Source organism: Balaenoptera physalus (genome assembly GCF_965194825.1).
Source record: "Balaenoptera physalus genome assembly, chromosome: X".
NCBI lineage: Eukaryota > Metazoa > Chordata > Mammalia > Artiodactyla > Balaenopteridae > Balaenoptera > Balaenoptera physalus.
Window position 1 is genome coordinate 20,765,080 of NC_138903.1, and position 72,089 is coordinate 20,837,168.

General features: G+C 43.3%; 1 protein-coding gene across 3 annotated transcripts; it reads left to right on the plus strand.

Moving 5' to 3' along the window:
* The first annotated feature begins 1,562 nt into the window (after positions 1 to 1,562).
* PTCHD1 (patched domain containing 1) lies at positions 1,563 to 57,556 on the plus strand. 3 transcript variants are annotated; one of them, XM_082447010.1, is made up of 4 exons: positions 1,563 to 1,681; positions 2,098 to 2,449; positions 38,638 to 39,298; positions 50,574 to 57,556. In XM_082447010.1, exons 2-4 carry the CDS (start codon positions 2,099 to 2,101, stop codon positions 52,226 to 52,228), a joined length of 2,667 nt encoding a protein of 888 aa, XP_082303136.1. In that variant the 5' UTR covers positions 1,563 to 1,681; position 2,098; the 3' UTR covers positions 52,229 to 57,556. The 3 variants fall into 3 exon arrangements, 2 of the variants coding, with proteins under 2 accessions (XP_082303136.1, XP_082303135.1); XR_014258913.1 differs by lacking the exon at positions 1,563 to 1,681 and having other exon boundaries at positions 1,840 to 2,449; positions 50,574 to 52,975; positions 53,258 to 57,556; XM_082447009.1 differs by lacking the exon at positions 1,563 to 1,681 and having other exon boundaries at positions 1,840 to 2,449.
* Positions 57,557 to 72,089: the final 14,533 nt, after the last annotated feature.

Consider the following 72,089-nt stretch of genomic DNA (forward strand, 5'->3'; position numbering starts at 1 on the left):
AAGTTCCCAAGTTCAGTTTGAGAAGTGGAGGGCCGCTTGGCATTGGGGAATCTGGGCTGGGAACGTTAGGGAAACACCTCCCTTAGTCGCGGTCTCCCATCCATCTCCCTCTCCCTCTCCTTCTCCTCCTCCTCTCTTCCTCCTCCTCCTCCTCCTCTTCTCCCTCTCCCTATCCCGTCTTCCTTCAGCTTTGATTAATATGCATGCCCATGCTCAGTAGTGCGGGCCACACTCCAGGGACCGCGCCTCCAGTCACCGCCGCGTCTCGCTTGACCCTTGGCACTAAAAAGCTAAGCAGGAGCGACCGGAGGCGTGGGATGGGAAGGCCGAGCGCTCAAAGCGCGAAGCCTGGGGACCCCTCTCCGCGCCCCGGTCCCCACCCCCCTGGCCGGACGGAGCGCCTCAGCGGCCCAGACTCCGAGATCCCGCTCGGTCTGCGTTGCAATGGATGGACCCGGGGATTGGAGCGCGCAACGAACCGCGCTAAATTGTACCTGTGCGTGGCCGTTCCCGCCGCCGCCGCAGGTCTATCCCGGGCCCGAAGCCGGCGCCCGCCTTCTCGGGGAATTCTCTGGAGGGGGTGTGCGAGGGGAACCACAGTGGCTGCCTTCTAGCTCACGGCTGGCGCGCACAAGCACACGCCCAACTTTGCCGAGCCGTCGGCGCCCCCCGGGTACCCCCGCGCCCCCTGCGGCTCGGCACTCTCGGAGACCACATCTCTCCAGGTCTGAGATAAGGTGTCCCCCACTCCCACACTCGCCCATTTGAGGAGGAGAGGGCGGGGTGGAGGAGAGAAGAGGAGTAACGCTACAGACTCCCTAACAAGCTGTTCACAAACACTCTATGCCCGCAGGGGCGCCCGCTCCAGCCCCGCCGCACCAGGTCCCCCAGACCCGCCAGTGACGACAGAGAGAGGAGGAGGAGGAAGAGGAGGAGGAGGAGGAGGAGGAGGCGGCGGCGGCGGCGGCGGCGGCAGTGCGGAGAGGCGGGAGTCCGGGAGCAACAGAGCCCTGGCGACCGGCGGCTCCACCGACTGACCATCATTATCAGCACTTTTATTACTGGGGGACGGTGTGGGGAGGTTGAGGGGCGCGCAGCAGAACTGTCCAACCCACTCTGGAGTGACCCTAATTGAGAGCGAGAAGACTCGCCAGAGGCGCCTTTGGAGTGGACGTGCCCCAGACGCACACCCGGACTCTGTGGTCCCGCGGAAGCTGCAATGTTGGGGATATTTTAAATGGCTCTTACTTGAGAGGAGGCGTGATTTCCACGTTCGAGCGTCTTCGCTCCCCACCCCCTCTCCGCACCAGCCAGTGCGCGCCACCACCTGAGCCTGGCGAGAGAGCCTGGGCGCACGCAGTCTTCAGCCTCTTCCTTTCCGCCTCTGGGGGGATTCGGCTCTGAGCGGGTCCGCCCGACGACCCCCGGGAAAACTCTTTACTTTTTGTTTGGAAAATCGGGGCCATTTCTTTATTCATCTCTGGGTCTCCCCGGAGGAGGACAGGGGAGGGGAGGGCGTGCGCGGCGGGCCGGGCCGGGGGAGGGGAGTGCGGGGAGGGGAGGGGACTGGGTGTAGCCTGGAATTCTCCGTCCTCGTGCTCCTAGGCTGGCGCGCAGAAGCTCCCCGCGATAGCGCCGCCGCCGCTCCCCGCGCCACCCCGTCGTTGGCCTCGGGGGTCGGGTGAGTGGGGTCATGACGCGCCGCGGGGGCTGCCCCGGGCACCTCCGGCGCTGAGCCGGGACGCTGCCCCGCCGCTCCGAGCCCCTCTGGCGGGGAGGCGGCGGGGGGTGGGGAGGGCGCACGGGGTAGGGCGGGGTGGGGGCGGCGCGGAGGCCGCCAAGCTGGGGGGCTCTCCGGGCCGGCGCGGCCGCGGGCAGGAGGGCGTGTCTCCGGCCCGAGGGGACCCTCCCGAGGCGCGGCGCGGGACTCCCCGATGGTGGTGCCGCGGCTCCGGGAGAGCACCGGGTCTCGCCTCCGCCGCCGCCGCCGCCGTCGCCGCCGCCGCGGGCGCCACCACCGCCGCCGCCGCCGCCGCCGCCGCCCGAGCCCGCGCCGAGCGTGCGCCTCGCCCTCCTCCCGCGCCCGCTCTGCTCTAGGATGCTGCGGCAGGTTCTGCACAGGGGCTTGAGGACGTGTTTCTCCCGGCTCGGCCACTTCATTGCCAGTCACCCTGTCTTCTTCGCCTCGGCGCCGGTGCTCATCTCCATCCTGCTCGGCGCCAGCTTCAGCCGCTACCAGGTCGAGGAGAGCGTGGAGCACCTGCTGGCGCCCCAGCACAGCCTCGCCAAGATCGAGCGCAACCTCGTCAACAGCCTCTTCCCGGTCAACCGCTCCAAGCACCGGCTCTACTCGGACCTGCAGACCCCTGGGCGCTACGGCCGGGTCATCGTCACCTCCTTCCAGAAAGCCAACATGCTGGACCAGCATCACACCGACCTGATCTTAAAGGTGAGAGGGGGGCGGGCACGGGCAGCCTCTGCGGGCGCCGCTGCCGCGGTTGGGCTGACTGAGCGCGGGGGTCCGGGCTGAGAGCGCCGCCTCTCCCATCCCAGGCGACTGCCGCAGGGGCTCTGCTGCACCGCGCGCCCCTCGAAGGCCGCCCGGAGCCTCCCAGCCTCCCGGGCGGGGAGCGTCCGGGTCCGGGTCCGGGCCCGGCCCTGCCCTGGCCGCCGTCGCCGCCACCCCGGCAGCCGCTGCAACAGTTGGGGCGGCGGCGGCCACGGTGCTGTGGTCCGTGCGCTTGTTTTGGTTGCAGTGGTCTTGGGGGCGGGGAGGCTTTGGGGTAACTGGGCCAGAAGGAACCGAACTAGAGAAGACATTCTAGAAAGTCCTGCTACTTGAAAACAAAATACTATCTTGGGGGGATTCAGAGACCCCTCTCCCCTGTCCTCATTTCTTCTCCCTTCCTCTGACCCGGGAGTGTTTTGGAAAAGGCTGCTCGGAGGGGCTGTGAGCGGGATGGTAAAGGAAATGCCTCCCATCCACCAGAAAGAAGTATGGTCCTGGAGAGAGGACAGGGGCTGCCCTGCTGCCCTCTTCCCCGGGCGAGGTAGCCATCTCTGACTTATAGGGTGAGAGAGAACGTTTGTAATTCGCAGTTGTTTCATCTTTCACAGTAGCTCCTCTCCTTTGAAATGCAAAAAGTTCTTTGGGAAATGAGGGATTCGACTAATGCACTTTCATTTGGGTGTATTTGGGCGTGAGGGTGAGGGGCAGAGCCAGAAGGGTGAGGACAGAAGCCAGGCTGTGTGGCCCTGAGAAGAGCACAGGAAACCGAGCAGCTGCTTAGAGGGTGACACTCAAAGAAACAGGCTGTGCTGTCAGCCTGAGGTGGGAATTTGATGTAAAAAGTGAGGTTAATGGTGATAACTTTCAGGAAGTTCCTAAGGAAAGCAGAGGAGTGAGGACTAGAGTTGGAAAAGTGGAGACCTTGGGAGAGAAAAGCAGAAAGAGGTGAGAATGTTCCACCCAAGCCCTGGTGGGGATTCTGGGTCTTGTTTAATTAAGGTACTCCTCTGGGGAGGGCAGACAGGAACCAGTCCCAGCTGGAGCCCTGGGGCCCAGGGATGGAAGGTGCTGGTTTTGTGTGGGTCTCTGGTCCAGATCCAGGATTGGAGGCTGGTTAGATTTCTAGTCTACTTATCCCACCGGGAGTCAGCCAGTGAACCTGGGGGACTCTTTCCTTCTCTTTTACTCTACAGGTAACCCCCTAGAGACAAGCTAATTTTCCACCCTGTATTTGCTGACATGATCAATCAGCAATTAGTAATGAGCAGAATCTGACTAGAGACTCAGTGGAGTTAGGACCTTCGCACATTGGTGGCTCGTGGTATTTTTAATGGCACACACAGCATCACACATACTCACCACAGAACCTTAGTAACATTAATCCTGAGTTGTTTGCTTTTTTCATGATTATGCTTCCAACATCGAAGTGGTTTTTTTTTCCCCCCGATACTTTAGTTACCGTATTTTGACACACAGATAAATACTGCTCCAAATGCTTTCCCAAGAAAACATGTAGTAGTTTCATCATAGGCTTAAGGAAACTATAATTTAGCCAGTCCTGACATTTAGAAGGCTGCCCCATCTTTTGATAGATGAGCTACTAAATGATGTTTCTCTTTTTGTTTTTGTTTTTTGTTTTTTGAGGTGATGTTTCCACTGGCTGGTTTTTTGGGTGTTTTTTCCCCCTAACAAACCGTCACGCCACTCTGACGGGCAGTCACCAGTTCTGCTCACTCTCAAGGTTAATGAGACATCAACGGGCACATAAGATGTCTTTTCAACTGGACTGTTTCTCTCCTATTTGATTTTGATCTGTTCAGGACAGAAAACCGTATTAGAAGAGAAAGTTGGGACTGGAGAGCCAGGGAGGCTGGCTTTGCCTTCATATCTAAAGGGCAACTTTAAAGGACGGCGGTCTTGTGAGTGAATTGTTTTAAGAAATGGGATGTTTTTTCAGGTTCTAGGTTTCTGGGGAAGATCAAAACCAAGTGGCATAGTGGTCAGAACTCATTTCTAGCTGATGGCTCTCTGGTGAAAATGAATTCACAGAGCTTATGAAAACCCAGACTCATGAAACTGAGGGAACTGCCTTCAATTCTATATATCCATCTTTTTCTTCTTATATCCAACGCCTATATTTGGTAGGTATGGAGCAGGGGGACAGAAAAATGGACCCTCGGTAGTCATGGTACTGTAAAGTGTGGGAACAAGCACTTACTTTTTTCCTCTTTTTTTCTACTAGAGACATGAAAGATTTGTCCTTTACACAAGATGTTAGGAGTGAAAGAGTCACTGTTTCCGCCCTTACTAGTGTTATTCTGATACTTTGTTGCTGGCACCAAGGAGAGCACTGACAGTTAACATTGTACCCAACACCAGCCAGCCCCTGCCTGTTTTATAACATCGCACTGGAAGTAAAGTGGACACAGCATAACCAGGGCTTGAGGCTTTCTCATGCCCCACGACAAAACTGAAGGAAGTAACTTACAGGGCTGTGTCACTCACTCCTCATAGTGCTCCGGGGTTGTACCTGTTCAGTGAAGGCGATCCTCCTGGCAATATTAGTCCAACGACTTTCTGATCAAAAATAGACTGGGAAGAGATGATGACAAAAAATGAAAATCCAGGTTGGTTTTTTCAAAAACATAATTGAGAGTATCACAGAAAAAAATAATCCACCCTTGACAACCCAGCTGATCTGCTTTGCAGGAGCTTTCTCAAATTCATGCAAGTGACATGATTGCCATACTCTGACCTCTGCAGCATTAGAGTCTGACCACAAACTATGAGAGAGGTGACTCTCCCTAGCAATGGTTTCCTCTGAAGCCTACAGGGCAAAGATGTAATTCTGGGTGAAAGTAGGTGGGGCCTGATGGTACTGGCAAAGGATCAACCATTAATTTCTGAACCCCTTTAAATACATGTTGATCTTCAAAAGTCTTCATTTCACTAGAATATTAACTTTAGCTCATTATTATATTTTAACAAAAATCCATGATGTTCATCTCAGAGCAAATTTCAGAGTAGTGCCTCCCGAGCTTTTAGGGATATGTTTCTTCCTGATCACCTAAAGTGAAGTGTAAGCAGGTCTTAGTTGATAACTGATCTGGCTGTGACCAAGACAATACTTGATTTGTTCCATCTGTGTAAAGAACCAATTTAGCCCATTCCTTATAACAATGATATCACCTTTATAACAGCTTATAAGTTATAAGCATATAGTATGTTTAAATACATCAAACACCTAAGGGTAGGCAGGAGAAATGGTTTGATTCCATTCTACCGATGAGAAAACTGCACCTTAGAAATTAACCGAATTATCTATAGAAAAAAAGACAAGGACAGAACCAGGACTGTGACCCAGGGTTTTGACTCCCCGCCCGGTGCTCTTTTCACTATCATTTACTGCCTCCCATATGATAAACTACTTGAATGATTTTAAATGTACATTTTTGGTATCCAAATGGGGTATATTCAATCAAAGTCTCATCCCCATCCTATACCGTTGTTCTAACAGTGGCAGTTGGATCATAAGGACATTCTCTCGACTGATGCTGCCTAGTGTCAATGGAAATCCACTTACAGAAACTCTACATGCCCAAAGTAAAGCATAAGATACTTGTAATTAGCAATATACAAAGACAGAAAGATAGACTATTTTGCTGGAAAAAAAAATCTCTGGATGATTGAATGCAGCGATTTCCTGTTTGAGTGCTGTTTGTTGGCCAGGTCCGGGTGAATTCAACTCCAATGCCTCACTCACACAGTCCCTGGCACAGAGCAGACCTTCAGTAAATATCTGTCCAAGGGACCTGCCCTAGTTTGCTCAGACGTTTACGTGATAGGCAAAGAAAATTCCACAGAAACTACTCTGAAATGTATTTTCAAAATGACATTTTTATGTGTACAACTTTATAGGCAGATTCTAAGGCTTCTCTTTTTCCAAGATACCATTCTTCCTTTCTCGTTTTCCAAGATCACCTCTGTAGTCCTATCAAAACACTTTTCAGTTTTGCAATTGCATAGGGGCGTCTCCTTTGCATAACGTCCTCTTTTTCAGGGGGACCTCATAGGCTGTTTTATTCTAAACCAAGGGAAGGACACATACTCACTATGCAGACATTCTTCCTTTTACTGGGGAATCTCATTTTGTTCAAATATTGAGTTTCTACTTTATTTAAACTTTTCATGTTTAATTATATTGAGGAGAATTAAGTTGCAAAATGAGATTGATAGAATTTAACTTGGAATTATTTAATTCAAGCTTTCCACGAAGGGCAGCACAACAGCTAGCTCAGGGTCACAAAGACCTGATAGCTAGATCAAGATCCCAATTTTTCCAAATACTGTCTCAGCACTTTCAATCATTACAGGAATCGCCATTATGTCTTTCTCTACAGTCTAAGGATCGGCAAATTCCAGCCTATTTTTGAGCGTAGGAGTTTTTACATTTTTTAAAGATTGTAACAAAACAAAACAAAAACAAGGAAGAATATGAGACAGAGATAGTCTAAGACTCTCAAAGCCTAAAATATTTACTCTTTGGTCCTTTACATAAAGAAGTTCCTATACTATATTCCAAAACCCCCTTACCGGAGCAATTTCAGGAAGTTAATGCTGTTAAGTAATCTCTAAGGCAGTGGTTCTCAATCAGGGGCGATTGTGCCCTGCACGGGACATTCAGCAATGGTTGGAGACATTTTAGCTCATCACAACCAGGGGTGAGTTGCTACTGGCATCTAGTGGGTGGAGGTCATGGACGCTCTTAAACATCCCCTGTGCGCGGGACAGCCCCATACAGCAAAGAATTCTCTGGCCCCAAGTCCTGCTTGAAAGGGTTCATGTGTGTATTTCTTTTTGTTTTGCTGGGAGTTTTTCATCTGCATTGATTATGTAAAATGAAAAAATGCCAAAGAGGAGTTCACATCGAAAAATCTTATAGAAGTTTGACTGGGGACAAATACTACAACCTGTGAGGAGACGCTCGCTCGGGCAGTTGGCCAAAGACCAGATTTTCCAACGTAACCTTCGCCAAGATGCACTTATCTCGCTCCCCTAGAGCTCTGTCCTTTATGGTCTAAATCCCAATGTAGAGGAACCCAGGAAACTGAATACGGTCTAACTGCTTGAATGATAAAGCTGCTGAATTGCTGCTGGCCTTGGGACTCGTCAGAGTGCCCACTACTGGCAGGCCTGACCCTCAGTCCGTAGCAGTCACCCACTAGGCCGGGCTTCTCCTGACACTGCGTAAGACCCCACTGTGAACAGTGACCTGCCGAGGAGACCGGAGGCCGTGCTCTGTTGCCTAGTCCAGCTGCTTTGCCTTTCTGGACATAAAATGACAAACGAAGAGCTTGCATCCAAAGGACAGGGGATCAAAGACCCTTGGGTTTGGAAGGCACCTTAAAGGTCATCTCCGCAGACACTGGAATGTGCTCTAAGCATCTCTGGGTGCTTTGTCTGGTGACAGGTGCTATGATGCCTTGGGCAGTCCTGTCACTTCGATGAGTTATCCAAGTGGCATGTACTCTTAGAGAAGATTGAGGCCAGGCCTGAAAGGGCAGCATTCGTGCATCTGCTGGACCAGCCAGTTGCCTTTTGCACTTTATTTTTGCACTAGGAGCAAAGTAAGGAGAGGGTGAGATCTCGTTTCATTCTCCTTGCATTTCATGGGAGGTGCACCTGAATAATCCAAGTTCAGTATCATTCTAGGGTTGTCTGACTTCGAAGCACATGTCATTTGTGTGACTAGTATCCTCCAATGCCCACTCTGTTTGTCTCATTTAGATTTGGGGAGCAATCTTTTACTTGCCCATGTAGACAAGCATTTGGAACAAACTTTGGGTAAACTGCTAATTTAAACTGAAATGTAAATATAAAGCTGTAGTGTGAGAGGAAGCCCACCTTTTTAATGACTCAGAGTATCTTGACAGATGCCATATTAGAGTTGGAGAAGGATGATTATTTTTTTTTAACAAACACAAAGACTGAACCTCTCAGGATTCACCAGACTTACAAACCTCATCCAACAGCTGAGCATTTAACCGGTGACTTCTTGTGATAACTAAGAGAAGAAGTAAGCTAAAAGAAGTTATTTGTTTCCTACCTGAGAGGTTGCAGCATCCCTTGGCACAGGAGCTAGGGGATCTGATCAGCTCTGACTTTGTGGTATATGCCATCTGGTACCTGACTTTGGGGCTCAGTATGAGCCCCAAGTGATACCTGAGATAGGCTTGAAGCAGGCCTTTGAAGTCACACTGCCTGTGCTGCTGCCACATGCCCGGAAGGCCACAGAACTTCCGAGGTATCCTGCCAGACTGATTTAATGACCAGCAGGGGAGGTGAGTAATCTCTAACCTTTAAAAGACAAAAAAAAAAAAAAAAAAAGGAAAATCAACACCAGTTGTTATTTCATATGGGAATAATATGTCATGCCTTCAACTTCAGAAGTCATATTTTGAACAAAAGAAGGCAATGAGGGAACAGGGAAGTTATTTTTATCTTCTTGCTCTCCAGGAAATCCTCTTGAGAATATTGTTTCTGGTATTTTGAAAGATCCCAATTGTTAGGTCTTCTACTTTAGGTTTAACTTGTGGGCTTCAAGTACAGTCGAGATGAGGATTTGAGTGCAGGCAGTTACCTTGGGGCGTGATATCCAAAAACATCGGTAAGGAAGTGAGGACATGAAATAGGGAGTAGCAGGAAGCCAGTCAAGGGAGTGTTCTCAAGCCAGTGTCCACTGCGGGCACCCAGGGCTCAGTCTCACTGGGGAACTCTTGGAGACACTGGATAACCTCCATCCAAGTTATCCCAACTGTGGGTGAAGGACCTGGATATTCTTCTCCCAAGTCTCCAGCCATCATTAGTTGATCCGGCTGCAGCCCAGCACAGTAAATAAATCTCTAGCAATTCCAGATGCTGTATGTGTTCCCATAATCAGAATTGTTTTCTGTTGTTGTTTTATAAAAGCCACAGGCAAAGAGCTGCAGGTGCTCACGGTGAGCGGCCTTGACATGTAGAGGTGAGTGTGAGTGGAGAGAATACAGGTGGAACCCTGAGAGCGTCTGCACTAAGGGTCTTACCCCCATCTAGAGATATACCTCTAGGAGTTTAGGGCCCACATTGCTAAGGGATGTTCATCCCTTCACTCAACAAGATGGCCATGACCCAGGCAAGAATGACCCAGCATAGCTGTTCAGTTATTCTTGAATTTGATAAGTAACTGCCATTTTCATTTTTGCCACTGGATGGTGGTAAAGATGATTCCAAGCTGGACCTGGATGCCACCTGGATTTGTGGTTTTATATCAAGCCCTCACATTTGAGTGGCCTGTGTCCAGCCCCTCTTCCCTTCAGGAATACAAGAGGAGCCTTCAGGTCCCCCTTTCACAGCCCCCATCTTCACACATCTACCTGTGTTGTTCTCCCCCCTAGAAGTGCACCCGCTGCTTACTATGAGGTCAGACTCACATGTCTCCTACTTTGTGAGGCCTTCCCAAATTCATGGCTCCCTCCCTCCCTTAAATCTATCTGGCTTTCAGTTGTACCCACATTCTTTAATGCTTAACTAGATACTATTCTATAATTTGCTCTATTGTCATGTGATACTTTCTCTTAAGATCATAAAGCTCTTCAAGGGCAGGACCAATGTCTTACACTCCCACATCTCTCCTAGAAACTAGTATAATGTGGAATGTACAGCAGGTGCTTAATAAATTGTCGCTGGTTGATGGCTTGTAGGATGGAAAACACGCTCTGCCTTCCCTATTCATTTATTTTGCTTGAATATAATTTTGCCGGGTAGCATGACCATGTGATTTCTTTAGATCTGTCTTCACTTCTCATCCTTGATAAATTTTGGTTTCAAACTTGATGATACGCAATAAGCATCCATTCTGCCTTAGGATCTGTTGATACTTACTTTATATGGGGAGAAACTCATACAAAGAAAAACCAAAACCAAACGCCTGACCACCTCTTTTGGTTCAAGTAGTTTGGAAAGGTGTAAATTGACCTCAATCTCCAGTGGTCCATTCCCATCTGGGAGGGCAGAGCACTCTGCAGTTCCCAGCAAGTACCGTCAAAGTCAGCTCTCCACTACACGTGTCGTTATGTACATGAAGTAAAGTCTCAAAACATTGGCCTAACCCATACTCAAATGTAAACATGAAACACATTTTTTTAAAATCAAGGACGAGTGGTTTTCCCAGCTGTAGCATCAGTGTTCAAGAGATCACCATTCTGATGTCATTCAGCTTCGAATTTCTCAAGAGGGAGCCCAGGGTAACAAAGACTTGTTCTAAGAGGTGAACTTAGAAAATGATGCTGGTACAAAATCAGTGTATCTCTGGTGAGTTTAACAGAAACACTAGAACTGTTAATTTCTCAGCATTAAAGGGGAGATTCCTTTGCTCATTCTTCCATGGGCTCCACGAATTTGTCAAATACCATGGCTTTGTCAATTCCTTCCAATTGTCTCAATAAAAATCGCATCTCTGCTATACAACTAGCATAAGTGCTCAAAAAAAAAATCTTCGTAATACTCAGTACCTTAATTTTTTGAGTTTTGCACTGTTGTCTCGTTTTTATTCTGGTCTTGGTATAGCATGTAGGCAAGCGGTCATGCTCAGTAAACTGACTGCTCTTAGGCTCTTTATGTCCACACATCACCTGGGCATCTCGGGAAAATACAGATTCTGATTCAGCCTGGGGTGGGACCTGCAATTCTGAATTACTAACAGGCTCTCAGATGATGGTGATGTTGCTGGTCAGTGGCGCACACTTTGAGTAGCAAGGCTCAGAACCTTCATGCTTGACAGGGCTTTGCACACAAAGGAAGCGTTCACTTCTTGTCGAGAAGTATCTCTGGAATGAAAAGCTCTGGGAGTCTGTGGGCTCTAGCTTCAAGGTTCTCTTCACCGCTCCTCACAGCCCAGCATGCCAGAAAGGGATTCTCCAGCAATTTAGGTGAGCGAGTTGATAACTCTCCTCTCTCACTTAATTGACATGACTACACTGTTTCCCTGGGAAATCTTCCCCACATAAGTAGATCCACAAGCACTTCAAAGGGAAGAGTGTGTCAGAATTGCCAGAGATCAGGAGAACCAGGCCAAGCGATAATAAAGCCCCTTGAAACTGTGAAATGTAAAATTTTGCTGACTGGGGGTTTTAGTCATTTAGGTCAGTGCATTTCTCCACCTTCCCTTGTCTAAAATTTCTTTTCATAGTGTTATAAAAGAAATCTACAATTATTTAGGATCAAAGAAAATTTCTCTACTTTCCTGGTTCTCTATGCCTAAACTCTTCAAACAAAACTAACCTCAGTTTAAGTGAAGATTAGCAATTTTTCTCAAATTTGAATATGTTTTGGAATTCCCTGGGAATTTTATTAATGTTCATATTCTGATTCAATAGGTCTGAGACAGCAGGCCTGAGCTTCCGCATTTCTAACAAGCTCCCAGGGCTACTGCTGCTACTGCTGGTCTGAGAACCACACTGACTAGATCAGTGGATTGGTGGACCTGAAGAACCTTTGTATAATATATCCTGACTAATTAGTGCCATTTAACTGCCTCCATAGGCTAAAGCAGTGGTTCTCCACCTTGAGTAGGTATCCCCTGGAGGGCCTGTCTGAACACAGATTTCAGATCTCACCCCCAGAATTTCCAATTCTGTAGGTCTGGGGTGGGGCCTGAGAATTTGCATTTCAAACAGGTCCCCAAGGTGATGCTGTTCCTGCTGGTCTAGGGACCAAACTTTGAGAACCACTGCTATAAAGCATCCTAGTAATTAGCTGCCAGGACTAATTCTAAACATGCAGTTTCTCTCTGTCTGTAGAAACCTGGACAACAGATACAGCAGGGTGAAAAAGTTATTTGTTCAGCCGTTAATTTTGAATGATGCTGTCATTCAAAGGAGACTACATAAGCCTGAACCTTTAAGTTTGCGGTTTAAGGCAAGCATATTGGACAGAGGGCCCTGCCCCTGCTGCCTGTCTCCAGGAGCTGGAGTTTAGGAGAAAGGGGCTGAGTAGAAGAAGGGATGCTCAGAGATGAGGAGGAGAGAGATAGTCCCCCACTCCACACACATGCAGTGTGGATGTTGTTACTACCATCACTGTGTGATGGCCAAAGCTTCCTTCCTTCCAAAGACTTCCCACACAGGGTCACCTGCCATTTGCCTTTGCAGAAACATAATTTACATCAAACCAGAAGGCGCAGCAGGTACAAATAGGAGCGACATGTTGTGTTTCTGAGACAAGGACCCAGCTCTGTGGTTGCCAGAGGTGAGGTGTCCATGGGGAGGACCCTGGCAGCTAATGTTCAGTTTCAACTACTGACTGATGTCAGTTCTGTTAGAGAGAGGTGAAGTCGAACTGGAGTGAAGTTCAGTGAGTACTGATTTTGGCATAGTGGAATTAGCATTGTTTCAGAGCCCCAAAGTTCTGTGTTTGAGGCTGTGAACCATCAAAGTGTCCGTGATAAAAGTCATTTATCCTCTCTGGGGTCTTCATTTCCTCACCCATAAAATGGGATCAGCAATATCATCATCATGGTGTTGGAAGACAGAAGGAGATATAATGTGTGTAAACAAACTTTGTAAAGTGCAGCATGCCTAAAGCCACACAAACCTCCCAATATCTGCACTGAACGCACACGTGTTTGTCTGGGGCAAGAGAACAACCTCTTGGGGATTCCCAGGGGAGAAGACTAACCACCTTAGTCACTCAGTTGACACATTCCAAATCACCGTCTCCTTTTATAAAAAGTGTCTGTACAGTCCGTGACTACCTTTTACTAACCAGAAGCTTTGTTGACATGGCCTCGTGCTCCCGGATGATGTAATATTACATCAGTCTATATTTTTACTTTGAATTACTCAAGGAGAATTTTAAAATAGCATATCTGATCACCTATCGTCTACACTTCTAAAGCCTTAGACCTACACTGTCCAATTCAAAAGCCACTAGCCACATGTGGCTATCTGATTTAAATTTAAATTAATTAAAATAAGAAATTCATTTCCTCACTTGCACTAGCCACTTTTCAAGTGCTCAATAGCCCACATGTTCCTGTAATGGACAGAACAGATAACATTTTCATCATCAGAAAAGTTCTATTCGACAACACTGCTTTTCACAAATAAATAACCGATGCATCATACAGCTTAACTAATAAGCAGAGGAATCAAGATGGAAACACAGATCTGGCTTCTAAAGCATCAGTAAAAAATTAACTCCACCACATTGCCCCCAAGAAATACAGAAATAGATGAGCAAGGCATGGCCCCTGGTGCCAGATGCCCTTGAAGTAGTATTTCAATCAGTAACAGAGTAAGAAGGAGCTTTCGGCTTCAGCTTCGACATGTAAAGAGCTTGGAAGTTGTCATCCCCATCCTTACAACAGGAAAAACCTAGACGAACTGAAAATCAGTGATTTTTCTCGAGCACATCAGAGAACTGAGGTCGCAGGGCAAAGTGCCATCCCCAAATCCATAGAGGCATGGAAACAATCTGCTGACCTGGAGCACATGTCTCTGGTAGAAACATTTAAATGGTAATTTTGACATACTGCTGGCAGGGAGTGGAAGAAAAGTAATCCTCCTGAAATTCACCTAGTCTTCTCCATAACGAAGGGCTACTCTCCAGGGAAGAAGACTTTGCCAGAGCACAATTATGAAACTTTATCCCAGGTTCCTCCTTCCCACTGGAGCCCCCTTTAGCTTTTGTCTCATGTAAGTTGGGGGTGCAGAGTCCACAGGTGTCAGGGCTTCAAGGAAATAGATTAGGAGTGCAGCAGCCAGGAAAGGGAGTAGGAGGCAGGGGAAGAAAACTATACCACTGGAGAAATATCTGTGAAGGTCATAGCCCCAAGGCACAGGCCCACTTAAAGACTGAGATTTCTTCAAAAGATTATATACCATTTACCCTCCCATCACCTTACCACCACACCAACAGGGCTCCAATATAATAATAGTGGATTATAGCTGAAGAGCTGCAAGACACAGACTCTCTCTGAGGAGGAGAACTTAGGGAAGCCAAAGTTAAGAGGAAAGACAAAAAGAATGACAATAGAGAAATTTGAAGCTTCTGGTACCTATAGCCACAACAAACATTAAATACATCCTAAGTCCCTACTATAAAATTCTATTTACCTCAGTTCCTACTAACTGATACAACATGTCCAGCTTTGGAGAAAAAATTACAAGGCATGCAAAAAAGAAAAAAATACATAGTCTGAAGAGACAAAAGAAGCATGAGAACCATACTCAGATATGACACAGATGTCAGCATTATCACACAAGAAATCTAAAGTAACTATGATTAATATGTTGTTGACTTTAATGGAAAAAGTAGGCAACATCAAGAACAGATAGATAATGTAAGCAGAGAGATGGAAACTCCAGATAAATCAAAAGGAAACGCTAGAAATCAAAACTGTAGCAGAAATGAAGAATGGTTTTGATGGACCATCATCAGTACATTCAACACAGCCCAGGAAAGAATCAGTGAGCTTAAATACAGGATGAAAGAAGCTTCACATATTGAAACACAAAGAGACAAAAGAGTGAAAACACCCCAGAACATCCACGAATTGTAGGACAATATCAAAATAACATACACGTAATTAAAATGTCAGAAGGAGAAGAGAGAATGCAACAGAAGAAATGTTTGAAATAATAATGGCCAAGAATTTTCTAAAATTAATGATAGACACCAAACTACAGATCCAGGTATCTCAGAGAACACCAAGGAGGACGAGTACCCATAAAAGCACACTTAGGCATATCATATTCAAACTACAGAAAACCAAAGACTAAGAGGAAATCTTGAAAGAAGACAGGGGATTGGGGTGGGGGAACACCTTACATATAGAAACAAAGGTAAGAACTACATTAGACTTCTTATCAAAAACCACACAAGCAGGAATAGTGGAATGAAATGTTTAATGAGTTGAAAGGAAAAAAACTCACCAACCTGAAATTCTGTAATTCCACAAAATTATGCTTCAAAGTGAAGGAGATACAAAAACTTTCTCAGACCAAAAGAAAACACACTGATGGAATTCATTGCCTGCAGACCTGTTCTGCAAGAAATTCTCTTCAGCAGAAGGAAAATTACATAGATCAAAAACTCCGATCTATATAAAGAACAATGTTAGAGAAGGAATAAATGAAGGTAAAGTAAAATCTTTTTAGCTTTCTTATTCTTAATTGATCAAAAGATAACGGTTTAAAGCAATAATAGTAACAATATATTGATTGACTATAACATATGGATAAGTAGAATGAATGTCAGCCATGTCACTAGGGACAGGAGGGAGGAATTGGAACTACTGTGTTACAACTGTACTACATATGAAGCATTACAGTATTATCTGAAGGTGAACTTAGATTAGGTATTGATATATATTGTAGGTGCTAGGGCAACCACTAAAATTTTTTTAGAAAAAGAACAAATGCAACAAATAGAGAATAGTTACAACTATGGTAGATATTAACCCAACCATATCAATAGTTACTTAAAACATGAATGGTATATACCAATTAAAAGGCAGTGACTATCAGAGTGGATCAAGAGAAAACAAGACCCAACTCTGTGTTGCCTACAAGGAACCCACTTTAAATCTAAAGACTCAGATAGGTTAAAAATGAAGAGAGAGGGCTTCCCTGGTGGCGCAGTGGTTGAGAATCTGCCTGCCAATGCAGGGGACACGGGTTCGAGGCCCGGTCTGGGAAGATCCCACATGCTGCGGAGCAACCAAGCCCGTGAGCCACAATTACTGAGCCTGCGCGTCTGGAGTCTGTGCTCCGCAACAAGAGAGGCCGCGATAATGAGAGGCCCGCGCACCGCGATGAAGAGTGGCCCCCACTCGCCGCAACTAGAGAAAGCCCTCGCACAGAAACGAAGACCCAACACAGCCATAAATAAATAAATAAATAAATAAATAAATAAAAATTAAAAAAAAAAAATGAAGAGAGAGAGAAAGATGTACCATGCTAACACTAAGCAAAAGAAAACTATTATTAATTTAAGATATGGCTGACTTCAGAACAAGGAAAATTATCAGGAATAAAGAGGGGCATTACATAATGATAAAAGGATTAATTCTCTAAGAAGACATAACAACCCTAAACATGTATACACCTAACAAACAGAGTATTAAAATACAGGAGGCAAGAACTGATAGAACTGAAAGGAGAAATAGACAAACCCACTATTATAGCTAGAGACCTCAACATTCCTCTGTTAGTAATTGATAGAGCAAGCAGGCAGAAAATCAGTAAGGATATGGATGACATGGACAGAAGTAAGGGCCAGGATGTCTAATACTCTGGGGAGAGTCATGACCCAAATTTTATAACGACAGTTCTTATAGAAGTATAGAGATTAAGTTGGAGAGGCAAGATATTGGAGAGGGGGAGATCCCCTCCTCCACCCAGGAGACATATGTAAGTTTGTAAGCAAGAGGCTTTGAGTAGAAAAGCTGCAGAAGGAGAAAAGATGGGGGCTAAATTAGACCACCATTTTCCAAAATGTGCTTTAGTAAAAATTTCCTGTGATGCGGCAAAGAAAATTGGCTTCTGTGACCAAATAACTTTGGGAAACAATGCATGTAGTAGCCCCATATTGAATGCACATTAGCATATCAAAGGCTTTTAAAAGCTCCTCTGTAAAGAAATCTATTTAACTCTATCCAGTTCAGCATTTCTGAAATTCATTTGATCATGAATACTTTTTACTTTTTTGATGACCCTTATTAACAACCCAAGGAACTAATGTGCTTCAGAATATAGACTGAAAATACTATCCCAAAAATAGGGAGATGGTATCAATAGGATTTGAGCTTCCCTGGATCTGTGAGTAAACAAAGGGAAAAGGGTGAAGTCACCTTAGAAGTTGCCCACCTGGGTAAGTAGAAAGAGGAGAAGGATGTTAACCATAACAGGAAACAGGTGGAAGAACAAATTTGGAAGAAAAGATTCAGCTGTTGGATATATGCCAGTTGAAATATTGCCATAATATGTATTTGCAAATCTTCAGGAGGCAGATGGAAATTCAGATATGGAGTTTGGAAGAGAGGTGAGGCACTGATGTGAACTGGGGATTGGTCAGCATAAAAATGACAAGCCAAACCATGGAGATGGAACTCATTGCCCAAGAAGAGTTTATGAATGTGACAAGATCAGAAGTGCCAGAGATAGAATCTTGAGTAGTATCAAATTTACAAGGTAGGTAAAGGTAGAGAAGTCGGTTAGATAGACACTGGAAAACCAGGTTGAGAGGTAGGAGGAGAGGAGAAAATTGTGTCATGGAATTCACCATGGGAGAGAGAGAGCGTTTTGGTCAAACCACACATATTGAGCACCTTTGTTTGCCAGGCACATAATCAAGGATGCAGCAGTGAAGAAACCATGCCCATGCCTTAATGGAACCTATTGGATTCCCACGAAAATCTCAAAAATGCCTAACCATCTTAGATATGTTTAAAGTACTATTTTGACTTAACTGTGTGAATCTGCTGAGAGTTCAAAAAAATGAGGACTGAAAAGTAGTCATTGGATTTACCTGCTTAGAAGTCATTGTGGACTTTTGGTTGAGTGCTGGGATACAGTCCAGAATGGAGTGGTTTGAGAAGTGAGTGGGAGGTGAGGAAATGAAGTTAGCAAGGGTGAAACACTCTTTCAAGTGTAGTTGGAGACAGCATATGTAAAGAGCTTCTTAAAGAAGGGGAGCTATGGCAGAAGTTGGAAGGGAAGTGGGGTCAATGAGGCCTTTTTTAATATGCAAAAGACATAAGCCTATTTCAAAGCTCATGGGAAGGAACTAGTAGAAAGTTTGAGGACATGGGAGAAGAGGGGATAAACAATACTAGGAAGAAGGAAAGGAAAGCCAGAACCCAATGGAAGCAATTGATCTTAGAGAGAGGAAGGGTCATGGCCTTGATTTTCACAGGAGGGGGAGGATAGAAACGAATGGATGTGGGTATTTTTAGAGATATGGTGGCAGCAAGTTGAGGGTAATTTCCATCTGATGGCTTGGGGTTTTCTCTGCAAGACAGAAAACAAGGTCAGTAGCTGAAAGTCTTGTCAAGTGCTGAAGAAAGTGAGCGTTTGTCATTATAATATCTATGGGCTTGGAGGCTAATTGACAAGGGAATAAAGAGACTAGGTGGTAAACTGGAAACAATCTCTCTGGAATTTGGGTATGAATGTGAAGAGACAGTCTCTTCCTCCCTTTTGTCTCAAGATGGGCAAAGGTATAGAGAAGAAATTAAAGTGGAAGTGAGAGGCAAGCTGAGAGAGCTCACACTGGCTACATTTACATTTCAGAAGAATATGGATTATACAGAAGCAAGGATTTCTTAACTCCAAGGGTTGTTTGGCATCTGAATGGCTCATCAGAGGAGACTGAAATGACCTAGAATGGTTCAAAGAGAGGTTGGGATGGTGTGATCTCCAAGGGTAACACGGCCTTAGAATTCCATCCCATATCTCAGTGGTCCTCAACCCTGGCTACATGGTAGAATCCCTGGAGGAATTCAAACATACCATGCCTAGGTCTCACACCCATAGATTCTCATCCCATTGCTCTGACAACAGGGTGGCCTGCTCCAAATGTGGTCCTCACACTGGCAGCAGCAACCCCTGGGACCTTACTAGGACGGCAGACTCCACCCAGGCTCCACCCAGACCCACAAGATCTGAATCTGTATTGTTACAAGATCCCCAGTTGATCTGTGTACATATTAAAGTCTGAGAAATGCTGGACTAAAGCATGGCCTAGAGCAGGGCCAGTCACGGGTACTTTTTAAAACTCCCCCAGGAAATTCTAACGTGCAACCAGACTTGAGAACCACTGCTACATAGAAAAAGAGATCCTTTTGAAACCGTATTAATTAAGCTCATGTGATAAAGTGTCATAGTATTACACACACACACATACACAAAGAGTGCACGTAGAAACCGGTGAAATCCAAACAAGGCCTGTAGTTGAGTTAATAGGATTGTACCAAGTCAGTTTCATGCTTTTTATCATGTACTATGGTTATGTATGATATTATCATTAGGGGGAAGCTGAGTGATAGACACATGGGAACTCTGAACTGTATGTACAACTTCTTGTGAGTCTTAAATTACTTTAAAATAAAAAGTTAAAAAGAAAACATTTTAAGCTAAGAGAACACCTGCCTAGGATGAGGAGCAGCTGTTGTCCATCATCATCTAAGAAATAAACGGGCTCCATCATTCATTCGGAGCGGAACCATTGGAGGATTTAAAGCAGAGGGATGACAGGTTTGGATTTGTGTTCTAGAAAAATAAATCTGGTGGCAGTTTGGAGGAATGGCTAAAAACAAAAAAGATGAGTTAGGAACCTGTTTCTGTCATCCAGATGGATTATAAGAGCTAGAACCAAATCAGGAGCAATGGAAATGGAGCACGAGAGGGTGGATTTGAGAGATTTTGGAGGTAAAATCCACAGGATGTGATGAATGATTCAAGGATTTGTCAACCTTGGCTGTGTGTGTGTAGGCCCCTGGGGAGCTTTTTTGAATAGATACCTGAGCCCTTGCCAAGGGATTCTGATTTAAAGGTGTGAGGGGGAGCCCAGGCATCTGAGTTTGTACAGTTCCACAGGTGGTTCACATGGGCAGGGTTGAAAGCAGCCGGCTCCAACTGAGGAGGCGGGAAGTGCAGGGTAAACCTCACAGGTTTTCAATCCAGTCGTGCTGGAACCACAGAGGATGACGAGGAGGCAGCAGAGAGGCAGCCAGGATAAATTAGGGAGGTAGCCCTTCCTCTTCCATTTGTTGTACATTGAGTAAAACTGTAAGACTCTGAGTTAAAATGTGTAAAGCCATTATCCTTGCAACCTAGCTGTCTTCCCATGGCTTGTCTAAACATATATTTTTTTAATGAAAATAAAACCTTAGTTCGTTTGTGCCATCCAAACATAACTTCAGCTTATTTAAAAACAATGACAGGGACTTCCCTGGTGGCACAGTGGTTGAGGGTCGGCCTGCCAATGCAGGGGACACGGGTTCAAGCCCTGGTCCGGGAAGATCCCACATGCCGTGGAGCAACTAAGCCCGTGCACCACAACTACTGAGCCTGAACTCTAGAGCCCGCGAGCCACAACTACTGAGCCTGTGCTCCAGAGCCCGCGAGCCACAGCTACTGAGCCCGTGTGCCACAACTACTGAAGCCTGCGCGCCTAGAGCCTGAGCTCCACAAGAGAAGCCACCACAATGAGAAGCCCGCGCACCGCAAGGATGAGTAGCCCCCGCTTGATGCAACTAGAGAAAGCCCGTGCGCAGCAACAGAGACCCAATGCAGCCACAAATAAATAAATAAATAAATGTATTAAAAAATAAAAATGATGACAGCAGAAATTAACACAACATTGTAAACCAACTATACTTCAATTAAAAAAAAAAAACCAACGACAACAGCAACTTTCTGTTAACCCCAAATTTTGAAGGATTTATACAAACAAATCTTCAGGAGGCTAGACTAAATGCTTTGAGAACAAGGTGAAATTCCTTGTTTTTATTGCCGTTGGCCCCTCTGCATATTCCGGAAGCCCCTCCCAACCTTTCTCCCAAATCCACGCAGATGCTGTTCCCGTTTTCCCCTGAACAAGTCCTTCCTTTGGGGTCGCTGAGGCTGCTTTCTGGAATCCATCCAAACGCTTGCTCCTGCCCGCCCCCTGCCCTCGCCGCCACCACCACACCTGGGTCACCAGGCCAGCAGGCGCAACGGAGCCTCCGCAGTCAGTGCTCACTGCTAATAAGCCCCCGGATTCCGTAGAAGGGCTTCTGGGGCCGTGCACCATGCCCTCAGAGCTTCAAGTCAGAAGTAGCCGATGGCTAGTGGTTTATCTTCTTCAGGGTGACCCGCCAATGCCACCAGTCTCCAGCTCGTAAAAACAATCTGGGGTTTCCCCACTGAGAGCTGCTTGCTGCCTATTGGGATCTCTCTTCATAAAGCTGTGTGCAAAGCACCATGAAGATGTTTCCATCTCAAAATGGTCTGTTCTTTAGCATTTCTGTTTTCCCCATTAAAGACATTTTTGCCCCTTTTTTAACTTAAAAAGAGAAGTTACAGAGCTCACCGATATCCATTATAATAGTGCAGAAGCACCTCATAACATATAATAAGCACATTACAGCGTGTAACAATGATTTAAGTGGTTCATGTGAGATGGAAAACACTAAGGTGACGTTTACAGGGATACTTCTGTGTTTATGTCTCAGCTTTCTATTAGTTATGTTATTTACAAGGTAACAGAGTAATGCCTAGGCTCATCCATTTCTTAAATGAACCCGAACTAACTTTGAGATCTGCAGGCTGGTTTATATTGATTCTGATAAAGCTACTTCAGCTTGGAAAAGGGGAGAGGAAATAATAGACTCAGAATTTAAAAATCTCCTTATTCCAAATTCCAATGTCCTATTCTTTCTAGAACTGCCTATATTAATAACTGCCTGTGTATTCCCTTGAGAGCCGGGCTGGAAAAGCATTACAGTGCTGTTTTGTTTTGTGTTTAAATTGTCACAGCATCGTTACTTTTAGACATAAAAGTACATATACTCATTGTAGTGATCATCATTCCCCCCACGTGTTCTGGTTCCTCTTGCTTGTCTGTTTGCCTTTTTGTTTGTTTTGCTTTTCCCCCCCGAGTATTTGAGAACTACCTAGTTCTTTTGCTTGATCACTTCTCAATATTTAACTAGGCTTTAGGCCATGCAAGTGGAAGCTGTTTAAAGCATGCTGGTGATGCCAAGGCGACTGGGCAAGAGTGTGTTGGCTTGTCCAGAACGTTTCTGTCTTAAGTACTGTGTGCCTGCACTGTGCTGGGAGTGGGGATATAACAAAGAATAAGACTCAGAGAGCTGAAAGAAGATGTCCTTATAATATGGCGGGTGATGAGACAGATGTGTCCACACGCAGGGGACCAGAGAGGACCTTGTCTGCATTTCCGGGGCAGGCTTCCTGGAGGGGGTGGTGCCTGAGCTGAGTCCATCGCTCCTCACAAGTCCAAACTCCCAGAAGGGAGGGCTGGGGACCACGAGTAGGCTGCTCACTCTGCAGCCCTTTCCAAAGCAGCCTCACTTTCTTATTGGTCCTGCTCTGCAGCAGCTTCTCCCCCTAAATAGAGAACATGGCTCTAAAAAGTGCCCTGCAGATCCTTCCTGCCTCACATCCAATAAGGCACTGCAAAATATCATGCTTAGGAAACCTTGCCATCGTGCCTCCCACAAAAAGAGAAATGCTACTTCTCACAAAGAATAAAGCCCTCACATCATGAGACAGGCGGTAGCTTTATGACAAGACACCACTAGACAGCCAGGAAGAATATGGGATTTCTAGGCATTAAAACCATCATGTGCCTCGTGAATAGAAGCTCACAGGTGATTCTCACTGAGATGGGGAGAGGCTCCAACATTTACTAAGAACCTGTGATGTGTTCCTCTGCCAGGCATTCCATCTATATTGACCCATTCAGAAACCAACAGCACTCTAGATAGCAAGCCCATTTTGATGATGTGGAAACTGAAGCTCAGGAAGGGGATATGCTCAACGTTATCAGGTAATCACCAGTTTGGTTGGATATGATCACAAGTCTGTGTGACCCCAATGTCAGGCTCTTTTCAGCATGCCAGGCTGCCTCTGGAGCTCTTCTTTTTGGCTTTCTTTACAAGCCAGCCCCACTTGTCTTGAACTTACATATTCTCTTAAAAATCAATAAAGAAAAGACCCAACAACCCAATAACCAAAGGGACAAACAGCTTGGACAGGCACTTTGGAAAAGAGGATAGCCAGATGGCTAACGAGCATATGCAAAGGTGCTAAGCTTCAGGCATCATGGAAATGCACATTAAACCAAGATGAGGTACCAGTACACACCCACCAGAATGGTAAAAATTTTAAAGACTGATAATACCAAGTGTTGCTGAGGATATGGGGCAACTGGAACCCTCACACATTGATGGCAGGAATGTAAAATTGTACAATCACTTTGGAAAACTTAAACCAAATATATGCCTACTCTCTGATTCTGAAATTCCACTCCTGGTCTCTTTACCCAGTGGTATGCTGACACTGGCTCCCACTGGCTCCTGAAAGCTGATTGGGCACATCTCTTCCTAACCCACATCCCCTTGGTAGCTTGAAATTGGCCAAGTCAGAGCTATTTTTGTTAGAGAACTTACTGTTACACATTTACCAACACACCACTGCATATACCTGAGAGAAATGAGTACAGATGTCCACAAAAGGACTTGTACAAGAATGCCCATCGTGGTTTTATTGATAACAACCCAAAAGGACCACCGATAAGAGAATGAAAAAATACACTGTGGCATGTTCATGCAATGAAATACTATGCAGCAAGAATTAAAATACAAGCTATAGATAAACACAACAGGGATGAACCTCAGAGGCCACGGGCTGAGTAAAAGAAGGCAGACACAGAAGAGTACAGCTGACCTTTGAACAACACAGGGGTTAGGGATGCCGACCCTCCGCACGATTGAAAATCCATATATAACTTTACAGTTTGGACCCCAGATTCGTGGTTCTACATCCACAGATTCAACCAACCACAGATCATGTAATACTGTAGAATATACTTACTGAAAAAAACCCGAATGTAAGTGGACCCACACAGTTCAAACCTGTGTTGTTCAAGGGTCAGCTATACATACTGCATGATTCCATTTATTGCAAACTCAAGAATAAGCAAAGCTAATCAATGTTGATAGAAGTCAGAATAACCTTCCCCTGGGGGTTGTAGGGGTATTGACCAGAAAGGACACAAGGGGGCCTTCTGGGTGCAGTAGATGTTCTGTGTCTTGATCCAGGCAATGTTTATATAGGTACGTACATATAAAATTCATTGAGCTGTACACTTAAGATTTGTGCACTTTCCTATATACACGTTATACCTCAATAATGAACACTGTACACACATACACATTCTATTCAGTGACCCTGTTAATAAGGCGGAAGCGTTAGACCACCATCCCAGCAGAGCATCCAACAGTGGTGAGTACCGACATGAAGAAAAGCAGTCTGAATCTTGGCAGACAAATCAGCTCAGTTCTACTGACATCTGACACACCACCATCATGGAGACTTGCAACACCTGTACTGGCAGCACATGCTCCCTGGGCACATCACTGCCTGGGAAGGAATCCAGTGAACACATCAGCTGTCTCTCCCACACACCTACCACCATAACAGCAGAAATCCAGAAATGTAAAGATAGGGACTCTCATCCAACATTGGCGATATTCCAGCACTTGCTGTCAACAGAGAACACTGAAGCCTGAGACCCTACCTGCTGAGATGTTCCAGAAGCATGCAAAGAGGCTGCTGACTGTGTCTCTGAGTGTTTTTTTTTTTTTTCAAATGAAGAAAAGCCAAAGAAATGCCTGCTTCCTTTACCATCAGCAAGAAAGATGAGAGGTCATGTAATCTCACAGTTCATTCCTGGCAGGACGTAGGCCTAATCCTTTCTTGAGGGATTACCGTGCATTCTTGTCACCAGTATACCCTGGACCCAACATGTGATTAGCTATAAACCTTAATGAAGAGAATGGACTATGCCCCAAATGAGGGAGAAGTGCTGTTGGTAGCATCTGGACATTTACATTCATGAACACATCAGAGCCACTTGAGAAATATTTGCTGCGTACCTACTGCATGCAAGTTGGCAACATCAAAGAAATGTGTCCACCATCAAAAGACAATATGAAGAGAAGCTCAAAAGATCATAAATTTACTCCCTAAGGGTTGAGTTTTGACATAACCATTATTTGAATACACAAGAAACTGGGGGGTTGGTTTTAGAATGGTTTAGTATTCTGAGGATACTAGGAAACTCTAATTCCAGAGGCTTTGAGCGTTGTTAGACATCTTAGTTTGGGTTTCCCCAGAAGCAGACCTTAAAATAAGAAATCAAGTAAAGGTAGTTTATTTGGGAGTTGAAGGACAACCAGAAGGGATGCAGGGCAGTGAGACAAAGGGGAAGGAGCCTCAAAGGGTATGTGATCAAGCAGACCAAGGCTGTGGGCAACCAGAGCACAACCCACTGGGGAAGCTCTGGGAACCAGTTTAAAACACACTCACCCATGAGTAATCCCACCCATGGGGAGGGAGCTGGGTATTTCTATGCCAACTCCCATCTGTCATTGCTTGAGGTCTGCTCCCAGGGGATGTTAATTCCCCAGAACTTTTGGCCTGCCAAGCAGATGGCAAAGTGGGCTCTCTGACAAAGAGGGGTGGGTACTGGGATTCAAGGTTAGGTAGGTATGTTCTCAAGAGCTAAGGGCTGGAGGATATGAACAGGGTGCCAACCACATCTGCTACAGAGGAACTTGAAGCAACTGGCCAAGAACTTCTGCACTTGTATGGTCTATGACTGCACCTTACAATCATACACACAGAAAAGTGAAAGGCCACACATCGGCTAGACCTGCACATCTATAAACATGCAGTTGATAGACGACACATTAAGACCCAAACCTAAGACATGCAGTTCAAGTGTTTAATCAGTACTGCAGATTTAAAAGATGTCATCGGCTTCTGCTACCTGACTTACTCCCTGGGCTAAGCTGTCCAAATCTGTAAAAAGGTAGAGACATCAACCTTCTGCCTCCTTCAAGCCAGTATGACTACTCACTATGGTTCAGATCTTCATTTCACCAATGACCTAGTTACTGCAGTGATATTTTAGTCCACTTCCCCACCTCCACTCTCCAGTTTTCCCATTCCAGCTACCATGGTGCAGACAGAGTGGTCTTCCTAAGACACAGTTCTGGTCACCTCATTCTCTGTTTGAAACCTTCATTGGCTCCCAAGTGCCAACAGGGCAAAGCCTGTCTCCCAGGTTCAGCAGACAAGGCTTCGTGTGGTTTGGACCTTGCTTGCCTCTTTAGCTTTCCTCTCAGTTCCCGGACCAGCCTGAATCACGTCCTTTTCCCCGACATCCATTCTGTGCCTCGAGTTTGCCCATGCTGTAGCCTCCACCTGATATACTCTCCCCACCAGTTCCATAATCCATGCCAAGCCTCTGCCTGTGGTTAATTTCTTCTCATTCTTCAGGTGCTAATTTAGAAGTCACTTCCTCAAGAAGAAGACTTCCCTGGTGCCAGCAAGGTTGGTGTAGGTGCCCTTCCCTTAATATCCAGTATTTCTCCCATCTTAGAACTCCATGCAGATTTTGTAATTGCCTCTTTGCTTGTCTGTATCTCCCATAGTTTGAACGCTCTGTGAGGGCAGAGCCATACCTATCTTGTTCACATGGCTTGATGTAAGATTTACTAATAGTTACTAATACATATTTGTTGAATATGAAAATCCTCCCTCATCTGTCCCGTCTCCTCTCCAACTTTGTATTTCATTGTACCCCCCACTGCTACACACACACACACACCAACATACTAGATTCCCTGTACCCCCCCTTTACTCCTATTATAGAACTTTAGCACTTTACTTCACTCTGTGGTTCGCCTGTGCTAACCAATTCTGACAATCTGCCTAAAGTCCCTCTACAATACTCTAAGTTTATTGAGGGTAAAACTATGTCAATATTCTTTATCTCCCCAGGGCTTATATTAATGCCCAGCAATAGTGTAGATACCTAGTACATGTTGAGTAGATGGTTCACTGCTTTAACTGGTGATGAAATGCCTAAGACTTTCTCTGTATGACCTCTAACTCCTAACGAAGCAAAAATGCTCTGGCCTCCCACCTGCCTGAGACCCATCACAGACTTCACATCTGCGAGCCTTGAAAAATTTCATCAGCCAAGTCTGAGCGCCACTGTCGGCCTTAAAGCAAGATAGAATCACCCAGAGTGACACCTTTGGACATGGAAAGCAACCTCGGCTCCTGGCTGGACGAAGCCACATGTCAGTAAGACAACCAAGGGGAAGCTATCTGTCAATTCCAGCAAGGCCAGTGTGCTCAGGGCAGGAGGATGGAATGTTCTAAGGGTACTATGGATGCACGCCACCTCTGCAGGAGTGAACAGAACTAGGCTATGTGAGAGCTGAATCTTGCAAAACATCAGAGCCTTGACATGGAAGGAAGGTGCAACGGTGGGAAGGTAGGTGTGGTTGGAAGTAGTTAGAGACGGAAGGAGTTTCTCCAGATTCCTTTCCCAGAGGCCTGTCTGATGACAGGATAGCATCACCTGCAATAGTCTAGGTTCCATCAGCAGTGATGGGTCTGCAAACCAAAGGACTGGCATCTCATGCCCATTGTGAGGCATAAATGGATGAAGTCACATCAGTGCTTACCTCCTCTGAGACCCCCATAGATAGGGAGAACATCCTGCTTTGCTTATGATGGTCCCACTCTATGCTTTGCTTATGATGGTCCCACTCTATGCCTGGTATTCCTGTGAAATTACTAGTGCCCTCTTGCACTCTCAAAAGTGTTCCAGTTTGCATGATAAATTATATGGTCACCTACATGGACAGCATTAACATCAGGGCCAGAATCTTCAAACAGACATGACACTGGATATAGGTACATGGGAGTTTTTATGTTAGTCTCTAAACTTTTCTGTATTTAAAAAAACTTTTCCCCTCCAACAAACAAAAACACTAGAAAAAATTCAAACTACTCCATAATTAAGCATAACACATAATTATTTCAGTACCTAATCTCCTACCTAAATTGTTTCTCTGCTCTTACATTTTTTAGATTATATTCTAACCATATCCATTGGTCTAATGAGGTCAGCCATTTGTCTGCAGTGTGTAAGTGACAGGACTAAATTCAATGTCATCTGTTTATTTAAGATGGAAATGATATGCAGGTAGAACAGTAGCCTTTGGGTACAAATGAAGTATCATTCAATGTCACCAGAGAAAATATAAATCAGCAAGAAGGAACAAACACTGAAGGTTCAGTCAGCACGGCTTTGTTGGGCTTCCTCTATGTACCATACAGGATGGAGTGAAACAGAGTCCCTGACCTCATGGAGCATTTATATTCTAATGTTCAACTGCCTTTGTGGAGGAGTGATACCCAAATCCTGTGCAGCCCCAACTTAAATCTGATGTTTTGCAATAAATCCCTAAATTGCCAGCCGTTTTCACAAATATGTTCTATAACGTATTTTTTTCTGTTTCCTTCTGCGTGTGTGTATAGGGGGTGGGGGGAGAGTCACATAGAAAACATACAAGATGCAAAGGGTGCTATCTGGACCGATGAAAGGCTTGTCTTCATACATCTGTTTTCCTCATCTCCAGCTAGTGGCATGTGTTTGTCACTAGTAATGAGATTGTAGCTTCTCTCTGAGGTCTCTATCATAGATATCTGGCATTTGCTGGGTCTCACTGTTCAGTACAGGTCAGAGTCTTGCTGCTTCCCCTAGGCTGCTTTGTCACGTTTGACCCCTTGATTTTGCTACGTCATCACCACTTTTAATTCATAACCGCCCCTAACCATGTCATTCTGTGGCTTGACCATGCTTAAGCCTAACACCCCAAAACAAGTTTTTCAATATCCAAATGGCCAAAGCACAGAGATGAAGGGGTAACGTCTTTACTGTGCCAAAAAACCCCCGTTGGGAGACAATCTTATGAGCCCAAGATTTAAATCTGGGCTGATCCACTTACTAAATTTGTGACCGTGGGCAAGTTAAGTTCCTTGAGGCTCAGTTTCCTCACCTGTAAATGCAATGTAACATCGACCTCTCTGAATTGCTGTGAGGATTGAATGAGATGATAGATGCAGCATTCTCTGCACAAAGCCCAACCCTTCATAGGCAGTTAACACCTTTTAGCTTCCTTCTTCCGCCCACACCACAGTCCCCTTCCTAGTCGGATGTGCACGGTAATCTAATTGGGCAGCTAACCTGAAAAAGGCGGAATGGTTTCAGGCTGGGAGCTTATCCTGGAATTAGGGAGTGCAACTTGTAAACACATACAGTCCAGCTCTTCTCTTCAATTATGTGTATTGATGCACGCTATTAACCCCATTTACCCTTTAGTCTCTAGTAAAGATGTGAGCAAAAATCTGTCACCTTTACATTTCATTGAAGATACTTTTCAAGAAACACTGAGGAAGTTCTATGGGTAAAAGAAAAAAATTAAGGGGGACAAGGCAAAACAGAGGATAGAAAGGGGGCTTTCTGTTTGTTCATTTTGGTTTTTTTGCTAACAGACCTTTACTGGGTAGCACTTGTGTGTCAGAGACTATATCGAGCAGTTTCCATTCAATTTCTCACTTATCCTCCAACAATCCTAAGGGGATAGGTACTATGATTGACCCCATTTTACTGATGAGGAAGCTGAGGCACAGAGCTATTAAGTAACAGCTTAGTGTTCAGGATCACATATCTACTAAGAGCCACAGCTGGCAGTTGAGTCCAGGCAGCCTGTCTTCTCCACGCCACATGAGGCCACCAACAATGGCACCTCCCAGAAAGGTCAAGGCCCTAGCAAGCTGAATCACAGAAACTATCATGGCCTTGACCATTTGCTCTGTAAGACTTCTTTTCCTATCTGGAAAAGGAGGGCAGCAGCTGAGACACTCCTGTGATTTTTAAGGTCAGTAGCTTTGTAAGGTCAGTAGTTTGGGAAACAGAAAAAAAACAATTTCCAGGAAAAAAATGCACTATCAGGTAACACACTCTTTTATGAATTAAATCAAGTACTCGCTCTTATAAAGCTCACGGTTCACCACTCAGGAGTGCCGCCGCCATGTCATCAGGAGGAACTTTTTCCTTGCTCAGTGCCCATTACAAACTTAGTGAATCCTCTGAAGGAAAAAAAATTGCCAAAGATCTCATCTGATGAAGACGCTTGTTCATAATTTTGTAGATTTAATAGTTATCAATTATTTGCAGTTTCAAATAGTTCAGTGATGTGGGTTATATGGCATTTTTTTCCCTTAAGCTGAAAACTGCTAAAAGTGTGCATTCCAGTTGCATGCAGGGACTCGTGGCCACAGTATCTGCAAGTCTCAGTTTTGCTCGTGGAAAAGGGAATGAGTGGATATTCTAGCCCCAAACTGTTGTCTTTCTCCTAAAAGCCTGTCCTGGTACCACCAAACTGGTCCTTGGAAACCAAATAAAATTGTCTGTGACCCCCTCCCCCCAGGGGAGTTCTGGCAGGACTCTTGGAAAGGAGGAGGGGCTAAAAGGGGAAAGAACAGACCCTTGCTGAAGGTCAGTTAGGTGATCCACATAAAATTGCCAATACTGAACCACTCTTTTACCTATAGAAGTGGAAATTTCATATGGTTTAACCCAATATTAAATGCCAGACCACACACCTTTTTTATGTTATCACACTTGATCTTCATAATGACCCTATGAGGTCAGGTTTATCCCCATTTTACAGATAATGAAACTGAATTAAATGCCTGAAGTAACTGTCTTAGTTTGGGTTCCCCCTAAAGTTGACGCAGAGTCAAGGAACTGATGCAAGTAGTATATTTGGAAGACAACCCCAGGAAGCACTGGTAAGAGAATGGCAACATGAGACGGGGAAGGGAAGAAGTAAGTTATGGGGACATTGTCAAGCCGGTTACTCTGTGGGCAACTGAAGCCTAATCCCTCTGGGCAACTCCAGGAGCCAATGAGGAACATATGTCGCAGAGTCAGCCCACCTTGGGGACAAGGGAGCTGGGCTATTTATACACAAACTGTTTTTAGTCATCGATCCAGGCTGCTTGGGATTGAGATAGTACGTTAATGCTTCATTATTTCCACATCAGGCTGGAAATAGGGCTGGTGTGCACTGAAGTGGTAAGGAGATAGGGGCAGCTATCTACGCCCTGAAAGCTAGCACTAAGCAGCAGGATTTGAACTGGTGGCATTCTGACCTCATAACCCATGTCCCTCCCACTACAGCACAAGATGTTGCCAAATCGTGGGAAAGATCACGGGCTCCAGGAGAATCAGGAATCAATCGTAGGGTTGTGTCTGGACAGCTGGAAGATACTAACCACTCCATGCTTCCCTGCTGAATAAGAACTACATTTGTGTAGCCCTCTAGAGTCTACAGTATGCATGCACATCTGTCACCTCATTGGCCCTCATCATGCCCATGAGACAGACTAAAATCCATTCACTCACAAGATTATTATAGTCATGTGTTTACTCCATAACTATTGAGTATATGTTTCAGGAACTAAGTAATGGAGATATAGAAGTAGACCAAAGAGACAAACACTCCAGCGTGGTAAAACACATATTCTAGTGGGGACAGCAGAATAAAGAAACAAATACGTATATATTGCATATAATGTAATGCCATATCATAACTGGTGCCATGAAAAACTTAAAACAAGCAAAGATGATGGTGATGACAAGGGATGCTATTTTTTAACTTGGGGGTGGAGTCAGGGAAGATGATTACATTTGAGCAGGGAAGTGAAGGAAGTAAGGCTATCTGAAGGAAAGACATTCCAGGCAGAACCATGACAAAGACGGGCAGTGTGACTAGGGCACGGTGAGATATGAACCCGTAGAAAGTGCCAAGGGCAATGGATCATCTTGTTGGCTACAGTCAGGACTTGGGTTTTTGCTCTCAGCACGATAAGGAACCACTGGAGACTTTAGGGCAGGGAAGTGGCATGGTATGTGTTTTCAAAAGTTCATTCTTTATTTTTCTCTAACTCATGTGGCCAGCAAGACCCAGAACAAGGACTCAAATTGAAGTCTTCTGACTCCTGATCCAGTGCTTTTCCCACTTAGGTTCACAGTTGTTCTCCAGACCTAGACGTCCTTGGTCTCCTTTTTTTATTTTTTCTGTCCCCTTGCATAGTTATTTGTGGTCTCCTGACCAAATCTTAAAACGGTTGTCGCCAGTTCCCCAGGCATTCGGCTCCTTGGGACTTCTCTTTGCCTCTTAGCCAGTCAGCTTTAATATTCTCCCATTTCTGAGAGCATCCTGTTCTCTTAGTTACCTAGCAAAACTCATGACCCACAAACTTGCTCAAGCAGAGTTTAAGCTTGACCATGAAAGTCAAGTGAGGACAGCAGGATTCAAAAATAACCACTCTAATCAGAAAGTTTAACTTGACAGATTTCCAGGAGTCTTCATATCAAGGATTTTTTTTTTTTTTTTTTTTTTTTTTTTTTTGGTAATCAAGAGCAAGTCAAATTTTCTCCCAGACTACGGGAAAAAAGAGAGTATTGAACCTGTGGTTCATTGCACTCTATCTCATCCAGACCAACGTGGAATCAGGCAAAAGTTGCAATGAGATATTGCAATTGCCTTTTCCTTCGTCATTACTATATTTTGTTTCGAAAATCGCAGATTTATTTACTTCAAATCCAAAGCTGCAATGTCTTTTCAGCCAAGGCTGCAAAGACAAACAACCTGTTTCGGGAATTATAATGTGGGGCTTTTAGTGTCAGCACCCGCAAAACAGTGTTTACCCCCTGGTGAAGCAAGGAGAAAAACAGAAACATTCCACCCTCCCAGACCTGCACTGGCACTGCAGCACTGACAAAGGTAACCATTTGGTTTTCTTGTCACTGGAGCAGGCCAGCATGACACCAGGCACCTGTGTGTAAAGGAAGCGTGTGGATAGTCACTTGTTTAGCTATATCCACAGCTTAAATTCGGTGTCCTCCGAACATGTTATGTTTCAAAGGCAGAATGATATTTCTGTCCACTTATTAAGGCATGACTAACTTGCTTTTGGCTGCACTACAAATGAATCACAGTAACAATCCCCAACTTGCGACTGATGTTCTGATGTAATACACTTCTATTAAAAGAAGAGGAAAGAGAGTGGGTGAGAGTGAGATCATGCAGAGACAGAACATAACACCGAGGGAGCTAGAGTAATTGATGAACTGCAGAGACCAGATCCATCCACTTCAAGGTGCTTTCTTGTGTCCTGGGTGAGGATACCTTGCCAGTCAGTTCCTACCCACTTACAGTGGCAGAATATAGACCCTGATCAAGGCCTGGAATTTGGAGGGACTCAGTGAAGAAAACACTTCATTCGGGGATGAAAACCAGATATTCCTTGAAAGCATTTTAAAGCAATTTTGATTTAGCGTCACTTTGAAGGTAATACTTGGGGGCAAATGACATAGGTTAGAAAGGCAAACCAATAAGCTCCCCTTTTAAACTGTTTCCATGTGTGCAGCTTATTTGGGAGTGGCAGAAGGAGGGGGCAGGAAGGTGAGATAAGGAAAGGAAGGCAGCTGATAAAGGTGGTGCCATCAGATTGATCCCCCCTGGGGACCACCCACCTCCTCTGAGCCTCCCGGCACAGCTGAGCTTGCTGGGGGACAGCTTGAGGTGTTAATTGCCCTGCCTGGCAGAATGGCCTTCCTGCCTTCTCTCTCCCCTTTTTCAACAAGAAACAAATACAAAAAGAGCTGGAAGGTATCCTAAAAGCTCTTCTGAACCCACAGGTATTTTTCCTATGTTAATTACCACTCAGGAGCAGACACTTCCTTCCTCCCAGATCCCTTCTGTACTCTCCTCTACAAGGTGCCCCTGCTGTCTTCTGAGGAAGATCTGAGTGTGCCAAGGAGAGGCAGAGAGGAAATTAGACTCTGGCCTGTCGTGACCAGCAGCCCACACTGGCTTTGTCCCAGGCTCTGGCAGAAGGGGATTATAAGAGCCAGTGCCTCCCCAGCACGGGAAATCACTCAGAGAAGGGAATCTTTTTTTTTTCCAGTAAACCTATTTTCCCTATCCTGTGGTTTTCTTTCTGGGTTTCATGTACTATCAAATCTGTCACTGACCTAAAAGGAACTTCAATGTGTTGGAAAAGCATACTTCAAGCAGCTGTAACAAATCTCAAATTGATATTTATGAAGTTAACTTTCTCTCACTGAGGATCTGATTGTATACTTTGTGGGTGTCACTCATCTTCGAATCATGTCATGTTAGAACCAAATTGTCCATGGAGATTAGCTAGACCAACCTCCTTTTTTTACTGAAAAATCTGAGACATGAAGAGGCAGAGTGACATTCCTAGGGTCTCCGACACTCCTACCTAAGCAGCAAAAGCCAGGCTTGAAGTCAAAACTTCTTATTACTGGATTCCATTATGCCCCCCGGTCTTTTTTCTTGGTAAGCCGGTTTTAGAAGTTTCATTTGGCAACTAAAGAGGCTGGATGGAGAATAAGAAGATTCAGTAAGTTCAAAACCCATCCCCTTCATTACCTGTTAACATTGCCATGTTCCGTTGCTGCCTAAAGATGAAGTTTGGCTGTTTGGATTATTTCTGGTCTCTCTTAATGGACCCCAGATCCCCAAATGTGGCCGTCCCACAGTTCAGTCACATCAAGGCCGGTCATTTGAACCAGGTGGGCTGACAATTCTTCATTCTTCCCCAACAGTTCTAAAGTTGCCCTGGTCTAGACTCTCTAGGCCTCAATTGCTCCAGCTATAAAACGGGAATAATGGTTTAACCATGTCCATAGAGTCTTGTATTGAATAAATTTTGAAAACTATATAGAGAGTACTTAGCAGACTAGTTACTATTACTGTCATCATTCTTAGCCTGAAGGGTGAGGAGAGAAAAGAATCTAACAATTTAAACAGTATGTTCAGAGCCCTAGAATGAATCTCAATTTAACATTCAGTTTGGCCTCTTTGGCGGCAAATACAATAATAATAAACATATTGTGATCAAGACTGACATTGGATTAGGCTTTACTAGAGCGCTCGGCATTGTCTACTGTTAGGATAGTCCCCTTGTTTTGGACGTCAGATCTCTTATGTGATTTTCCATGTGGAAGTGTGAGCACCGTAAATTCAGGGAAATTAGCCTATTTTGACAACACAGTAGATTTGATGAGTACTTACTGAATGTGTGTTGAGTGAATAATCCAAAATCTATACATAGTTATAGAAATGTGGATTATATGCTGATTCACATGACAGATTCAGACTATATTAAGGGTCAGGACTATTACTTTATGTCACTTCCCTCTCCTTTTCTTTTCTGAGGGTCTCTAACCAATAATAAGCTTACAGGGATTGAGACTGTCCATTTCGTGGACTGAGGTGTCTTGGTCACCATCTCACTATCATGCTATGATGTTCTCCTATCTTTCTTTCCCCCTTCTGCCCCTAAGAGCAAAGATTAATTTAAAGGCAAAGATGAAGTCACTGTAAACTAACTTGTCATCGTTTTCACGTTCCTTTTCTTTTTCAGTGCAGAAATTTAAAGTGAGTATAAACCAAAAAAAAAAAAAAAAAGCATAGCTTTGATCTCTGGCTTCCATTTTCCCCTGTGAATATAATCTAAGATCACCTACTAATGCCTCTGCTGTCCTGAGTGGGGCTCCTTTAGGAAAGTAAATCAAGGTATTCTAAAACCCTGTACAGGTAGATGTCCAAGTAGCACGTGCAGTGTGCAGTGTGGAGAGCCAAGAGTAGACTGTGTGTGCACTTGACGTGTAGGCATAAGAACCAAAGATCAGAACTGAGTAATCCCAAAAGTCCCAGGAGGGAGTCTCCATTCTCCTTTCCCATACCTCTCATTATCCTCTCACCTCTTATCCCACAGCAGAATCCCAGTAGACTCCCCCTGCCAGGTGGGTAGCCTCAGCCAACACCCCTTCTCTGGCTGCTTTTTCACCCAGCATCTCCCTGCCACTGAGAAGCAACAGTGACACACGTTCTACCCACCTTCCCTTCGGAAATTCAAAGCAGGTGAATCTCACAGCAGTTCTGGTACTGAGAGTTAAGAAATCTTCCCTCTCAAACTTCAGTAAGGTTCTTATTTTCCAAGCCTCCCTCCTATGAGCGGGTGGTACAGGGGTTAACAGCATGTCTGCTTTCTTTGGTCTGTGGTCCCAGGGGGTCCCAGCAGTAGATCGGCAGAGTTGGCAGATCACTAAATAGTTTACAGCTCCCCACCCAGCATGGCATGGTCGCCTTAGAGAATGGATGGAAAATATCCCCTTGCTATAACTGGGTTCAGCCCTGTGGCTTAGCACCATCTTATTTGGCAATCTTTTTCTCTTGACATATTTAGTAATCACTCTAAGGGAGATTTATTAGACTGTTCATGGGAACAAACAATGCACTAAATATTACACATATGCATGCTTTCAATACCACTCCTTTTCTAGCCTATTCTGAATCTTTCCCCCAAAGTCTTTCTTTTAACTCTCTCTTGTCTTTAAATTCCTCTTGGTTCTTCTCTCCTCCAAAGTAACTTTTCATATTTTGGAATTTTTTTTGTAGTTAGGAGTTCTTTTAATCAAAATTCACTGGGCCAAGCTTAGAGAAGGATGGATGAAAACACACTCTCGGTGTTTAGAACCATTCAAGACATTTTGCTCTTCATCAATCCCAAAGCATCAAAACAAAAATTTAGCATACGGTTAGAGTTTTGTGAAAACAGTCTCCTAGGTATCCCTGGGACATCAACTCGTGTGTGTGTGTGTGTGTGTGTGTGTGTATGAAGGAAAGGACTCAAAATATTTCAGCCAAATGTAATACAATGAAGTGTCTCCTGAACCTCAGGGTTGGGGCCCATGAGGAGATGTGAGGAAGGAGGCACTGAGAATGTGGATTAATAACCCATGCTCTGTGCTAACTAAAGGACTTTGGCAGCTGGTGCCCCTCAGACATTTTCAAAAAACATAGTAAGTATCCCACTCACCCTGGCACATGCATGCACAGGAAAATGTCTCAGCAAATAATCCAGCTACAGCAGATTTAAGAGCAAATCTATCAGGGTCATGGAGACGCTCAGAAGGTTATGAGTTATAATGGCGCAGCAACAGTATGGCAACTCTGGATATGAGGCTTTTATTCCCTTTAAGTGTGAAATGTTCCTCGTTCATCAGGTATGTAATAATGGCTAGCTCTGCTCTTGGGAGAGCCCTCTCAGTGCCAGACACGGACCTAGATGTGCTCATTTGTTTAACACTCAGCTACATGTCCACTAATGGCCTCATTTCACAGAGAGAAGGCCTTATTTTCTCACCTTACACTGTAGATTACACACGCTCCTACATATCTGAACTTGAGCCCTTGTAATTTTTTAGAGGTGGGGCAGTGAAAGCACAAAACCAGGATTTAGTTGCTAGCAAGAACCTTCATCTAGCTTCTGGTATTGCCAACCTAGAGGCGTATGGTGAGGGGCTAGGAGCACAGGTTCTGGAACCAGACTGCCTGGTAGAGCCCAGCTCTGTGTGGCCTTGGGCAAGTGACTTGGCTTCTCTGTGTCTCAGCTTCCTCGTCTGTAAAATGAGGCTAGTATTTGTACCTACTTTAGAGTTTCTTATAAGGATTAAATGACTTAATCCATATAAAGGGCCTAGAACTGTGCCTGGCACGTAGTCGGGGCTGTTAAATGAGTGTCTGTATTCCCATGTGCACTTGGATCACAGGCATACAGAACCCGGGCACAGCAAATCTGATTTAGGGCAAGGTGTGCAGAATAAATCCTACTGTGTTCCCTGAGCATGATTGCCATGTATCCCAGCCAAGCTCTGCAGTTACAGCTCCCTTCCCACAGAAGCAGAGAATACAAGGGCCCTCAAGGTGAACCGCTTGTCTTTTATGTCACAGAGTGACTACATTGAATGGGGAAATCATTTAGCTGCCCTACAAATCGGCAGCAAGGGATGGGCCTACAGGGGATCTGTGCACTTGGAATGGCACCTTAGTTCACTTTTTACATTTTCAAGGGGGAGACCTTATACTGGGGTGGACCAATGTAAGATTTTCAGATATTTATAGACCAACTGAATCACACATAAAGAACACACAATAATGCTGGTGCTCCTCAAACTTTAGCTATATCAGAATCCCCCGGAGGGCTTGTGAAAACCCAGATTCCTAGGCCACACCCCAGAGACTGTGACTCGCCAGGTCTGAGAATGTTCATTTCTGACAAGTTCCCAGGCTGTGCCCATGCTGCTGGCCCAGGGACCACACTGTGAGGACCACTAGTCAAATCTGTGGTTTACATCCTTACTACCCACTTCTGATGTAAGGTTATAACATTTAATGTGAACTCTTTAGCTTAGAGATGAGATGGCACGAGTGACTCCCTTTCCCCTCCGCCACAAAAAAGAGAGACGTTTGAATCCACAGAGCTAGTGTCACTTAGTAATGTCTTATTTTTGGTAATAAACACTGACTCTCATTTTTTTCCCCATAGTTGCATGCTGCTGTGACCAGGATCCAGGTTCCAAGGCCTGGATTTAATTACACATTTGCTCACATATGTATCCTGAATAACGATAAGACTTGCATCGTGGACGACATAGTGCATGTCCTGGAGGAGCTAAAGAATGCTCGGGCCACCAACCGGACCAATTTTGCTATCACGTACCCGATCACTCACTTAAAGGACGGGAGGGCAGTTTACAACGGGCACCAGCTTGGAGGCGTCACCGTGCACAGCAAGGACCGAGTGAAATCCGCAGAGGCCGTCCAGCTCACCTACTACCTGCAGTCAATCAACAGTCTCAACGACATGGTGGCAGAGAGGTGGGAGTCCAGCTTCTGCGACACCGTCCGACTGTTCCAGAAATCTAACAGCAAAGTCAAAATGTACCCTTACACGTCCTCCTCACTGAGGGAAGATTTCCAGAAGACCAGCCGCGTATCAGAACGTTACCTGGTCACCAGCTTGATCCTGGTGGTCACCATGGCCATCCTCTGCTGCTCTATGCAGGACTGCGTCCGCAGCAAACCCTGGCTGGGCCTGCTCGGGCTGGTGACCATAAGCCTGGCCACTCTCACTGCGGCCGGGATCATCAATCTGACTGGTGGGAAATACAATTCCACCTTCCTGGGAGTCCCTTTCATCATGCTAGGTAATTACTACCCTTTGTTCTTCTGTTTCCTCCTTCTGGTGGTGGTGACTGGGTTCCTAAAAGGCAAGGAGAAGCCGCCTAACAAGTCTGTTTCATTTATGGCATCCTCCTCTTGCCCAGAAGCCCTGGGGCCAGTTCTGTAAGGTGGTGTTGGGTCACAAGAGGCAGCCTTATCTGGTAAATGTGCCGGAAGTCCAAAGTCCTGGGTTCCAGCCCTGGTTCTCCGTTAAGTAGCTGCGTGGTGTTTAGCAGATATTAATCTCTGTGCTCCAGTGCCTTAGGTTGGGCTTCCCCAGAAGCAGACCCTGAGACAAGGATTTAGATACAAGTACTTTGAGACCCCAGCATGGGAGTGAGGACATGAAACAGGGAAGGAAGACGATTCAGGGTATGTTAATCAGCAGGTTACTGCTGTGGGCACCTGTGGCTTAGTCCCACTGGGGACCTTTGAGACCTCAGAGGTCTCCTTGAGGGGTGAGGAGGCTGAAAGCCGCACAGTGTACCCAGAAACCCTATGTATGATTCACTGAGGGCTCTCCCCCGAGTCACTACTCCCCAGCACTTCCCAGGGAAGACCAAGCACATTCCTGCAGCTGGAGAAATCCCTCAGGCTACCAGTATTTGGAGTAAGAAGACTTCCGTGAGCTCAAGCACGGGGAACGGGAGGGCGCACGGGTTGGGCACGAACAGTGTCCACTGGCCTTGGTTTCCCTACCCGATGGACTGAGGGGATGCGAACATCACACAGAAGGATATGGTAAACGTACGAGAACTTCGAAGGCAACAAGTGAGACATAAATAAGAAGGTAACTTTTTCCTGTCTTTGCTATGAACTCAGGAGAACGTTTTAAAATGATAGTGTGAGAATCCCACTATGTTCTCTCTTGGAGGCTGCAGGAACTTCCTGATAGAGATAATTGTCAACGTAAAGCCATAGTGGTCATAACATAATGTCACTTGCTCTGTCCATCTGATTTTGAAGGTGCCATGCCCAGCAAACCTGATGGCAGAGTTCTCGTGGGCCAAGGATTCAGTTAGCTTCCCCCTCTTCTTTGGCAACTTCTCATCAATCCCTTTAGCAAAATTAAAATGTCATTTGGAATCAGACACTGACATGGCAAATGAAGTGACATTTCTCATTGGCTGAGAAAAAACTATGGTGGAGTTCATTAGTATGCCTTGTGTCCCGTTTGGGGGTAGTAGAGAAGAAAGGAATTTACTCGGGAAATCTCAGCTGCATGATGGTTAAATGATAACGTGCGGGGCTGGCGGCCTCCCATGCTCTGCGGCCTGTGGGAATTGAGACCCAGGCAATAAACACATACTAGCAGCCTTTGTGGAAAAGTGGGGCACCGTGCGGAGACTGAGCATGCTGCGAATTTACCAGCTCGGCTTACTCATCACTGCCGAACTCGGCACCGGAGGAGGCTGCTACACTTCCTCCTGAACTCAGTCTGTTAAGACGGCAGCATCACTTGCCTCTTTAAGTAACCCCAGGACAATGTGGGTCAATTGTGGAATACAGGGCGGTTCCTTGAAGCGTGAGTAAGGACTGGTCATGAGGAGCTTCCACGGAGGCTTGAGTCAAGATTTCAGTTAAAATGTTCTGCTCATGATTAGTCAGATGCTTGGGGGGTTTTTCTGTTTGTTTGTTTTTTAGCTTTTCATTTTAAAAATACAGTGGTTTTTTTTTTTTTTTTTGCTGTGATTGTTTTTGTGGGAGGAAGATAAACGGGGATAAGGGTTTATGGGAAACTGAAGGGAGACAGGTTCTTAAGGTGAGGAAAAAAGGATGTCAGGGCTAGAAAAAGGACTATCATTCCTGGTTTTATGACACTCTTAAGTAGTTACCAGTGAGCTCAAAGAATGATACAATATTTAAAACTTCCTGAAAATGAACTGCATTCATAAAACAAAATTACAATATTTAGAGGTCCTTAAAATTAATTTTTAAGTAAAACTAAACAGTAATATTCAAAACTTCTTCAAATTAATTTCACTAAAAAATCAATTTCACTGTAAGTAAAATGAAATTAAATATTCAAAACTTCTTGAATTTTATTAAGTAAAATAAATTACAATATTTAAAATTTCTTAAAACTGATTTTTGTACTTTTTTAAGTTTTAAATATTGTAAGTAAAAGTCAACACAAAAAGGAATACAGCAGGTAGTACTGGTGTGGGGAGGGATGTAAGAGATGGAAAGATGCTGTTAGCAAGGGAGACCCAGTATCAGTGAACTTCACATGAATTCAATTCAGAAAAATCTGGCATTTGCCGTGAAAGAGATCAAGCGCCACAGTGCTCCACACACCCTTGCTTGTAATTTGTGAGGAATGTTACATGCACTGATTTGATGGCAGTTTTCCCTGCTGACAGTCAGTAGGCAACCTTTCTGTACATTTTCAGCTCAAAGAGATCTCAAATTACTTAGTCACAACATGAAAGGAAGCTACGCATTTCAGTAGCTAAGGCCCATTTGCAATAAATACTTTGCATCGCGTAATGGATGCTTAATATGCTCGTAAAGCCAACAGCGTCTGGATTTAGGATAGTTGCCCTTCTGTATTTCTCAGATAAACTCTTCGTTCTCAGATTTGATTGTAAAATGAAATATAAGCCAGAGCATGCTCATAAATGTGGCATTCAGGACCAATGTTTAATTCTGGTTTTTTGATGACCAGTCCTAAAATGCCGGTAAATATTTCAAATGACCAAGAAGAAATGCAGTGCAAAGCGTTTTGCACTATGAGTCAGTAAACTTGTCCAGTTTCTAAACTAAGCAGATTTAAGCAAAACTTCTTGATTTTCTGTGATATTAATATACTATCAAATAAAACTTTTAAAAATATATGGCCTCCTTTAGAAGGAAAAGTATCTTAGAAAAAGTCTCTTTTTCCTTTCCAGACATTTCCTTGGCTGACAATAGGTCTATAATGTGGTAAACAATTATAGATTTAAAATTCAACAAACTAAACAGTCTCAGTGTGATGCCAGTCACATAAGGCCAGATCCAGCCAAATGCCAAAATGGCAGTAGATTTAGAATGGAAAATTTTAAGACCATGTGTGTCAAGCAGTATTAACCTGACAAAATTCCAGAATAGGAAAGAATTTGGATAAACTCTGAGAGTTCACCATAATGGGATGTGACTGTGTGTTTCTAGCCAAGACGATACGTGACATCTCTGGCAATAAGAATATATCCTACACAGATGAATCATTTTGGCAATGATGTAAGCATAGATACATCAGGATTTAGAATGTTTTTAATCAGTGTCATGCATATTAGACAACCCCACTTCTGCCAAAACCCCTGTCCATATGAGTCAGATCAGTTTATTTAGAGTTGAAATTCTTAAAGGTCTACAGTATCATAAATGCTCATTGACATTTTTTAGTTGTTATAATTTGGAGAGGAGTTTATTTCATCCATACCCCTTATGCGTAAAGTAATATCCTTTCTTTCCAAACTATGTTAACACCAGGTATTGAGGTACCTGAACTGCCATTTGTAAACATCTGACACTCATCATGTTAATCCGTTATGGAATTTCCTTTAAAGGATGAGGATTTACAACGTTGCCCTGCAGTTGGGTATGATTTAAGAAATTGGCACAGGTTTTGTACATGCAAGCTCTCCTTACAGGCTTAATATTTCCACAGCTTTGCTGATCAGACACAAATCAGGAAAGGAATGGAATGCTGGAGAATATAGAAGGGAACAGAAGGAAGGTTTTCTTCCTTCTTCATCTGGCAGGTTTGGTGCTTCATGTACCTTCTGTACAGCTAAAACGGGAGAATTGAAGTTGCGGTGAAAGATATTTTGGATATTACTTTATATGTGGTAATCTAATTTATAAGGGTTGCTTTGCATTTATTAAGATACAAGAGCCTCAGAGACCAGATGAGACGAAAAACTTTTCTTCAAGAAAAATATTCTTCAAGCCCTTTCACATGTTTGGGATTTTGAGACAGTCTAATGTCAGATCCAGGGTTCCCTCTTCCTTCTAAATTATCCAGCCAGGCCACTCAAATTCAAGGGTAGGAAAGGAAGAAAGGATGTGATTAAGTGCTAGGAGGAGACTAATAGCAAGGATGTTTGGCTTCGTTCAGGTATATATTCTGAGATTATCTGTGTGTAGCAGAAACCAGAAGATCAGGTTCAGTTCTCTGAGAATTTGTTCTTATTTGCTGCCACCTAGAATCTGATGCAGTATATGGAGCTCAGGCTTATAAAGAGGTAAAAGTTCCTGTGCAAGAAATTTCGTTCTAACGGAGAAATTGGAACTCATAATTATCTTGGCTCTAAACTTAAGCAAACCTGCAAAGTTTTGCTTTCCTGATGAGTATTCTGGTATATTTCTAAAGTCATGAGAAATGTGGGAGGGAAAAATCAGCCAGATAATAATAAAATACAAAATTGTCAATATTCAACCATTTTTCACCTACAAAATTGGTACCAATATCTGACCATTTTTGAATGGCAAAAGTGGTCATTTCTTATGGCTCAACCTACTACATTATCGTAGAAGTCCATTATTTGCAACAATAGGACAATCTACATGATGGAGTAGAAGTATGTTAGAATGCTGTGGAAATACTCTGCGTAGATATAAATCACTAAAAGGTTCAGTAGTTTCTAGAAAAATAATTGATTTATAGGGGTTTTGTTGTTCCCACTGTTGTTTACATCTGATTTGAAATAAGAGAGTAATTTTTCACAGTTTTTTCCTGAATAGCTTTTTTCTAATGACCTGTGCTCACTGTGGGACTAATTTACAAGGATGCTGTGTAAGCAAGTTTTGTGGCTAGTTCTCAGCTTTTTATTCTTATGCTCCACCACTCCTTACAGTAAGGGGTGGGTGGGGAAAAATAGGTTTGAGGGGATGGATCAAACACGTTTTATTGTTCTATCCTTAACCATAAAGGAAGACAAGAACGGGACTAGGGGCACAGTCCAGGAAGGCAGAGCTCAGATAGGCAGAGGAATGCAAGGGTGCTTCATCTCTGACCCAGGTCTCTTGGGTATCCTCTGGGTGGTCTAGCCAACTAGTCTAGGGAATAGGAGAGTGGCCAATTCAACTAGTCTAGGGAATAGGAGAGTGGCCAATTCAACTAGTCTAGGGAATAGGAGAGTGGCCAATTCAACTAGTCTAGGGAATAGGAGAGTGGCCAATTCAACTAGTCTAGGGAATAGGAGAGTGGCCAATTCAACTAGTCTAGGGAATAGGAGAGTGGCCAATTCAACTAGTCTAGGGAATAGGAGAGTGGCCAATTCAACTAGTCTAGGGAATAGGAGAGTGGCCAATTCAACTAGTCTAGGGAATAGAAGAGTGGCCAATTCAACTAGTCTAGGGAATAGGAGAGTGGCCAATTCCATGGAGGTCCGGCAGCTGGAAGCAACATCAGGACGCTGAGCTGGTTAAAAAAAAAAAAAAAAACAGACCATGAGGAGAGACACCTAGCTTGTTGTTGCATTTGGATTAGCATCTCAGAAAGTCACTGCTGGGGCCCGGCAGTGTTGACCAGATGGGTCTACAGTAGCTCACAACGCCAGCAGATTCATAGTCATTGTCAAGGAAACCCTGCATTTCACCTAGGCTACTTCACCAGCCAAGAACCAAAATGTAGATGGAACCTAAGGGAGGGATTCTAGCCCCTTCGCTGCACTGACTGGTGTAGCACCAGCAAAATAAATTTCATATCAACCTACTAGTCATCTTGTGTGTATGTGGATGCATGTGTGTGTGTATGTGGGTACATGTGTGTGTGTCTCTGTGTAATCTGGGTGCATAATACATATTATATATCACATTACCTATATTATATATCATATGTAATATGATATATTATGCAGTAAGTTCATGTTTATATATATTTTTATGTGTTTATAACATTACATATATTGTTTAAATGTTTGAATAGAAATACTATATATTTCTCTCTATATTACATAGTATATATTCACACATTTTATATGTAAATATATAAAATGTGTTTGAATAAGATATGCCACATATACATATATTTATATATTACATGTGTCTTCTATATGAAGAGATATTACACAATGACCATAGCATATATTATGGGCCACAGTTGTACACACTGATTTTATATAGTGCGTGCGCGCGCGTACACACACACACAGAGTATGTAAATTCTTTATCTTTAAACAAGGAAGAGCTATTAGCCAATTCATTTCTTGGACTCTTATTTGCAGCTCTCAAATGAAGGAAAATCATTTCTCAGATTAAAACCCAATGCTGTGATTAGAATTACCAAAATGTGACAAGCCTCTGGTAGAAAGAGTAAGATGTGTGTATTCGCCCTGATGTGAGCATCTGTCTTAACTTAAACAGAGTACACCTTTACTCTCACTCTTAACTGTGAGACAAAACAGGCTGTGATAAACCAAACAATTCAGCATAGAAAGTAAATGTTTGTAACAGGCAAAGTGTAAATGTAACCCAATTAATGAACTTCTCCCTTAAAACAGATGTTACTCAAGCCAGACATATATACACTTTAAATTTCTTCTCAGAAAAACAAAAATCATGAATTTATGTGGATGTCATGGAAGGAAAAGCTTTCTATAAACATGAGCTACTTAGTGAAACTTGCCTAAGAATAAAATATGTTTTAAGCAGATTTTGCTCATGCATTCATTATACTCCATGGATTTTCTAGAAGAATGTAGTCATTTTATTTCCATATATGAAATCTGGCACTGCCCAGGCATGCTATAAATGGCTTCATTGTCTCCTGATATTAAATGTTTTCCCATTGAAACTGAAAGCCATCTCATTTTACCTCCTCCATCTTCTTAGTTATTCCTTACTTTTAGGAACTCAGGATGAGGAAATCCTTGCTAGGATTAAAGGATTAAAATGCGAGGAGCGTCCAAAGGCATCAGCCTCCGTGCTGTGGTCTGTGTGCTGGGGAAGGCAGGAGGATCTGGGCCTGAAGAAAAATCTGCCTTACAAAGTCCAAATGGACAAAGTAGATCGATTTGCCTGTGATATTCATTGGCCAAAAAAAAAAAAATAAACAAATCACCCAGACTGCCTCTGATAGCAAAGCCATTAAATACCTTTAAAATATAACTGACTTTATGAACAACTTTCCAGAAGTGTATCTACTGGGTAAAGTTAGGTTAACTCTCAACTATTCACTTGTCGATTCCTGCGTCAGTGGATTGTAAACAATCCCAAAGGCTTGGGTCAGGTCCCAGAAAAGAGTGTGGGTGAGAGTGAGATTTAATCTGTGAGTATTCCTGAGACTCACCCTAAGTGACTGGAGGATTTTCCACCATTAGTGTTATTTATCATCTGTGCTGCCTTGTCTCTTCATTGCCTCCAAAGCCTGCAAGTTAACTGCACATAAAGATAGAAAATTCTTTGGAAAAGAAGAAAAATGATTAGCCTAAATCCTTCGGTATTTGACTTTACTAGATGAAAATCCCAAAGTCTACTGCTAATAAAATTTAAATTGCACTCCTGGTATAAACTGTATCTGAACACTGGTGAAGAGCTCTACTGTCCTTATCCCAGGGCCTGGCTAAAAGCCTACGCTGCCACAGAGCATTCACTCATGAATAATCAGAACTTGGACCTGTGTGTGCGTCTTGACACACTGATAGGCATGTGTTCATATGCATGTAACTATACAGACATGCGATGAATCAAAACAGAAACAAACATCTTGAATGTGCTTTTCAAAGACTAAGTGAATACTTTAAAAGCTTCTTTATCTTCAGAATTTGATAGAATCAGTATGTATTGTTTAGCAGTTCCCTCTGGCAATTCATCAGCCTTAACCACTGTGACTGTAAGAGAGGGAGCGCGCTAGGATGCTGGTCAGTTCCTGGCAGGCTCACTACCACACAGCAGTCTTTGACTTCCAGGTCTCGGGCTGCCCCAGGTCTTGGACCTGCCCCTTGGATGATGAGCCCAGGCTCCCATTACGTGCAGGGCCTCTGGTCACCAAGGGCTAAATCTATTTGTTGACACTAAAGAAAGGAGGCAGCTGCTGAGAGAGGAAAGTGGAGAGGAACAGAATGTACCAAAATCTTTCTTCCCTGCCTTTCCTTGGTTTTCATTGGCCCAGTTTCTGAAATGGATGTAAAAACAAAGACCAGGGCTGGCTGGAGGAAAAACTGGGAAGGAGTTAGTCTCTGTGAGATCCTCCTTACCTATGATTTCCTCTGCACTCCCTCCCCATCTCCATTCTCTGTCCCATTCCCCAGACCAAAGGGAAGCTGCTTCAGTAGACACACTATTCCAGAGGGGGCTGCATTTAAAAGAATACCCTTGAAGGCCAAACCACAGGGAGTTCAGCTGTGATGATGGGCAGAGCAGACATTCTTGGGGGGCAGAGCATTCCTCATGTCCTACGGCTCTTGGAACATGTCTCCCCTTGAGTCCAGGCCAGAAAACAGGGGCTCCACAGTTCAGCTTTCCATTAGGGTAACAGATCAACCTCTTCTACATAAATACCCAGCTGTGAATCAGGTCTGGTGCCAGCTAGGCAGTCCAGGCTATTCATCCCTGGGAGGCGCCCGCAGCTATGTTGGCACTCACCCCTCCCTTGACTGACTGAGCTTCAGTAAGGAGGCCCAGTTATGGTGTTAGCAGTTGTCCCTGAAATCCAAAGAGCTCTTTGAAGACAGTGCACAACTGCAATTTGGAGTTTAGGGTGTAGGCATCTGCTAGAGGGGTGTGGCTTGAGAATCAAGAATCTAGCCTATCAGGAATAACGGTGGGAGCCTTTGCAGGCCAGGCCAACAGTGACTCGCAACAAATGCTGAGTGATCAGGTAAAACAGATTCTTTCTCAGGGCTTCCCCTTCTGGCCTCTGTGTCTGCATGCACAGCCCTGTAGCGAGAGGAATGAGGGAGAAGCATAAGCCCCTATGAAAAAAATCAGAATCCTCTGGAACTGCCCCCAGAACCAAGAACACGTGATGTGCAAAAGGAGTCAGGACGCAATAAAAATGGTCAAACTATAGAAGGATAAGGCATTTAAAATGCAGCAACAGATCTCAAGAGACAGGCGAACAGCTTACTTCCACCTTTCCTTGAGTTTGATTATTTTCATTCTGGACCCTCAAATGCCTTACTCTTTTCACCTAATAGCTCTGTTAACTCAAATTCCTTTCGTCAATTAGCTTCTAAGATCATCCAACAGCAAGGTAAGAAAAGGATTCTTATTGTATTTTCCAACAAGAATCAGGGGCAGATAATGCCATCATAAAACATCACACCAATTGTAAAAAGGACCGCAAAACAGATTTAATTCAAATCCTACTATATGAAATTCTAATCCTGCTCCATGCATCTTTATTTTCTTACCATATTTAATGACTCAGTACCAAAGCCCTGTTTTAAAACTTTTGTTTGTTTCTAGCAAGAAAACACATAAAATTCCATTTGCCATTTTCAGTGAAACTCTGAAGTGTGTTTTGCCCACCAGAACTTATTCTACATGGCGCCAGATGAAATGGTCAGTATTGTTTCCCCAGGATGCAGATGCCTCGGAGGTACATTTTTTACCCTCATTTCAAGGGATCAGTTATTTTAATCAAAGATCAGCTGGTCCTTCCTGAGAACACAGTGGCAACAAACTTGATAAATAGTTTTCCCTAGTAACACTAGACATTAACTATCTAAAACATAATTAGCAACAGTATGCCAGTCAACGAGTGCACTTTTTACTTCATGTCTGGGGAGTTTAGGTGCCTCCAATTTAATAGGGGCCACGGTGCTAGTTCTCAAATTGACAGTCTTGACCTGCCCTCTAAAAGTGGCTGTAAAGCAGTGCCTAGTAAATTAAGATAAATGCCAAATCTCTCTGAGAAAAGAGGCCTATATCGTGACTATGAAATGGGCATTCGGGTTTGAGGCCAAGACTTCACAATAAATATATAAATACCAGCCTGGGCACGAGGGAAGACGAGCGCTCAATGACTGAACACAAGATAACAGTGACTCACTTTACTCAGTATTACGATTGGCTGGAGATTTTAAATTCATTTTTAAAAACAAGACTATTGTACCACAGGGTAAAGATTTTATTATCCTCAATAATGGGATTGAATATGCCAAGGCGTAGAAGCAGAAAATGAGATCTGCTGAACTCAGTGCCAAGACAGGGGTGATAGAAAGCCACAACAGGTCACTTTGTGGGTCTTTTCAATGTTGCAGCGGCCTGGAAACCTGGGGAGGCCCGTCCAGGAAATGTCTGGCTCCAACTAGGAAAGATGGGAGAAGTTTAACTAGATCTGGTTTCAGGCAGTAGAATAAAGTCAAAACGGGCACTTACTGTACCTGTGCTGTTCCAAGGTTACTGGAGTACTAACCAAGGAGCCAAAGGCACTAAGTAGTTCGGGAGGGAGGTTACTGATCTGGTCCGGTCCCTCAGAGGCCACTGCCAAAGAGTGCAGAGAAGCCAGCAGAGCCTGCTTCAGACGCCATCCATAAACAACCAAAACGGGTCAAACATCCCTGAAGACAAGAGACACGCCACAAACCTTCAACCTGAATTTTCATTTTTATCCACTGAGTTCATGCGAATCTTGTTCCTTCTTCCATCCTTCCTGTTCACTGAAACTTATCCCTACTTATTTTGCTTCCCTCTGTTTCGCAGATTTATTGCTTCTTGCATTGATATTTGGGGAAGAAGAAAAAAGAGGCTGTGATTTAGGTTCCTGTGAAGGCTCAGATTAAATGCAGTGCTTCTTTCTCCCTAAAGCCTTCTACTTGGCCAAACTTAAATGAGGTGATGAGACGTTAACTCAGAACCCTCTGCCCACCGCCTTCGTCTGTGCTGACCTCCAGCCAGACTCGTGGGGATGACAAGCAAAATGATGAGTGGCCAGGCATCCTCTCTGGAGTGTTCCACCAAGCAAGGCAAACAAATACTCTGCAAACTGCACCAACAACCCTAAACTATCAATGTGCATAATCCCCAAAAGATATAGGCACACGTCTACTCAGATTTTGATAGGCAAAAGTCCACCCAGCTTTCTTGAGCCAGAAGGAAGCATGAAGATCTTAGCTCCTCTATCTTCCCTCTATCCCTTAACATTTATGATTCACTAAAACACGAGTTTCTCTCTCCACAGGAGAAATCAGTGACATTTACTGTCACCTGTCACCCCTAGGACGGGTTATACTTCCTTTGACCCAGTAGTTCCCCAGGACCAAGGTGTTTCCCCTCTTTAGAGAGATTAGCCTTTTAAATTTTTGATCTGGTCTTTTTCTGCCCCCTCAGGTCATGGATTATATGGGACTTTTGAAATGTTATCCTCCTGGAGGAAAACTAGAGAAGACCAACACGTTAAAGAGAGAACTGCAGCAGTCTATGCAGACTCCATGCTCTCCTTTTCTCTCACCACTGCCATGTACCTGGTCACCTTTGGCATAGGGGCCAGCCCTTTCACGAACATTGAGGCAGCCAGGATTTTCTGCTGCAATTCCTGTATCGCAATCTTCTTCAACTACCTCTATGTACTCTCGTTTTATGGTTCCAGCCTGGTATTCACTGGCTACATAGAAAACAATTACCAGCATAGTATCTTCTGTAGGAAAGTCCCAAAGCCCGAGGCATTGCAGGAGAAGCCCGCATGGTACAGGTTTCTCCTGACGGCCAGGTTCAGCGAGGACACAACTGACGGCGAGGAAGCGAACACTTACGAGAGTCACCTATTGGTATGTTTCCTCAAACGCTATTACTGTGACTGGATAACCAACACCTATGTCAAGCCTTTTGTAGTTCTCTTTTACCTTATTTATATTTCCTTTGCCTTAATGGGCTATCTGCAGGTCAGTGAAGGGTCAGACCTTAGTAACATCGTAGCAACGGCGACACAAACCATTGAGTACACTACTGCCCAGCAAAAGTACTTTAGCAACTACAGTCCGGTGATTGGGTTTTACATATACGAGTCTATAGAATACTGGAACACTAGTGTCCAAGAAGATGTGCTAGAATACACCAAGGGGTTTGTGCGAATATCCTGGTTTGAGAGCTATTTAAATTACCTTCGGAAACTCAATGTGACCACTGGCTTGCCTAAGAAAAATTTCACAGACATGTTGAGAAATTCCTTCCTGAAAGCCCCCCAATTTTCACATTTTCAAGAGGACATCATCTTCTCTAAAAAGTACAATGATGAGGTTGATGTAGTGGCCTCCAGAATGTTTTTGGTGGCCAAGACCATGGAAACGAACAGAGAAGAACTCTATGATCTCCTGGAGACCCTGAGGAGACTTTCTGTCACCTCCAAGGTGAAGTTCATCGTCTTCAATCCGTCCTTCGTGTACATGGATCGATACGCCTCCTCTCTGGGAGCCCCCCTGCACAACTCCTGCATCAGTGCTTTGTTCCTGCTCTTCTTCTCGGCATTCCTGGTGGCAGACTCTCTGATTAATGTCTGGCTCACTCTAACGGTTGTGTCCGTGGAGTTTGGAGTTATAGGTTTCATGACATTATGGAAAGTAGAACTGGACTGCATCTCTGTGCTATGCTTAATTTATGGAATTAACTACACAATTGACAACTGTGCTCCACTATTATCCACCTTTGTTCTGGGCAAGGATTTCACAAGAACGAAGTGGGTAAAAAATGCCCTGGAAGTGCATGGGGTAGCTATTTTACAGAGTTACCTCTGCTATCTTGTTGGTCTGATTCCTCTTGCAGCTGTGCCTTCAAATCTGACCTGTACACTGTTCAGGTGCTTGTTTTTAATAGCATTTGTCACCTTCTTTCACTGCTTTGCCATTTTACCTGTGATACTGACTTTCCTGCCACCCTCTAAGAAAAAAAGGAAAGAGAAGAAAAACCCTGAAAATCGGGAGGAAATTGAGTGTGTAGAAATGGTGGATATCGATAGTACCAGAGTGGTTGACCAAATTACAACAGTGTGATAGCGTCTGCTTGTTATATTTTCACCCTAGGTCTTATCAAGAGCAAAGGGATGATGTTAATGGAAACAAATTGAAAGTTGTTCTTTGGTTTTTAAGAATAAGAAATAGGCATTGCCAAAAAAAGTAAAGGACAAGGTGGGGAAATGGGCATTGCATATTTTCAATCTTTAAAACAAAAGGTTGTTATCAGAGAAAATTTACACACACACACACACACACACACACACACCCCCTAGGAGACTCATAGTCTCTTAAACTAAGATCAAATAAGCAAAAGCTTATTAGCAAGCAGAATCCTCTTTTATTCACACTGCAGATGTTGCTGGTATTGTGACAAAAACCTTCTGATTGAAAGGTCAGCTGCCAAGGCAGAAATAGCTTTGAGCATTGCTCAAACAATAAAGCTTCCAGAACTTCTGCAGAGCGGTAGCTCCAAGCAGGGTCTGTGGTTTAAGGTCTAAGGTTTTTGCCATCTCATCTAGCTCCCCAACACCCCAATGAGATGTTTGTGAAAGTTCTGGCCACCAAAAGCAAGCCAGAACCTCAGAAACAGACACATGGCGGAGTGGCCATCACCCATGGACTGAAACTGAGTCGCCTCTAAACTCACCCAGGGGAGGCAGTTTTGTTGTCCAGAATGAATTTATCATACGCCCCACCCACCCACCATCAATATACTTTTAACACTGGTATGGTTTGGTTAATATACCTTTAAACCAATGACAGCTCCAGCAATGCAGAGTTAAGGTGATTCTATTTAGGTATATCTTGTTACTTGTCACCAAATGGATCTGCTTTATTAGTTACAGCTCTTGGCAGGAGGCTCTGAGTACCCAAAACCACAGAGCCAAACCCAAATACCTGGCATGATGAAGGAAAAGCAGGTGTCTACTTGAACCCAGAGATAGTATTTCCATTTTGCCAAAAAAAAAAAAAAAAAGGCCAGCTGGTACAGCTGTTTGCAGTTTGGCCCTACATGCATTTTTTTTTTTGCATGGATGCCCAGAAACAACATCTGCCCACACATAGCTGAGGAAGGAGAAATGAACACTGACATGTTTATCTGCCACAGCTTCCCACTTGTAGTGCCAGTCTGCCTTCGCTCAGGAGACGTGCTTGCTCAGAGATACAGAGGAGAAAAGTCCTGAAACTTTGTAAGTCCTGAAACTGAGAACTTCAGGCAGACATAAAGGGCTGAAAGTGAGATAAATGGAAATGACTGGAAGATGTAATCACCACCATAAATCTATCAACGATGACAGTCAAGCTTTCCTGCTAACCTGGCTGCACTTTCATCTTCCTGGTCCCCACGCCCCCCACCTTCGTTGGTACCCCTCTACTTCCTTGCACGGCCCTTCTGTACATTATCGAGCCTAGATGTTTATACTGCTGACTTGCAGTATCTACAGGATCTAAACAGAAATGGTTTGATCTGAAGAGGCTGTGTATGTTGCCCCCGACCCCTGCATTTCTTTAAGTCTATAAAAATGAAGCTAAAACCTGGTCACACTTGAGGTAAACGTCTACAGTATTTTTCCCTTTTAGAGACGTAGCTTATTTAGACATCTGTAGCGGTAAGCATTTCCCCAAAGCACCTTACCTTTCTGGACCTTAGCAGATGTACTGTGCAACTTCCCCATCCCCTGCAGAGGAGGAAACTGAGACCTAGGAGAATAAAGTGACTCACCCAGGGTCACAACACTGGAGGGTTTCCATCATTTTCGCATGCCTAAGACAGGGCAGGCCAATTTTAGAACTTCTCATAAGAGGGCTACTACTCCCTTCAAAGTACATTTCCAAGGAAGAAACATAGGACTTATTGGCCACAAGGCAGACTTTTTTTTAATGTCTGGGTACTGTTTGGGATTTAGGTTTACCATTGTCTTTCCAGACAGCAAAAATGCCCAAATGATTCAGATGTAACTACACCAAGTGCAAACCTGTGCTTTCTATTTCATGTACTGTTGTTCACCCAGTTCTAAATATATGTGCAGGGGATCATAGCTAGTGCATTACACACTTGTTCAATCTCTCCTGCAAACACACTAAGTGATCATACCAATGTGTTATGCACTCAACTAGAGATAATGAGCTTTAATCTAAGGACAAATGCACTCCTCGAAAAAGGGCAAGTTCGCATAATAGATCTGCGATCAATTCTCTCTCCAAGGGACCTGCAACTAGGCTATCATTGATAAAACACAGCTGAAGAGGGGATTGGTTTTATCCTTAAATCATATGTTGCTAAATCATTTTCTGAAGAGCGTGTTCTAAATCAGCCATTGATTTAGTGCCGGCCACGTGGAGCACCTTGGGTTACAGTGACTCCACAAAACTGATACAACACACACCAATTAAGCGGATTTTGTTGAGAATCTAACCATTCAATTTGGTCAACCAGAATGACTTACTGTGGAACTTTATTTTATGACAGATAGTAGTTTTCCCTCTTGATTGGGTCTCTGTACACCTTGGGATATTGTATTTTTAAATGAAGGGCATTTTCAAACTTGTCAACTTCTCTTCTCAGCACTTGAAATCAAAGCTTATGGAATTCTGACTGTGGAATGAATGAATTATTTTTGGGGGAGTCTGCATGCCAAGACTGACTACTTATTATTTATTGTTAGATCATTATTATTTGTTAATATTCATTATTAATAATTGCTCTGATAGCATTGGTTTAGCCCCACCATGGAGAAGACATTTTAAAAATAGCTCAGAATCACATCCCCCCAAAATTTAAGTCTTTACTTCATGAAGTTTTACTTTTTCAATTGCTATAAAGAGGGAAGGAACGATCCTAGCAAACACTTGCAAAAGTTTTATTTTTCAATTAATTCCAACCAAGACATTAATGTCCACTTTACCAAAGAAACTTATTTGGTTGGTTTTGAGTTGGTATTTATTGTTTGTTTACCAAAGAAAATATTCCATTGATCAAAAATATTTCCCCTGCTCAACTAAAAAAAAAAAAAAGCTGTGATACTTGGGCTTTCTTGGCCATTCATAAGGAAAAAAAGAAAAGTCAGGGTAAGGGTGATATTCTCTCATTGAGTGAAACTCAGCAGAAGATGTAAATTCACAAGAAGCTTGGGGTTTGCAAGAAAGAAAATGACACTTGAAATAGGGTATTATTGTTAAGTCCTATAGCAATGGCCCAATGAATAGCATGAGGGCTCCTCGGGCTAAAAGGAGCATACTTGTTCCACAGAAAAAGTAACATAATCGCTGATGAAACTCCTTCGCCATTGTTCCAGCTCATAAGTTTTGTTTTGGGTTTGGGGGGTTTTAGGTTTTGGGGTTTTGCTTTGCTTTGGTTTGTGACATTTGTTTGTGTTTGCTTGTTTTGCTCCTACCTTTTCTACCATTTTTACCCCCTCAATTTTCAGGCAGAAGTGAGATAATCAGATGCCATCCTCCATGGCTACAGTTATTTGTGCAATATGCTGCTCTGAACAAGGCCCTTGATAACCCTTTTATTTTAACTAACCACCACCCAACTGTTCTAAGTGGCATTCTGGGACCATGACATCACTTTCCTCCAGCCCCAGCAATGGAGCGTGGCTGTGTCTGTCTCAAGAACGAGTGGGCTGGGCAGCCACCCTGGGGGTGTGGCATGAGTCAGAGCCTCTTGGACACAAATGATATCCTCCTCATAATGGCTTTTTATTCCTTCGGATCCTATTAAAGTAGCCCTGCAGCTTATAGTAGTGTTTGATCTCTGTGAATCTCTGTTTTCTCATCTGTAAAATGGCGGTAATAACAGTAACTATCTTTCAATTCAGCAAATACTTACTGAGTGCCTAATATCACCCAGATACTGTTCTAGAGACTGGGGACAGCAGTGAACAAATCACATTAAAAGAAATCTGCCCTCGAGAGCCTACATTTGAGTGATATTGTGGATTTACTGTAAGGATTAACATGAGAAGATGTTCAGAGGGCACGCATGGCAAGGCCTGGCACAGAGAAGGAACTCAAGACATTATTATTTGTAATTTGCCCATCCCACACAGTAGCACTAGAGCTCAGGATGTAAAGCTACAGAGAAGCAGATTTTTGCAGATCAGAGCCCAGGATTAGGGCTATGTAAAAATACAGAGTTGTCCTGGTCATTTTAAGACATTCAGAATTTGGCTGGATCATCACTTAGTGGGGCGAGTATGAAGGTGGCACAAGCCCTAGATGGTGGAGTTGGATTGTAATCCTTGAAAGAAAGGGATATAGGCAGTTGGGAATGGAGTGGGGAGGGGAGGGCGCTTATTTCATGACTATGCCCGGCTTGTCTGAAGGCATTTGAACATTCCTTTGGGGTAATTTGCTTTTAAGTCTGTGCTACATAAAAAGCACCAGGTATTTAAAGACAAAGTTCCTATTTTTTTAAAGTATGGTAAATCTGCAACACGAAGGAAAATATTAAATTAGTACTACCAGATTCTCTGGCAAAGAACTGAGAATGGCTTCAGCCAACACATTGCAGAGTACCTCCCCGTGGTGGTTACAACTGTTTATTTCTGTTTCATGCCAGTCCAGGAGAAAGCAAAGAGGAAAGTGAATGAGCTAAAATCCATTCACCTGAATAGGCAGTGTCAGGCTGTCCTCCCCAGCCCGCCTCTCACCTGCCCCCCTTCTGCCCAGGTGATGTGTTTGAAGTCCTCTGATATCTGTGAGGGCGCCATGCAAGGAAGAGGAAGTGAGGTGAGCAGACAGCTACGGCCTGTGTGTCAATTTTCAGGTTAGATTAAAATGAGCACGGCAAAGGTTTGGAGGAGCCGGCCCGGGGAAAGAGGCTTCTTTTCAAAGTACAAAGAAAGCAAGGTGTACCAAGGAGGCAACCCACAGAGGGCCCTTGGTGGAAGGAATGCTGTTCCTGTGGGACACGCCAGCCTCTTCCCCCTCCAGAATGTTGACACCAGATGAACCGCTGGATAGAATTAAGCTTACCCTCCTGTTTTTCACTTAGGAAAATGGAAACCTGGAGAAGTGAAATTACATGCACAGAGCCAGTTAGAAGCAGATACAGGACTATGATTGAAGGCTCCTAGCTCCTAGCCTCAGTCCTTTCTCCATCCTGCCACTTTACTGCCAAACTCTATGTGTCTAAATTACGGGGTCTTAACCTGGGGGCCATGAATGAGTTGGTGGGAGGGCGGGACTCTGAACTCCTGAAAATTGAATTATACGCAAAAATGTGTATATATGTTCCATATGTGCATTTTCCTGAAGAGAGTTCATAGTTGTCATCAGGTTTCAAAAGAGGTCTGCGACCCCAAAAGGGTGAAGAACCACTGTCCTCAATTAATAAAGACCTCACTGGGAGTGTGATCCTGGCGTCCTCATTTTGGCTAATGGGCAATCAAGAATTTCTCAACCATCTTTTCTCCAAGGAGCCAAAACTGCTTCTAGGTACTGGTCTCTTCAGGCCCAGCCAAGTGCCCACTACTCTTCCTTTATTCCTCATTCATTCATTTATTTAATCTGCAAACATGTTTGCACTGTCCAATCTATGTTCTAGCACCACTTAAACACACTCTCCAGGGCAAGACTGGGGAAAGGACCCCTCGGCATCATGCTCTTATTGGCAGAAAGAATACCAGGCCACTACCGCATTCTTACTGTTGCAACAAAGGAATACATAGCCTCAAAACTACAGTAACCACTCCCCACACATAGACACACACAGAGGGGGCAGCCAGCAAAGGTGACGTGTGGACGTGGGCCCTGTTAAAGAAGAAGAAGCAGAGCAGCCTATTTCCAAGCTTTACAGGCCTGTGCTTGTGGCAGCAGCATGCCATCCTTGAAGGGGTGTTCCCAAGTGATCCCTATTCAAGAGAGGGAGAGAATGTGTCTCATTCATCTCGGTAATATTTGTAGTGAACACATAGGAAATCATGGCCATGGACATATGGTTACGCTTAAGGACAGATGTGTCTTGGACACAGATATACAAATTGAAGCCCGGTTCTCTTGACTCCCAACCATCAGCTAGATATCGTGGACATGGATGGAGGAAGCTAGAGAAGAAACAACTCTATTTGTACCTGTTAGTTGTGCTTCCTCTGGCATAACTTTAGGCACAAGGAATGTACCTGGGTTGTCCTAAGGGCAAGGCTGGGGAAGCACTGCTTAGCCCTCCCTGAAGCACAAAGGAGACACTGGTGACTGAACAGTGCCATTTACAGAACCCTCTGCCCAGCCGTGAAAAGGGAAGCCTTCTGTTGAGGTGGAGGAATATGAGCCCCACTTTGTAGCATGTGATATGAAGTGTGAAGACTTTGCTCACTGAGATCTATAAAGTGCTTCGTTTAATTCCCACAAAATGGCAAAGACTCGGCCCATTCCTATTACCCACCCATTCCGGGCTCATCCTGGGGAAAACCGATATGATTCTCTTTGGCAAAACAATGTACTTAACTTCCAGGGTGAAACTTCAACATGTCTGGCTCAGACTTTCACCACTTTATTCTTTAAATTAACGTTCTGCCAGAATTGCTTTTGCCCCCTTCCAGAATCACCAAGGCAAATTCCATGATGCCTCCCAGGACCATAGGTGACTGGCCAAAATTGGTAATGACCCATTAGCGCTGCTTCACACACACACACACACACACACACACACACACACACACACCACGCACACATAATGCACATACACTCACACCTATAACACATGTACACATATAAATACATACATGCACATGCACACTGCCTTTTACAACATACCTGACACATTTGAGGCACATTAAAATGCTTTAGCAGGCCCAGCCCTGTGGTTCGGTGGGATTTGGCAAGCCAAAGGCTTCAGCTGTCTGTAGGGAACCATAAAAAATATTATCTTCCCCTTTTATATGTTTCCTGTCTGAGACCAGCCATATAATACACTTTAAGAAAAAGAAACCTAAGGAAGTGAATGTTTCTTGGAATTTACAAAGTGCTAACTAACAGCTTTAGAGTGGAAAACTGCATTTGATGGAATTTTTCTAAGTCATAGGTGAGAACAGCAGTGACCGCAAACCACAGAGATCTCTCCCAAAGTCTGGAATTGTGGAAATTTACCTAGAATTTTTGCTTTGCAATCCGGACAAGGAGGAAAGGAGTGGAGAGGAAGGAAGAAGTACATATGGGGTGGTCACTCCGTTTTGCCAACTCCCAGTCTTAAGAAGGAGTGGGCATTTTCCATTTATCTGCAGCATTAGTTTGATGGGAAAGCCAGTACCTTTCATCCACCTCAAGGAAAGGAGGTGCCGCCCAGGGAAGCCTAGTGATAAGAAACATCAGTTTGGGAGAAAAGTCACACAAGTAACAGAAAGAACTATCCAACACCAGAAACTTATAGCCACCCCACAACACACAAACACATACACACACACACACACACACACACACACACACACACACACACGGAGTGGACATTAAGAGAAGTTGGGGAGAGGAGCCCTAGTGCAGTTCCTAAGATTTAGACAGAGTGTGGCAGGAAAAAAGGTAATTGTTGGGATGGTGAAATGAATCAAATTTGTGTGCAATGAATAGAAACATGAGCTGAGAATAATGGAATTGTTCAGGAATCTCTATAAGATAAAAGATATGGAGCCTGAATCTATACTTTTTAAATAAAGTAAAAGGACCCCACATTTTCTTTTGAATTCTCGATCCATAATTCCTCCTTAGTAACTTTATGAGAACACACTCAGGTTCTATTTTTATTGTCTGTGATCCCATAATTCACCCACCCACAGTTACGTATTCACACTCCAGCTTAGATGCTGTGAGCAGAGTTGTTGAATGCTAGGCCCAAACAAGGACAGTTTCAACTTGGGTTTAATAATTCCTTGGCCAAATTTCTCTCATTCCTCTAAATGTGCAGATGTTTCAAAGCTATAAAAAGGGTGTCTAGATAGCCAATGCATTTTTTTAAACATCAAAGGTAACTCCTGCAACAATTATTAACAATGAAATAGTCATAACAGCTAAACGTTCCTTTAGCAGTCCAACTTCAGTGGGTGACAAAAGGGAAGAGAATCTATGTCAAACATTTAGTGATGCTGGGAAAGATCCTCACCCTAGACATAAAATAGTTTAGATAGCAAAATGTGGTCCCTCTCTTATTGTCATCGCTAATGAAAGAAGTTCCTGAAATTGCATATTATTCTGTAAAGTTTTGGGCTAAATCACAATGAACTTTAAAGTTGTATCCATGGCAATTGATCTGAAGGTTACATCTTGTCAGTCAGATTAATCACTAAATTCAGCCTTCAGAAGTCTTATCTATTCTTCAACAGAGACCCCAGTGTTACCTTGTGTTTCCCACTATTTTAGTTGGGTTTCTTCACAACAGGAAAGTAGGTGATTCTGAAAGTACTAAATTAGTTTTAAATTAAAAAGGAATATTCAAATCCTAGAGCACATAATTAGTTCAGCTTGGTCAGATTTGAGACAGATAAGCATCAAACCCTACTGGGAAAAATACCACAGTTGCACCCCGCGCTTGACAAAGTGTGAGTCACACCACTTTGATCCATGGCAGGCAACACCTGCTCAGGTAGAATTAATTGAAAACTTGCCCAGAAGAATTTCCCACAAAGAGTTAAAACACTTGTCTATCAAGGAGAATTAACCAACTATATTTTTTACCTAAAGTCAAGGCATGTTAAAGATGTTTAAAGAAAATTAGGAATAAAAAATGACCAACTCCTTCAGGAAACAAAAAATGATGCCCTATATTCTGTACCACTTGAGTTTCTCTGACACCTAAAATATGTATTTACGTCATCTCACACCTACACAAAAACAAAATCAGCAGGGAAGACCATCCCACTGATGATTGGCAACCCCACAGTTCCTCTCCATCTGACCAGCTTTCACCAGAGGGCAATACTTCAGGCTTACACAAGGAATTTATAGGCTGTAGCAGCCCCTGAGCCACTTAGCACACTAAACCTGGGAAATGCCTCATGCCAAATACATCGAGGCCTTAGCTGACTATCCTTTCATATTAAAACCCCATCTTCCAATAAAGCATCCTGTTTTCAATCTTGAGAGCAAATTCCAAGGGTAAAGAAGATTTCAAACTTATTGCTTTCACTTTTTCATACAGGTTTCTAATCTTCTGATAGACACAACCAAAGAGAGAAATGGCAGTGGGCCAGGGAAATATCTTCAGTTTTACTTTTTTTTCCTTTCCTTTCTTTTTTACATTCAGATATTTCAGTGCTTTTTAACAGCAGTTAGTATGTGTTCTTTTTTGTTGTTTTGTTTTTTCCAGATGAGCAATCAAAGAAGTTTATATGACTTAATGTCTTACAGATAGAGGTTTGGGTTTTTTGTTTGTTTAGCAGCAGATGTCGTTTAATAAAAACCCTGCATATGGTGCCTTCTTTGGCTTTAATGGTCACAATGTTACATCTCTGTCTCTGGAGAAAGAAAAGAAAAACGCATTTCCTGGCCTCAGTTTAACATATGATCACAAACAGTCGAATAAAACTGTAGCAGGAAGAATCCTATGTACCTACATGCCTGGGCTTAAAGGAAGTCAACAGAGGCCAAAGAAAAATATAAATGTGGCCTCTCTTTTCCATAGAATTCTGATCTCCCACAGGCATTTAGAGTTGAGAAGGAAATGCTCGGTGTAGGTCAACACCTACATGGAGAGGGAGGAGAAAAGCCTGCAAGGGGAGTGACAAAGCAGTATATATGCGTGCAGTGTCAAATCAGTGGTTGCGGGGTGTGGTGGGGTTTCATTTTAGTTTATTTCACAGGGCCTACTGAATGGATGCATGATTTCACTATCACAAAGAAAGTTTGAATCCAAAATTATATGTCACAGGTACCAAATTACAATATTGATCTTGTAAAAATGTAACGGATTGGAACGATTTCAGATTTTCTCTCAATAGTTCTGAGCTGGGAATAGCAAAGAAGTTGCACTCATACTCCTGTCTGTTAAAGTCCTTATTTAGCCCATTTCCATGGAAACTGAAATCAGATCTCTCTCTCTCCCTCTCTGCCCCCACCCCCTTTGTTTCTCTCTCTCTCTCTTTGTCTCTCTCTGTCTCTGTCTCTCTGTCTCTCACATCCCCCACATACACACACACACACACACACACACACACACACACACACGGGGAAAAAGCTGTCTAGAGTTTGGTGGGTGCCTGTGTGTGTGTGTGTGTGTGTGTGTGTGTGTAAACATCCACAGGCTAATTTCTGTGTGGACACTCTCTCATCAGTGGTAGCTCTCCAACAAGTGGAAGAAAGGCCAGAACGGCTTCCTTTTTCAGAAGCCAATCTGTAACGCAGATAAAAAACTTAGGTCAGAAAACCAGGCCTTCACTAGCAAATCCTTGAAGAATTCCACTTCATAACTGCATGTTCAATTAATTTAGTTAACTAACTTGGAAATATTTTATGGTAGGAAGACATACATACGAACTAAATTTAATCCCTTGGATTTTTGCCACTTTGCTCTACTCTCAAGCATCGACATTTCCCTAAATAGCCCAGAAAATAAGGACCAAGGGAAAAGCGAACATGAATGAGCTCATTTTCATATTTCAACATATACTTAGTTAAGTTTCAATCCTAATGGCAAAATATGTGCACATTCCAGACTTATGCAGATATTTAGTAAATGATTCCATCTTAGTCCAAATCTCCCTTAAAAATAGACCAACACTCAAGCTGCTGCCTATAAAAGGGCACTGCTAAAACTTTCAGTAAGGTTGGAAGAAGAACGAATACTGCCCCTCTCCATACTCCTGCAAAGATGTCATCAGGCAACCTGGACGCCTTCAGTACATGGACAATTTCTGAAAGGGGAAATAGTTTACTTTCCATTTCTGTCTTTTTTCCATAGGAAAAGATAAAAACGGGATTTATTTTTAAAGAATTTCACTTAAAAATGAATTGTAGATGATAATTTTGGAGCTCAAAGTAGATTCTTTTACCACAGCCCTCAGTAAAGGTGGTGAGTTTTGTAACTCACGAAGTATTTAGCTTTTGCTGGAATCCAAAACAGGATGGAAAGCTGTATGTTTTAGCTGGCAAAGATCAACAGGGCATCAGGACAAAACTCATGTTAGATATTAAACATGAGACTTTTGTTTTCAACCTCACTGCACCACATTCTCATTTGTGCTTTATACTTGAATGGGTGGTCTTATACAGGGATGAGGGGGCTGACAGTCTGTAATCAAAACCTGGGGGGAGGGGTAGGCAATGATTTTAAAATGGAAAAGTCATTTCTTAGGATTAAAAAAATAATCAAGAGTGAGGGTTGGAAAAACTAAAAATTCTCATCACCAAGGCATGACTCAAGATGCCAGGCCCCTCCCTCTTGGGAGCAAGTGTTATCTTCCCCAGGGTATTACGTTGAGATGACATTTCATCATCTACATGAAAATCTTCATTTCTGCAGAAGGCATCACTGATTCACAAGAATATTAAAAAATTCCCTTGAGTCATAGCACTTAATTCACCAAACTCAAGAGGATCCACTGAGAGGGAGCCCTAAAAGAATGTGTAATAAGTACTTATCACAACAGCTTGAACAGGAACACAGATGTGGAATCTGTAAGAATGTTGAGTTCCATGAACTGGAGGTCATTAAATAAAAGATCCCAGGCTGTTTTATCTGTCTGCATTTATATGAATTAAGAAATGTGAGGTTGTTGGCAAAGGGTCCCACTTAATCTTTCACTTTTGTTGACCTTGTATTGTAGAAAAATGACAAAAAAAAAAAAGAAAAAGAAAAAACCCTGGAAGTAATACTAATGTCGTTAACAGGCCTTGCCAACTGACCTCCCATGGTTAAAACGCAAATTTTAGAAAGAATCAGTACTACTGAATAATTTTTATAAATATACATACTGAATCCAATGCTTAAACTTGAAATAACTATAGTGTGGTAGTCTGAGATTTGTACCCCTGCATGCCTCTCATGAACGCAAAAAGAATATCCTCTCCATCCCTTACTCTTTTACTGTTTTAGATGTTCCAGAAATATCCCTAGACTTGAGCCATTGTGGCTCAAATACTCCCCAAACAAACTTTTGCAAGTGTAAGCACTCAGGGGTTCCACTAAAGCTTCCAGACGAATTGTATCCTAAAAGTTATAGAATTATGCATCAACAGCTAAAGGACACAATTATAAGCTGAAATATTGTGACACACTGTGTAATGCCACACAATCAATGCAATGTTCAGTAAACATATATCTTTTTGTCATTTTGTATTTATTTATACAGAATTAAAAATAAAGCACAGGACTAAAAACAAATATGTGTGTGTCCCTTTTACTTCACTTTGATGATGGCAAAGGGAAAGCAACAAGCACCACTGCAAAAATGTTTGACCATCACACAGCATTAAAAATAAGGAGATGCCAAGTTGAACATTTATTAATATGTGATCTGCCAATCAAGAATCTTCTTTGTCTTGGTATTGTAACTCAAGAATTTTTCAGAATGTAGTTCATAAGTGCCTTCCATTCTGCTGTTGGCATAAAAATGAGGGGGATGAGTGTCTTAGGCTGGTTCTTCCCCAGAATCAGGCCCAGAGACAAGGATGTGGGTACAAGTCATTTATTTAGGAGGTGATTCCAGGAGCACCAGCAGGGGAGAGGGAAAGTGATATAGGGAAGGAAGATAATAGGGGATATGTAAATGAACCGGTTACCTCTCTGGGCAACTGGGGCTCAATCCCACTGGAGACTTCTGGGAGATAGTTGTGGAAAATGTGCCAGAATTGTTCCACCTGAGAAATGAGGAAGCTGAGGGATTTACCTTACAACTGCCATCAGACACTGGAGTGCAGGTGTTCTCTGTAGATGCTGTTGGCATACACTAAAATAGTGAGTGTCAAAGGATATGGACAGAGCACCAGTAATGTCTGCTACAATGAGGAATATTCTTCAAGATACACACAGATAATGAACAGAATCTTATTTAATTCTCTGAGACATCATGGGTGTTGAAGCTGTAGTGCCATAAGCCAGGACTCAAGGCAGGCAAACTGAGGCCTAGTTAAGGTCTCCAGCAGAGTTAACACCACCAAGGGAAAACTAAAAACTGGTTAAGGATATGGAAGAACTAAGGCTATAGGCACGGTCAACGCACATAAAGATCATGGCCCATCAGGTGCCATGGCAGCTAGGTCATCATGAAGTATGAACAAAATTAAGAAACCGGATGACTCCAGAAAAACCAGGTCTTCAGTGTTTGGACCAAGAAGAGTTCCAATTCTAGGTTTACCTTTGTATACACAAGAAGTTTCATATCCAGTGGTGTGCTGAAAAACTTTAACAACTGGCTTTCTGGGGAAGTGGGCAGGGTGGGGGGCAGGCATAGCCAATTTCAAGCTATTCACAGTTTAGTAACTAGCTCAAAAATTCCTAAAAATTTAATAATTGTCTCACAAGCTAGCATGAGCCGGCTCCAGCACACCACTGCGTATTGCTCTCCACCCAACATCCAGCCACTGTTTGAGGTTTGAAGGGCTAAGGGCTAACCACTAGAACATATCCAGATCCTAATGTTAGAGGTTATCCTGTAACTACCTCAGTACCTTTGTGGGTAGAAGACACTATTGATTTGGGTTTTGGGGTTCCTCAGTGGAGACTGCCCTCTTGGTACTCTCTGATTCCCCTTCACTGTTATCTTCCTTAGAGCCTTTGAAGCCCTTTGTGTCTGAAATTAAGATGCTGGCAGAAGTGCCTCTGGGTCAGACCGTGGCAGTCCTTTATTCCCACCTGCACATGGGCATCTATAATGTATTTATTTCATTCCATGTCTGTTCCAATAGCTTGTTCCCTAACATTTGCACCATGTATTTATAAGAAAATCAAACTATAGTCATATCCAAAAGCAGAAGAACCTGGGACTGGCATGAGTACTTAAGTCAATGAACTCTTACTGCCACACCCCTGTGCACAGCCCTCTTCTGGATATTGTAGTTGATGCAGATTGTATCTGCCCCAAACCATGAACAAAATGTTGCACATGCAATTCAACTGAGAGACATGTTCAGTTCACACAACATCTAGCTTCTACCTCACCGAGAGGACAGGGATTCCTGTCTCTCCCCCATCAGAGTCACTGTCAACGTAAAAGCTTTTGCACAGCAAAGGAAACCATAAACAAAACAAAAAGACAGCCCACAGACTGGGAGAAAATATCTGCAAACAATGGTACCAACAAGGGATTAATTTCCAAAATATACAAACAGCTTATACAGCTTAATATCAAAAAAACAAACAACCCAATCAAAAAATGGGCAGAAGACCTAAATAGACATTTCTCCAAAGAAGACATACAAATGGCCAACAGGCACATGAAAAGATGCTCAATATCGCTAATTATTAGAGAAATGCAAATCAAAACTACAATGAGGTACCACTTCACACTGGTTAGAATGGCCATCATTAAAAAGTCTACAAATAACAAATGCTGGAGAGGGTGTGGAGAAAAGGGAACCCTCCTACACTGTTGGTGGGAATGTAAATTGGTGCAGCCACTATGGAGAACAGTATGGAGGTTTCTTAAAAAACTAAAAATAGAGTTACCATATGATCCTGCAATCCTACTCTTGGGCATATATCCAGATAAAACTCCAATTTGAGAAGATACATGCACCCCAGGACTTCCCTGGTGGCGCAGTGGTTAAGAATCTGCCTGCCAATGCAGGGGACACGGGTTCGCGCCCTGCTCAGGGGAGATCCCACATGCCAGGGAGCAACTAAGCCTGTGTGCCACAACTACTGAGCCTGCGCACTACAGCCCACATGCCACAACTACTGAAGCCTGCGTGCCTAGAGCCCATGCTCCACAACAATAGAAGCGACCACAATGAGAAGCCCGCGCACCCCAACGAAGAGTAGCCCCTGCTCGCCACAACTAGAGAAAGCCCGCGTGCCGCAACGAAGACCCAACGCAGCCACAAATGAATAAATAAATAAATTTGTTTAAAAAGAAAAGATACATGCACTCCAATGTTCATAGCGGTACTATTTACAATAGCCAAGACATGGAAGCAACCTAAATGCCCATCGACAGATGAATCAATAAATAAGATATGGTGTGTGTGTGTGTGTGTGTGTGTCTATATATATATATATATGGAATATTACCCAGCCATAAAAAAGAATGAAATAATGCCATTTGCAGCAACATGGATGGACCTAGAAATGACCATACTAAGTGAAGTAAGTTAGACAAAGACAAGTATCATATGATATCACTTATAAGTGGAATCTAAAAAATGACACAAATGAACTTAGTTACAAAACAGAAATAGACTCACAGACATAGAAAACAAACTTATGGTTACCAAAAGGGAAAGGGGGAGAGGGAAGGATAAATTAGGAGTATGAGATTAACAGATACACACTACTATATATAAAACAGATAAACATCAAGGACCTACTGTACAGCACAGGAAACAATTTTCAATGTCTTATAATAACCTATAATGGAAAAGAATCTGAAAAAGAATATATATGAATCACTTTTCTGTACACCTGAAGCTAACACAATATTGTAAATTAACTATACTTCAATTTTTTTTAAAAAAAAGCAAGCAATGGCTCAAACGGCTGCATGCCACTAACTGGCATTCACCACAGCTTTCACATTTTAAGATAACTATTGCCTTCCAAGTGATTTATATCACCAAAAACCTGTGTTTCTTTAACTATTAAGTTCTACATTTTTATAAACTCCCTGAGAGCCATACCAGTTCTGTTCCGGATTCATGCTGAATTGTGTTCCAATTTCTTGGTTGTTTTTCTCCTCTATTCAGAAAGCAAGATAGATCTATTTTCAAAGTAAAATATTCCCTTTTCTCTGTCTTTCTCTGGTCTTCCATAAGTTTAAAGTTACTAAGACACCTCTCATATACTCTTCAGATTTCTTTGCACCTCAGTAAGTTCTCCTCACACCTCTCCCCTGCTAAGGTGGCAAACTGGAGTTGAATTCTTGTGTTCCCATGTTTTATGACAAAGAACTTTTAAATTATGTCTATTGGAGTACTATACGATAAAAGACTACAAAGTTCCAATTATTTGTACACTGCTGCTTTGCAATTTCTAGCGTTCAGAAGGCATCTCAAGGAAGGCCTGGAGAGGAAGGAACCATCCAGTTCACAATTCTTTATCTTTCTAGGGCTTCCCTTCATGGTAGCTGCCCCTTGATCATAGCCTCTAATCAAGGCTATGATTTTAAACTTCTTTGTATAATTTTCTGCTCTCATCTGAAGCCTAGTAGCAGGAAATAGCAATGTCATTCACAAGAACTTTTCAATTAAGTTCCAACATTTCCTCAAGATGCATTCAAAGAGAAGTATTTCTTTACTATTCCCTGGCAGATTTTCCTTTGGAGAAGTTGTGACCTACAAAATATTTCATTTTCTACTACATCTCTCCCATCCTTCTGTCCACAGCAGCCCGATAGTACTTATTAGTCAAAGAAATAATCAGACAAGAACAACTGGCCTTTGAACAATGAGAAATACTGCCTGATATATTTTTCCCTGTTACTCACTCTTGGTTCCAGGTAGCAAGAATGTGTCAGCTTTAACATTTCCCAGCATCTTAAGTCCCAAGGCAACATTTCTAAACCCCTAGCTTCATCTCAAAACTGAACTAAACTTGAGGGACAGTGATAGGATTCAAGATGGCAGGCTGTCACTTAGGAATCACCACAGGATTAGAGTATCTGGATAGGCAAGAAGGAGATGAGACAGGGGGTGGGGGTGGGAAGAGGAAGAGTGGAGCGCCTAATCTGTATTTAAATAAACTTCATTATTTCCTTAACACAGTATTTTTTACAGTATTTTTTTCTCATCAGGTGTTTGGTTGTTTGGAGCTGTCATCTCTATCCTAGAACTTGTCAATGGTGGAAGAATACCTTTTTAAAAAACATATAATATTGTTAAAAGATACCTAATTTTTTTAGGTGAAGGGAATTAAGTGGCACAAACTACTAGGTATAAAATAAATCAGTTACAAGGATATAATGTGCAGCACAGGGAATGTAGTCAATATTTTATAGTAACTTTGTATGAATATAATCTATAAAAATATTGAATACTATGTTGTACACCTGGAACTAATATAATATTATAAGTCAACTATACGTCAATAAAAAAGATACCTAAATGGATTTTTTTTCTGTTGAAACCCAAATGATTTATGTTATCATCCCAGAAGGTTTTTTCTTAATTTCAAATTAATTTTCAATTAAGTTCCTCTTGGGTTTTAAACTGTTCTGCTCACCAGTCTTTTGACTAATGATTGCCAGACAAATTCCTTAATGAACTAGGGAGCCTGCTATTTCAAAGAATCCCTTGGTTAAATGGAATCACAACATGTATCACTATAAAAGAGAGGTTCTATGGAGTAAGGTTATTTCCCCCAACTGACAGGAAGATTAAAAAAAACACTTTGTTGATCTGATTTCAAGCTTTACATCTTAATCGGTCCATGTGAAAAATAGCATGTCTGGCAAAGTGGTCCTCTGTAAGGAATGAACTTGATTATTAGCTATTGCACACAAATCATAATTTTCTGCTACTACTAATTAACAATTCCTCTTAAACTCCTTGCATCCACTCACCCATGAAACATTCCAAGCTCCTACACAAAAGTCACCTAAGTTTTCCTCAAATCACTCACCAAAGAAAACACAAAGGATACTCAGAATCTATGAGACTTGTAGAAAAATGCAGTGGGGTTTAAATATTTCTCCTGCCCATACTAGCTTCTCATTTACTACTAATATAATAAGTTGCTTCAGATGATGAAAAGTGAGAAAATTCTCTGAAATCAAAGAAGTTTTCATATCTCATGGAAAAGGATATTTGTAAATTTTTGCCACTGCTGGAGAACTCCAAATTTAGCTCATTTGATTACAGCAATGTTAGCTTTCATTTCTGCCATCATTTCTGATACATTTGTATACAGCTATGAATATAAGTCAAAATAAATGTTATAACAAATGAATCATTAACAATTTTATTTAAATCTTGTATAAAAGCTTTCTCTGTTACATTTTATAAATTGTTTGTCTTATATAGAAGTAAATTTATGAAAAATTCAAACCAAACGGGGATATTTTGGATACTTTATATATTAAAAGTCTTAAAATTGTTGCTTGCCTCTAACCTGGTAATTCCATAAAATAGATTACATTCATTGCAGCATTAACTTGGAGGCCTACTGTACCATTTGTTTCAAAAACAGATACTAAGTAGATTATTTTTAAAGGCAAGTCTACTCGGATCAACTGTTGGCCCTGTGTTGTGGTGGGCACGAACTGTGATGGGACCCATGGTGAGGACAAGAGGGTGTGAAGGGTAACATGGGACCCCCTCACCCAAGAGAAACACATCTCAGTCATTTTACTGGCAGCAAGTATGTACTATCAGCATCTTACAGGAGTGAACACTGTGGTATTTGTTCTTGACTGGTTTTACACAAAGTGGAAGTTCCTTGATACACACTCATTCAGGAATAATGAGTATATAGTACAAGTGACACTGAAAGATGCGGGGGTCAATATAGCTCAGAAAAGAATTAAAGAGGGCAAGGGAGTGACAAAACATTTTGGAGGCAACTACAGCAAGAATGAAGGCTTAATTTGTGCTGCCTGCCCTTCCTCTGCTCTGTGGCACTCTCTGTTTTCAGTGTCCTGCAAAGGGTCATCACCCATAATCCCAAAGATCTACTCTTCACTAAAAAGTCCAAATGACTCAGAATCTGATGGACTGTGGAAATACGACCTTTTTGTGACACTACTAAATAAACCAAGAGGTGAATGGAGGAGGTGTACATGCCTTCTCAGTAGCATAGCTTTGGTCTCATGTAATTGTATATGATAGTCATTGAGTATCTGCTCAATAATAGGTAGCTATGGGAGACATTCAGCCTACAGGGGAACCTATACCTAGACAGAAAAAGAGGATACGCACATCAATAATAGCATCCAAGAGCCTCACTCATGTCTGCAATGTCTTCTACTAGCCCCTTCCCCTCCTTGAAATCTTCCACTCCCAAGACATCTCCTCTGTTAATTTGGAAGCATAGTGGAAATTTGTCTTAATTTAACCACACCCCTCAAATCCCATTTCCACCCATTGTATTATTAGGATGAATTAGGTTGCAAGTAACCAAAAAGCCAACTCAAAATAGGTTAAACAATAAAAGGCTTGTGTAATTTGAAAGTTCAGTGTTAGGGCATGTAGGTTTCAGGGCAGGTTTGGCTCAGCAGTTCAACAGCGAAACTGAAGTCCTAGGTTCTTTCCTCCATGTGTCAACTTTATATTCAGGCTGTTTCCCCTTTCTGGTCTCAAGATAACTCTAGTGACTCCCAAAGCTACATCCCCTTCAAGATACGGAGAGAGTCAACCTAGTTCTAAAGGGCCTGGAAGCTGCTTACCCAGGAATACCTATTACTGTGTCACAATTCCACCCGTGAACCAATATCTATGACCAAGGAATGGGATTACTCCGAGGAGCTCAGGCCTAAGTGACAGGTCTCACCCCTAGTGCCAAGGGTAGGGTCAGTTTCCCCAAAAGCAATTGGGGGAATGGAACCAAAACTCTCACGGTTGAGCAAAAGCTTTGCGGAAATACACTTGTGGTTACTAGGCTGAAGAAGGAAGCCCGCAGAGGAGCACTCTTCTCCTGCGAGGAGAAGCCACCATCCACCTCGTCCTTCCTCGTTGCTTTCCTCATACCTAAGCGTCAGGAGAGCTCAGATTGGGCGTTCTGTGTTTTGAAAGATAAGAAATGGGTGAGGGCACGGCACGTACAGGCCTGAGTTCAGAAATATTCCTTTCCTGTTTAACAAAATGAGCCACTTTTTTA

Excerpts from the sequence above, each read along its gene's own strand:
- PTCHD1 (XM_082447010.1), top strand. The coding sequence starts at position 2,099 with ATGCTGCGGCAGGTTCTGCACAGGGGCTTGAGGACGTGTTTCTCCCGG. Across the intron at positions 2,450-38,637 it reads ACACCGACCTGATCTTAAAG|TTGCATGCTGCTGTGACCAG; the intron begins GTGAGAGGGGGG and ends TTTTCCCCATAG. Across the intron at positions 39,299-50,573 it reads AGTCCCTTTCATCATGCTAG|GTCATGGATTATATGGGACT; the intron begins GTAATTACTACC and ends CTGCCCCCTCAG.